The sequence below is a fragment of the Bufo bufo genome, chromosome 4 (genome assembly GCF_905171765.1).
Source record: "Bufo bufo chromosome 4, aBufBuf1.1, whole genome shotgun sequence".
NCBI classification, from domain to species: Eukaryota; Metazoa; Chordata; class Amphibia; order Anura; family Bufonidae; genus Bufo; species Bufo bufo.
In genome coordinates, this window is record NC_053392.1 from 604775227 (window position 1) to 604847159 (window position 71933).

Here is a 71933-nt window from a genome sequence, read left to right on the forward strand (position 1 = left end):
CTCAGCATTGAGGTATATTTCCTCCCAACCTCTGGACAAGGTACATACAGCTCCAGGGATTCACGGCGTGTGGCATCTCTCTGTGTCAACAGACCCTTGAATACGTCTTGGTTCTCCTATTCAGACCTGCACCTGCGACATTCCCTGACCTCCACAGGGAGCGACCAGACTGAAGGACAATACACCTGTTTTACTAGGAATGCAGGCCAACCCTAAAAAAAGGACATGTAAATTTATATTAAAAAAAATGTAATATTTCTGTGAGGCCCTTAAAGATAGGAGCCACATTCTTACACTGGCTCATTCCCAAGGTGGTCTGAACCTCGACGGATCAAACTGCTCTTCTCTCCTGCAAAAGATCGGTTTTCAGGCAAAAATTTAATATATACAGTACAGACCAAAAGTTTGGGACACACCTTCTCAGTCAAAGAGTTTTTCTATTATTTCATGACTATGAAAATGGTAGATTCACACTGAAGGCATCAAAACTATGAAGTAACACATGTGGAATTATATACATAACAAACCAAGTGTGAAACAACTGAAATTATGTCATATTCTAGGTTCTTCAAAGTAGCCACCTTTTGCTTTGATTACTGCTTTTGCACACTCTTGGCATTCTCTTGATGAGCTTCAGAGGTAGTCCCTGAAATTGGTTTTCACTTCACAGGTGTGCCCTGTCAGGATTAATAAGTGGGATTACTTGCCTTATAATGGGGTTGGGACCATCAGTAGCGTTGAGGAGAAGTCAGGTGGATACACAGCTGATAGTCCTACTGAATAGACTGTTAGAATTTGTATTATGGCAAGAAAAAGCAGCTAAGTAAAGAAAACGAGTGGCCATCATTACTTTAAGAAATGAAGGTCAGTCAGTCCCAGCCGAAAAATTGGGAAAACTTTGAATGTAGGGCTATTTGACCATGAAGGAGAGTGATGGGGTGCTGCGCCAGATGACCTGGCCTCCACAGTCACCGGACCTGAACCCAACCGAGACGGTTTGGGGTGAGCTGGACCGCAGAGTGAAGGCAAAAGGGCCAACAAGTGCTAAGCATCTCTGGGAACTCCTTCAAGACTGTGGAAGACCATTTTAGGGGACTACCTCTTGAAGCTCATCAAGAGAATGCCAAGAGTGTGCAAAGCAGTAATCAAAGCAAAAGGTGGCTACTTTGAAGAACCTAGAATATGACATATTTTCAGTTGTTTCACACTTGTATGTTATGTATATAATTCCACATGTGTTAATTCATAGTTTTGATGCCTTCATAGTCATGAAAATAAAGAAAACTCTTTGAATGAGAAGGTGTGTCCAAACTTTTGGTCTGTACTGTATATATATATATATATATATACATATATTATTGTAGTGCTCAATGTCAAGCAGCAGCTGCAAAAGCAAGTACAATTGAGGAAGGGCGGTGCCGGCAGGGCATGGTGGAGGAAGCCTGAACCTCGAGCACCGCGCCACGTTACCCCACCTGTTAGATCATGGGGAAATTAAGTAAGGAGAGAGGAGGAGACATGGGCTCTACCCCGAGACCGAAGAAATTGCAGGGAGACCTGAGTAAATACCTCAGCAAGAAAAACCTCATCTTCAGCCGAGCGGGGGGGAAATGGCGCGAGCGGCAGCTCCTGAAGAGGACGCTGATGATGGCAGCTCCTGAAAAGCAATCTGATGACGACAGCTCCTGCGCCCTCTCAGATGCGCACGGTGAGCATAACCTGATGCCTATCACTAGGTCATCCCTAAAGCATTCCCTGACACAAGCTTTATCGCCAGCGATGAGGGAACTGACTGATATTAAAATGGAGGTCAAGCAGATGGGGCATAGAGTGGAAACGTTGGAGGAGTCCGAGTCTGTAATAGTGCAACACAGCAAGGGGCTGCAATCCCAGAAACAGAGGGAGACGGAAAAATGTGAGACTAAGAGGCATACCGGAATCTGTTCCTGCAGATGCCTTAATGTTTTAAAAACAGTTTTTATTTATTTTGCTGTTCAACAAATAATGATAAAGGAAAATACTTTTCCAGAATGTAACCAAATATACATAGTTCTGCAGATGCCTTAATGGACACTGTACGCCAAATATTCGCCATGCTGGTAGGACAAGAACGTGCAGACGCCATTATTATTGTGAAAGGGCTCATAGAGCGCTTAGACCAAAACCATTAAAGTACACAAGAATGTAGACAGCACTCCGGGATAATGATGAAAAATAAGTGGTAGTTTATTTCATTTCAGCCGGACACAAATTGCAACGTTTCGGGCTATCATAGGCCCTAGCGCCGGCTATACTTTGTGGTCCTGTTTATGCCTGATGAAGGGCCTATGATAGCCCGAAATGTTGCAATTTGTGTACCGCTGTGTCCGGCTGAAATGAAATAAACGACCACGTATTTTTCATCATTATCCCGGAGTGCTGTCTACATACTTGTGTGATTTCTAAAGTTCTTGAGGTGGAACCTAAGAACATAATTCAGAGGTGCACCCAACTTTGCCAGTATCTGAAAGAGTGCTGTGGTCTATTAGTTTTGCAATAGACCAAAACCATTGACAGGAGAACCTCCCAGAGATGCAGTATGCGCACTACTTCATTATCTGGACGCAGCCCGCAATGGCAAACTACCTCGAGATCCAAGTTGTCGAGGAAGAAATCAGCTGCTATGGACTGAGATCCATGATTGGAGGACTTATGGGTTTGATATATATATATAGTCACAGTGGTTTCGCCAAGTGATCACCTTGTAAATCAACGTTATACCGTTGTGAGGTGGAACAATACTCTTTGTTCAACATGAGTTCCTCCCTCCATTTGCCTGAATTCAAGGCGGTAACATTCATTTAGTGTGTTAGCTTCTCCGTAGTGATACTGTTGAGTAGTTATAGGCTCCACTTGATATCCATCGAGACTCTGACCGACCAATGGAGTATGAAAGCTAACCCTCTTTGTATCCCCTAAATCCTATGCTAATATGTGTTTTCGTAAACCGGTTAAGTTTCATGTTATAGGGCGGGTAGGTGGTGCTCTGGTGCTCACTGAGCTTTCTCACCCATGTACCCCCCCCCCCCCATGGCCTTTTACTCTAGGCCAGGCATGCTCAACCTGTGGCCCTCCAGCTGTTGTAAAACTACAACTCCCACAATGCCCTGCTGTAGGCTGATAGCTGTAGAGTGTTCGGCATTCTGGGAGTTGTAGTTTTGCAACAGCTGGAGGGCCACAGGTTGAGCATGCCTGTTCTAGGCCTTCAATAGCTATTTGGCGCTTCCGTGCGCCCTTGTGCCCTTTCAGTGTGTTTATATGTGTTTACCCCAAATGTCCTAATCCTGTGTCGCTCTCGACCTCCACAGATTTATTAGAACGTGTTCTCAGCCTACCTCACTTGAGTCATGACGGGAGTTAAAATGAATATCCCACAAAATCGTATCCAGGTCTATTATATGCTTAAGAAGGAAGGGGCAGAAATAATGTTCCTTCAGGAAACTCATTTTAGACACTTACATATCCCTAATATGACCAGCAAATGTTTTCCTACATGGTATCATACCCCATACTCTTCTGCTGCGAGAGGTGTCTCAATTGGTATAGGAAGAAATATTCCTTTCACGATGTTGGCAAAACTTGTTGATCCAGAAGGAAGATTTTTATTTATTAAAGGTAAAATTCTGAACACGGTCATCACACTAGGTAACATATACGCTCCCAACACCAAACAGGTCAAGTGGCTCCTCCTGACCTTAGAGTCCCTAAAGATTTTTGCAGAGGGCATATTCATTTTGGGAGGTGATCTGAACCTGGTTTTAGATCATACCAAAGACACTACTTCCTCGGCTAGACTTGTCCCCAAGAAGAAAATCTGCAGACTTCAGATAGCTTTGGCGGAGCGGAGTTTGGAGGATCTTCAACCCTGAAGAAAGGGACTACACATTTCATTCTCGGGTACGCGGCTCTTACCAGCATCTAGATTACATATTCTTATCCAACCACTCACTGACATCAGTGACTGACATGAAAATAGGCAATATCACCATTTTGGATCACGCCCCAATTAGCTTATTGCTGAAATTCCAAGACCTCCCTCCTAAGACTTGAACATGGAGACTAAATGATACTGTATTAGAAGATGAGGCAAATAAAAATTACATGACACAGAAAAAATAAATATCGCAGAATATTTTAAAGAGAATGACAGCACTCAAACTCCTGTGTCCATTCTATGGAAAACTCGCAAGGTGGTCCTCAGAGGTGAGCTTATTAGCATGGCTACCAGAGTTAAAAGACAAAGGATACAGAAGATGAATTCCTTACTTCTTCAGATTTCAACCCTAGAAAATATACACAAAACAACACAAACCGAAGATGTGCAAAACTCACTCAAATCCCTACGCTCACAGTGGAAAGACCTTTTAAACGTCAAAACAGCTAAGATAATGCAGTCTCTGTGATTTAAATACTATTTACATGGGAACAAAGGGTCTAAATTAATGTCCAATTTGTTAAGATCCCAAAGGAACAAGACATTTATACAAGCTATCAAATCAAAAGAAGGGAATAGGCTGATCACTACCCCAGCAATTGCAAAGGAATTCTGCAGATTCTATACTTCATTATACAACTTAAATTGAGAAGACCCAAACCAGGAAGCCTCCCGCTATCAACTATGAGCACACATTGACTCCTTCCTCAAATCTATTAAAATACCGACTATAACTGAGACAGATAAGGCTAATTTACCGTACTACAACCCTTCACGTTAGAGGAGGTAGACAAGATTTTAGAAACCATTCCGTCTGGTAAGAGCCCTGGACCGGATGTTTACCCCATCTCCTACTATAAGAAATTTAAGGATGTGCTTTCTCCATACTTCGTTAAGACATGCAACTCTCTTCTGCAGGGTGGGTCACTTCCCCCACAGGCTCAGGCAGCTCACATCACTATCATTCACAAGGAGGGGAATGTAGCTGGCCAGATAAGATTGCTAACATCATTTATATGTTTATACAGATAGACCTGCCAATAACCTTAATACAGTTCCTATGTTTATGTGTTAAAGACAAAAGCAGAGTTATTTACTGTGACATCATGTTTGGATGTCATATAACTTATATATTGTGTGCACAGAAGCAGAAAAGATAGTATGCCTTTAAGATTAATTATATAATGTAAGTTAAGCTCAATGACACAGCAGAAACAACAGAAAGCATAGAGTTAAACTGTTGTTGCTGGGCAGGCTTTTTGACCAATCACAGCCAGCCTCACACACAGCAGGAGTTTTGACCAATCACAGCCGGCCTCACATACAGCAGGAGTTTTGACCAATCACAGCCAGCCTCACACACAGCCTGTGTGGGAAATTCCCCTAGAGGAGAGAAGAGGAACAGACATTCACTCCACTAAGAGCTGTGTTTTATGGAAGCAGAGAGGCCAAAATAGGTATTTAAAACAGTTATATAATATTCCTACTGCTAATATAGTGATTAGAATTGTATACTGAACCAGTTATATGTGTGTTTACCTACAGTTCCACCAATTGCAAACTACAAAGTTCACAATCCAAATCCAAAATCCATATTGCAATCCAAATTGCATACAACCATACCAAATCATACTCAACCAAGTTACTGTTAACTGCATACTGCAAATTGCGACCAAATTCAGAAAGTAGAACTATTAGTTAGACTTCAGATATACCTCTCAAAGAGATCATAAAGTGCTTAAATAACAAAGTGAGAGTACAGATACTGAAGAGAGAAATATATCCACCATTGTATGTTGAATGACAAGATTGAACAGTTGAACCACCATCTTATGTATACCGCCATTTTGTGATATCTTTTCAACACGTGTTTTGTACAAGAAAAGTTGAAGTTAATAAAGAAGTTATTTTAAGCATTTTGTGTGCTCTTTAAACCTACTGCTTCCATAGAACGGCGCTAGAGGAATTACAGAGTAATAGACAGTCTGGTTAGACTAAAAGTCAGAGATATCAGAATTCTTCTAATGCCACAGCACAAAAGGCACTTCATAGTGCTGCGCCTGCCACAGGGAAGGATCAGGAATCCTGTGGTAGCTATAGACCCATCTCGCTTCTCAACACTGATCTAAAGTAGTGGGCCAAATTTTTGAGTCCCTGTATTTCCAAATTACTGCCTGGGCTTGTGGGAGAGAAACAAGTGGGATTTGTGCCTGGAAGAGAAGGCAGACACAATGTCAGTAGAGTTTTACACGCTGTGTACCATGCCAGGAAGAGAAAAACTCCTCTTCTTCTGTTGGGAACGGATGCGGAAAAGACGTTCGACAGAGTGGATTGGCAGTATATGCGGAGTACCCTGGAAGCTTTTGGCTTCCCGGAAGGGTTTATAATGGCCATATTCTCACTATACTCTTCTCCGTTTGCACGTATTCTGGTGAATGGAACTCTGTCGGACAAGACGGGGGTGCCCCCTTTCCCCTACACTTTTTATACTTACCTTAGAGACTCTGCTTTTAAAGTTTAGACAATCTCCTAGAGTTAGAGGCTTGCATGTAGGTAACTTCACCTATAAAATGGCTGCCTTCGCAGACGACTTACTGTTAATGATCACCAATCCAGAAGAGGCTATGCCAGAGTCTCCAATTTTAAGATCAACCTAGATAAGTCGGAGGCGTTAGGAGTTTCTCTATCCTCGATTCAACAGAAGAGAGTTAATGACATGACTCCATAGTGCAATCAAATACCTGGGAATCAACATCCCTAGCAACCTTAAGCTACTATTCCAGCTCAACTATTCTCCATTATTAAGGAAGATACAATCCTTTTTGACCAGAAGCTCACTCCCCTTGTTGTCTTGGTTGGGAAGAAAGAATGTATTAACCACATATATCCTACCACAGTTATTATACACATTACGCTCTTTACCAATCATACTGCCCACAATATACCTTCATAAGCTCAAAGTGATCATGAGCAAATACCTGCGGGCTGACAAGAAGGCTAGATTGTCCTTTTCTTTACTCACTAGGAAAAGAAAACACAGGGGTATCTCTCTCCCAGATATAAATGTATATATTCAAGCCATCCACTTGGAGAGATGGCTAGCCTTGACTAGACCCTTTCTGGCTTCTATACATATAGATATGGAAAAAGCTTTATTACGGAACAATAGAGAACATTTACTATGGCTTAATAAGGAGAATATAGGGAGAAGCTGACTAGTGAGCTTACGAGCCGTAAATCAAATGCACTTAACTTATACACTGCGTGCAGAATTATTAGGCAAATGAGTATTTTGACCACATCATCCTCTTTATGCATGTTGTCTTACTCCAAGCTGTATAGGCTCGAAAGCCTACTACCAATTAAGCATATTAGGTGATGTGCATCTCTGTAATGAGAAGGGGTGTGGTCTAATGACATCAACACCCTATATTAGGTGTGCATAATTATTAGGCAACTTCCTTTCCTTTGGCAAAATGGGTCAAAAGAAGGACTTGACAGGCTCAGAAAAGTCAAAAATAGTGAGATATCTTGCAGAGGGATGCAGCACTCTTAAAATTGCAAAGCTTCTGAAGCGTGATCATCGAACAATCAAGCGTTTCATTCAAAATAGTCAACAGGGTCGCAAGAAGCGTGTGGAAAAACCAAGGCGCAAAATAACTGCCCATGAACTGAGAAAAGTCAAGCGTGCAGCTGCCAAGATGCCACTTGCCACCAGTTTGGCCATATTTCAGAGCTGCAACATCACTGGAGTGCCCAAAAGCACAAGGTGTGCAATACTCAGAGACATGGCCAAGGTAAGAAAGGCTGAAAGACGACCACCACTGAACAAGACACACAAGCTGAAACGTCAAGACTGGGCCAAGAAATATCTCAAGACTGATTTTTCTAAGGTTTATGGACTGATGAAATGAGAGTGAGTCTTGATGGGCCAGATGGATGGGCCCGTGGCTGGATTGGCAAAGGGCAGAGAGCTCCAGTCCGACTCAGACGCCAGCAAGGTGGAGGTGGAGTACTGGTTTGGGCTGGTATCATCAAAGATGAGCTTGTGGGGCCTTTTCGGGTTGAGGATGGAGTCAAGCTCAACTCCCAGTCCTACTGCCAGTTTCTGGAAGACACCTTCTTCAAGCAGTGGTACAGGAAGAAGTCTGCATCCTTCAAGAAAAACATGATTTTCATGCAGGACAATGCTCCATCACACGCGTCCAAGTACTCCACAGCGTGGCTGGCAAGAAAGGGTATAAAAGAAGAAAATCTAATGACATGGCCTCCTTGTTCACCTGATCTGAACCCCATTGAGAACCTGTGGTCCATCATCAAATGTGAAATTTACAAGGAGGGAAAACAGTACACCTCTCTGAACAGTGTCTGGGAGGCTGTGGTTGCTGCTGCACGCAATGTTGATGGTGAACAGATCAAAACACTGACAGAATTCATGGATGGCAGGCTTTTGAGTGTCCTTGCAAAGAAAGGTGGCTATATTGGTCACTGATTTGTTTTTGTTTTGTTTTGAATGTCAGAAATGTATATTTGTGAATGTTGAGATGTTATATTGGTTTCACTGGTAAAAATAAATAATTGAAATGGGTATATATTTGTTTTTTGTTAAGTTGCCTAATAATTATGCACAGTAATAGTCACCTGCACACACAGATATCCCCCTAAAATAGCTAAAACTAAAAACAAACTAAAAACTACTTCCAAAAATATTCAGCTTTGATATTAATGAGTTTTTTGGGTTCATTGAGAACATGGTTGTTGTTCAATAATAAAATTAATCCTCAAAAATACAACTTGCCTAATAATTCTGCACTCCCTGTATGGCAACAGCTTATCACCTTTAGCGCCTCTTTATTTACTCCCACAAATCATGTTTGAGCGTCCCATTCAAGCGACAACAATTTGGTCGACGGTATCAGGTCTAAAAATTGGAGATTTAGCACGTTTAAGAGCATCCAAGGATTACTATGTTGCACTCACGGGGAAACCATTAAACAAAGAGAATACTTTGAGACCTCATGCGCTAAATTTAAAAAAAATCTAAATTCCTGCATCTCCCTGACCCTACCTGGTTAGAAAATTACACAGTTACCCTCTCTCCCACCAAAGTGTCTCTTTCGATGATGTATAAACAACTGTTGACCACTAGAGATCAGCAGGTTCCTACATACTTAACCGCATGGGAGAAAGAGCTAAATATTAAATTAGATGAGAACAGTAAAAAGTTTATAATATCAGATTCACATGGATTCAAGAAAACTCACTGAAAATACTGACCAGATGGTATCGGACACCTTCTTCCAACTGATCAGTGTTGGAGGTGCACTGATGGCACAGGTAGCATTTCCCATATTTGGTGGTCGTGCCCAGCACCGAGACAGTTTTGGTCAGAAGTTGAAACATCCATCAACAAGATATGCTCAACTCAATGGCACCTCTCGGACCCATTAGTATTATTGTGGAAACCCACTGACACCTATAGACCTGATAAAGGAAGTTTACCAACACACATGATATCCGCTGCAAAGCTTCTCATACCGATGAAATGGAAAGAAGTTGAGCCACCTACTATTGCCGTGTGGTATGAGAATATGAGTAATATTTGTCGCATGGAGGAACTACAGTCAGGTCTATAAATATTGGGAGATCGACACAATTCTAAATTTTTTTGGCTCTATACACCATTACAATGGATTTGAAATGAAACGAACAAGATGTGCTCTAACTGCAGACTGTCAGCTTTAATTTGAGGGTATTTACATCCAAATCAGGTGAACGGTGCAGGAATTACAACAGTTTGCATATGTGCCTCCTACTTGTTAAGGAACCAAAAGTAATGGGACAGAATAATATTCATAAATCAAACTTTCACTTTTTAATACTTGGTTGCAAATCCTTTGCAGTCAATTACAGCCTGAAGTCTGGAACGCATAGACATCACCAGACGCTGGGTTTCATCCCTGGTGATGCTCTGCCAGGCCTCTACTGCAACTGTCTTCAGCAAGTGAAATGCATGCTCAATCGGATTCAGGTCCTGTGATTGACTTGGCCATTACATAACATTCCACTTCTTTCCCTTAAAAAACTCTGGTTGCTTTTGCAGTATGCTTTGGGTCATTGTCCATCTGCACTGTGAAGCGCCGTCCAATGAGTTCTGAAGCATTTGGCTGAATATGAGCAGATAATATTGCCCGAAACACTTCAGAATTCATCCTGCTGCTTTTGTCAGCAGTCACATCATCAATAAATACGAGAGAACCAGTTCCATTGACAGCCATACATGCCCACGCCATGACACTACCACCACCATGCTTCACTGATGAGGTGGTATGCTTAGGATCATGAGCAGTTCCTTTCCTTCTCCATACTCTTCCCTTCCCATCACTCTGGTACAAGTTGATCTTGGTCTCATCTGTCCATAGGATGTTCCAGAACTGTGAAGGCTTTTTAAGATGTTGTTTGGCAAACTCTAATCTGGCCTTCCTGTTTTTGAGGCTCACCAATGGTTTACATCTTGTGGTAAACCCTCTGTATTCACTCTGGTGAAGTCTTCTCTTGATTATTGACTTTGACACACATACACCTACCTCCTGGAGAGTGTTCTTGATCTGGCCAACTGTTGTGAAGGGTGTTTTCTTCACCAGGATAAGAATTCTTCGGTCATCCACCACAGTTGTTTTCCGTGGTCTTCCAGGTCTTTTGGTGTTGCTGAGCTCACTGGTGCGTTCCTTCTTTCCAAGAATGTTCCAAACAGTTGTTTTGGCCAGGCCTTATGTTTTAGCTATCTCTCTGATGGGTTTGTTGTGTTTTTTCAGCCTAATGATGGCTTGCTTCACTGATAGTGACAGCTCTTTGGATCTCATCTTGAGAGTTGACAGCAACAGATTCCAAATGCAAATAGCAGACTGGAAATGACCTCTGGACCTTTTATCTGCTCATTGTAATTGGGATAATGAGGGAATAACACACACCTGGCCATGGAACAGCTGAGAAGCCAATTGTCCCATTACTTTTGGTCCCTTAACAAGTGGGAGGCACATATGCAAACTGTTGTAATTCCTGCACCGTTCACCTGATTTGGATGTAAAGACCCTCAAATTAAAGCTGAGAGTCTGCAGGTAAAGCACATCTTGTTTGTTTCATTACAAATCCATTGTGGTGGTGTATAGAGCCAAAAATGTTAGAATTGTGTCGATGTTGCAATATTTATGGACCTGGTTGTAGTAGGGTGGGAACATAATAATAGAAAAAGCTTCCTGAAGACTTGGCAACCTTGGTTGACTCATGTGAAAGAAAAGGCAGCTTTCAGAGGAAAATGTTGAGGCACCAGACTCAATGGTAGATCAGAAGTTCTAATGTTTCAAATGAGGGATATGTTCGATCTGAAATTTGAACACAATATGTATACATCTAAGGTTGTTGAAGTACTAGAAGGCTAAATAGGATCTGAGATGGCACATTTACTGCAGTTAATATGTTTATTACATCCTTGAGTCCTCTTTTCAGTCTTACCTTGCTTATGCTACACTATATAGAGGATTACAGGTTCACATTACCTGTTAGGTCGGGCAACAGCCCCAGATATATAAGATCCTTGAACTGTTTTATGGTGGAACTGTACCTACTATGCAAAGTTGTGAGACTTCAGAATCCATTGTCAGTTACTTGAAGATGTAATGTTCGTCTGCTGACATTGTCACTCTTATGTACTGTATAATAAAAAGAGATTTGATATAAAAATAATAAAAACAAGTACAATTTTAGCACGCACAAAAAACGAATTTATGATTTACTAATGATATTGCCCCTCTAGAACTAATGCACACATTTCAAATAGGAGGTACGATAGCGGGCACCGCTCTGAAAGAAAAGGAAAAGCGGAGCACTAGAGAAAGCTCCCAGGTCTTCCACCCTAACAGGACGTCAAAGGATGATGCCACAGGAACAATACATTGCTATAAAAAAATTATAAATATTATATAAATAGAATATATAATATATAATACACACACACACTAAAGAACACATTTTCCCATTCATGCCATAAAGAACAAAATCAAGATAATTAGAAATTAGAATTGCCTACTTCAAAAATGTGCAAGCCTTTAAATATCACATTATTGTTTGAAGGATGCAGCCAGTAGGACGTGGAGCCTGATTTTGGAGCCGGGCTATGTGTATCAGTGGTGCCCATGCTCTCTTGGGCAGCAGTACCTGGCAGTTCACCGTGACCTATACATCTTCATGGAGCACAAACCGACAGGTACGGTACATACGTGGAGCAGGACCTGGTTAAATCGGCTATCCAGTGGGGTTGGACCATCAGACTTTTCTCTGTTATCCCTGGATACTTTATACTGTGCCAGTTTGCCATCTGTGGATACTTATGATTTTTAAAGGCTACAGACACCTTAGGAGAAATTTTTTATGATTGCATTTTGGGCTTAAAATAATTTTAGCCTTTTCTGAGTTACAGGGGTTAAAAATCAGTCCGTTTGCAGAGTGTCACTTCTCAGTCCCCTCAAGTGGAGGGCTTATGTGTAGCTCTTATCTCTGATCTCCTGACCTCAAACACTCATAGCTAAACTATTCGCAAACTGATGAGACTATTGCTTAACCCCTTAATGACCACCAATATGCTTTTTTACGGCCGTCAGTAATGGGCCTTAGCCTTGTCATGGTGGTCTGGTCTAAGCGCTTCACGAGAGCGGAGGCTCGGCTCTCACATGAGAGCGCACTCCTGCTCTAACAGCGCAGACTGGCAGGAGTGCAGATTCGGCCTGTTTAACCCCTTACATGCTGCGGACTATGGCGGCCGCCACATATAAGTGGTGACAGAGGGCGTGGACTCCCTCTGTCTCCCATCGGTAACCCGTAAATGCGATTGCAGGGTGCCAATGTGTGTAAAGGCTGTGTGGGGCCTGGTATTGGCCCCAAGCCAGTCTTGAGTGTTTTCCAGCAGGCTGTGCCTCTCTGGCGCAGTCTGCTGGTCAATGTCAGTATAGCACTGAAATTAAAATGCATTGCATTATAGGGATAGTGCATTGTATTTTAACCCCTTCCCGACCAGCGCCGTAATAGTATGGCGCTGGCCGGGTCTTTAAAGATGGTGCCCACCTGCTTCTTATAGCAAACACCCGCGGCTCATGTCTGCAACTGGCAGCAATGCCGATCATGGTCACTTAACCCCTCAGATGCTGTGGTCAATTCTGACCACAGCATCTGAGCGCGTTGAAAACTGAAAGTGAACGCTTCCGGTGGTGCTCTGGCTCCCCCGTGCGGCGATCAGAGGAGCCGGAGCTTGTGTGCAGCAGCCCCCGTCTTTGTGAATGACAGGAGGCTGCTGCATAGTATTTCCTATGGAGCCCTTGCCTGTAATAGGGCTCCATAGGAAACAAGCAATTTTCTCAGACTCCAGTGCATTAGGGTCTATGAGAATAGCAATCTAATGATTGCATGTTATAGTTCCCTATGGGAACTATAAAAGTGTAAAAAAACTAAAAAATTGCTAATTTAGTCGCCACTGAAAAAAACTTAACAACAAGTGATCAAAAAGTGTTATTTACCCCAATGATACCAATGAAAACTTCAAGTCGTCCTGCAAAAATCAAGCCCTCACACAACACAACAAGTTATTGGTTTTGAGAAGCAGCGATGCAAAAAGATTTTTTTTATGGAAAAATAAGTTTTATTGTGCAAAAGTAGCAAAACGTAAAAAAAACTATATGTATTTGGTATCGCTGTAATTGTACTGACCTAGAGAATAAAGTTATTATGTTATTTGTTGCGAAAAATGAACACAGTAAAACTTTAATGTAAAAACAAAGTGGCAGTATTGCTGTTTTTTCCCCATCTCCCTCTTTGTACCCCAAAATGACGCCATTAAAAACTACAACTAGTCCTGTAAAAAACAAGCCCTCATACAGCTACATAGACAGAAAAATAAAAAAGTTATAGCTCTTGGAAGGTGACAATGAAAAAAGGAAGAAAAACGCTTGGTCAGTGAGGCCAAAAAACAGACTGGTCAGTAAATGAGTGTTGGTCAGGAGATCAGAGATAAGAGCTACACATGAGCAGTCAGCTGAGGGGACCAAACTTATTTTTAACCCCTGTAGCTCAAAAACGCCTGAAATATTTTTAAAAAAGACCCATTGAAAAAAAAATATATATATTTTTAGCCGAAAATAAGTAAAACGCCACCATACAAAACATTGCCCTGAAGGTGTCCATATCCTTTTATATACGTCAGCATCTTATATTAATTCTGCCAGAATCACAAGAGACTTATATTGAAACTTTAAAATATAGAAACTTTAATAAAAATGAATACAGAAAACATTGGCTTTGTTGGAAGCGGGGCTCCATGAACACTTGGTGTAAAGTCCGGTCCGATTCAATACTCTGGGAATATCGCTGCGGTTTTATTTCTTTTTTCCTTTGCTTGGTTTTGCAAAGAGTGAAGGGTCTATCTGCTCTCTGCTCTGCCCGCGCACAGAGAAGAGCCGGGAGGCGCGCTCCTGCAGCGTTCCACCACATTTCAGCCCGAGCGCCATCAGTTCCACCTTCAATTTTTCCAGCCCCAGCGCTTCCAGCTCTGCAGCCGAGGTGAACGAGAGGAGGTCGAAGGCTGTGGTATCCTTTCAGCAAGAAGAAAAAACATGGTCAGCAGCAAAAACAACAAGAGGGTCTCCGGGACTCCGAACAGTCTAAAGAAAGGCCAGGAAAGGGAGTTGGGCATCGGAGGCCTGGGAAACCCAGCAATCAGCAGAATGACTCTTATGATGCTAATTCTGCAACCTATCCCACTCAACCCTATACAGTTCAGTGTAGCAAAACAGTCACCTGCATAGACTAAAGGAGGACTCCAACCCTCCCCAATACAGCAGCCTTTTCATGAAGGTGGATTCTGTAGACTCAAATTTAATGAAGGTGGATGTGTAAATTAAAGGGGTTGCCCAGCCATACTCTTGCCACGTGGCCTGGCATCAGGTTTCTAGAGATGCAACTACACACTGCTGTGGTCAGGTCAAGACAACAGTGCATCATCCAGCAAATATCAAGCCCGGCCCTAATTCTAAATAATGGGACACATGCTTGGCATCTACTCATCGACCTGACTGCCCCAGCTTGCGGTTGCATCTCTCCATGGGCAATGTCAGATCAAGAGGGAGAGAGTTTGCCTGGACAACCCCTTTAAGGATGAAACTCGATGTGAAATGATGCTTGAAAATAGACTTTTGATCAATGTGTAGTTAAAATCTACACTTAAAAGGGTTATCCAGTAATAGGTCATCAATATCAGATTACACCCGGAACCCCGCTGATCAGCTGTTAGAAGAGGTCGGGTGCTCCATGGATGGACATTTATGACAGCCTCAGGATAGGTCATCAGTATCAGATCTGTTGGGACGAGATAAACGGGACCCCCGCCAATCAGCTGTTCGAAGAGGTTTTGAACTCCGCAGCCTTTTCTTAGGCCAGGGACGTCACTCTACATTGGTCACATGGTCTAGTTACAGCTTAGCCCCATTTAAGTGAATAGGGCTGAGCTGCAATACCAAGCGCAGCCACTGTATTATGTGCGGCGCTATGCTTGCAGAGCTCTGGTGAGCGTGGAGGCTCGCTGTAGCAGCTGATCAGCGGGAGTGCCGGAACTCAGACCACCATTGATCTGATAATGATTAACTATCCTGAGGATTGGTCATTATTATCCATTACTGGATAATCCCTATAACGTTGAGTCATTTTACTCTAATGCTTTCTTCTACTCCATTCACATCCAAAGCTGGGAATGTTTTTTTGAAAATGAGAAATCAGTAGTGAATAGATCTGTTACCATTCACCTCTGCAGGTTGAGAGATGTATTGTTTGTACAGGAGACCAAATTGAAAAGGTACCAGATGTTCTAAGTTTGCTGTCTAAGGTGAAGACAGATAAGTCACAGGGGCCTGATGAGATACACCCAAAATTATTAAAAGAGCTTAGTGGTGAGCTGGCAAAACCATTAACAGATTTATTTAACCAATCATTAGTAACAGGAGTCGTCCCGGAAGATTGGAAATTGGCAAATGTCGTGCCCATTCACAAGAAAGGTAGTAGGGAGGAATCGAGCAACTATAGACCAGTGAGTCTGACATCAATAGTAGGCAAATTAATGGAAACCCTATTAAAGGATAGGATTGTGGAACATCTAAAATCCCATGAGTCTGACATCAATAGTAGGCAAATTAATGGAAACCCTATTAAAGGATAGGATTGTGGAACATCTAAAATCCCAAGGATTGCAAGATGAAAAACAACATGGGTTTACTTCAGGGAGATCATGTCAAACAAATCTTATAGATTTTTTTGACTGGGTGAATAAAATAATAGACGGTGGAGGTGCAGTAGACATCGCATATCTAGATTTTAGTAAGGCTTTTGACACTGTCCCACATAGAAGACTTATCAATAAACTGCAGTCATTGAGCATGGACTCCCATATTGTTGAGTGGATTAGGCAGTGGCTGAGTGACAGACAACAGAGGGTTGTAGTCAATGGAGAACATTCAAAACAAGGTCATGTTACCAGTGGGGTTCCACAGGGATCTGTACTGGGACCGATTTTGTTTAATATCTTCATAAGTGATATTGCAAAAGGCCTCGCTGGTAAGGTTTGTCTTTTTGCTGATGACACAAAGATATGTAACAGGGTTGGTGTTCCTGGAGGGAAACGCCAAATGGAAAAGGATTTAGGAAAACTAGAAGAATGGTCAGAACTCTGGAAACTGAAATTTAATGTGGATAAGTGCAAGATAATGCACCTAGGGCGTAAAAACCCAAGGGCAGAATATAGAATATTTGACACAGTCCTGACCTCAGTATCTGAGGAAAGGGATTTAGGAGTAATTATTTCAGAAGACTTAAAGGTGGGAAGACAATGTAATAGAGCAGCACGAAATGCCAGCAGAATGCTTGGATGTATAGGGAGAGGTATAAGCAGTAGAAAGAGTGAAGTGCTTATGCCGCTGTACAGAACACTGGTAAGACCTCACTTGGAGTATTGTGCTCAGTACTGGAGGCCATATCTCCAGAAGGATATAGATACTCTAGAGAGAGTTCAGAGAAGAGCTACTAAACTAGTACACGGATTGCAGGATAAAACTTACCAGGAAAGGTTAAAGGACCTTAATATGTATAGCTTGGAAGAAAGAAGAGACAGAGGGGATATGATGGAAACTACTAAATACATAAAGGGAATCAACTCGGTAAAGGAAGAGAGCATATTTAAAAGAAGAATGTTGAGGAACGGTTGAGACGTATGCATATATATCCATGCATGCCTGCAAACACGTGCGGGCATGTATGGTATATATGTGCATACATTGGACATAGCATCATGGGACGATGTGCGCAGATGTGCCCAGCATCTGCGCACGTCTGCCCATGGTGATCCCCAGGGGCTCATGGTGGCCCCTGTGGGAAATATGTGCCCCCTTATGATGTAGGGGCTTGTGCCCCCTTATGATGTAAAGACTATTCTAGGGGCTTGTGCTCTCTGATATTCCCCAGGGGCTCATTCATGCCCCTGTGGGAATTCATATATGTATGTGCCCCCTTAATAGATATATCATATAATGCCCCCTGTATCCTACAATGCCCTCTTATCATATATATCCCCCTTAAATATGCCATATAAACCCCCCCTCCCTACATGGACACAGATGCATCAATGTAAATGTGCCCCAAGCATTTGCATTGATGTAATCTGGGTGAAGGCGCCAGAATGACTGGACAAGGTCCGGTCATTCTGGTGAACTCAAAAGGATTCAAATTCAATAGAATTTGAATCCTTTTGTTCTAATTATCTGCAGTCCTGCTGGAGATAATTAAGCATAATAGAGAGAGAGGAGATACCTCCGCTCACTCTATTATGTGCATTCTGGCATCGCAATTACCATTGCGATGTCCAGGAATGCTTAGAGTTACAGGCAGGAGATCAAAGGATCTCCCGCCTGTCATCAAGTGCACGCGGCCCTGCGACGCGCGTGCAGGGGCGCGCGGGCAGGCGCGGTGACGTCATCATCACCGCGCCGGCCCACGTGTCCTGCACGGTGGTATGGGTGCGCGCGCGCGCCCCTTGGTGGCGCGGGAGTGCGGGCCGCCGGGGGGATAAATATCCGGCGGCCCCGGCACTCTGAAGTTTGGAGAGAGCCCCCCTCCACCTAAGAAGAGGAGCGCGTCCTGCGCTCCGGGAGGGTGCAGGATCGGGGCCCCCACCTGGTGAGCGCATCGGCGCTCAGGACAAACGCGCCCCCCTTCCACTGACCGGACCCAGCCGCACCTACCCCCGCTGACCTGGAGAGGAGAGAGGATCGGGACAGGACAGAGAGGAATGCAGGCAGTCCATACTAGCTGCCCTGCATTCTCCACCAGACCAGAGGAGTGGAAGACCGAGCAGTCGATCTGCTCCAGAGGAAGAATCGGGCAGTGTGCTGAGTCCTGCTCCTGCTGGATGGCTAAGTAGCACTGCCCCATTAACCCCTTCCATGCCCTGTTCTCCTGTCCTGCCCAAAACTCCTTCCCTGAGCCCCTGCTAGCATTAACCCCTTCCTGTTCCCTGATCCCCTGCTAGCATTAACCCCTTCCTGTTCCCTGATTTCCCCTGTTTGCTGGTAACCCCTGATGGACCCTGGTCCCTGCCTATCTGACCCTTGCCCCTACCCTGATTAACCCCTGGTGGTTACCCTGGTCCTGTAGAGCATGCTTCTGCTCTGCAAACAATCCTTTTAACCCCCGTAGGGACAGTGAATAGTCAGGTGGGGTGGGTTGTGTTAATACTTGTATGTGTGAACTGTATAGTTAGTTGATGGGTGGAATTGGGAACGTGTAGTGTAGTTTAGGATTGTATATTTAGTGCTGTATTGTAGTGTACTGCGTGCGTAGTGTATTGTAGTGTACTGCGTGCGTAGTGTATTGTTAGTGTATTGCTTGGTGTAATAAATACTGTTATATTTGTACCCTTTTGTGTAGCGTGTACTTGTTAGCGGTAGCGAGTTAGTAAGGCGCATGCAGTTAGCATAAGTGATCAGTGTAGAGCATAGCGAAAGTATTGTGTTATTATATAAAGGCATGAATGGGCGGAGTTATCACTAGACGGCTCCTCCCATTTATGAATATTAATTATCGATATTTGCATAAATATTGATGATTAATATTCCCCCTTAACAGAAAAACTACCACAAGAGGACACAGTTTTAAATTAGAGGGGCAAAGGTTTAAAAGTAATATAAGGAAGTATTACTTTACTGAGAGAGTAGTGGATGCATGGAATAGCCTTCCTGCAGAAGTGGTAGCTGCAAATACAGTGAAGGGGTTTAAGCATGCATGGGATAGGCATAAGGCCATCCTTCATATAAGATAGGGCCGGGGGCTATCCATAGTATTCAGTATATTGGGCAGACTAGATGGGCCAAATGGTTCTTATCTGCCGACACATTCTAGGTTTCTATGTTTCTACCAGGATACAAGACAGTTCCTGTATGTGTCTCGCTTCAGCAAATGGCATTTATCATGTAGAGAAAGTTAAAGCGAACCTTTCACCTCATTTTCACTTTATAAACTAGCCACAGTACCTTATAGATTATATTGAATGTGTTGTTATCCATGTTAGTGCCGCTTTCCTGCGCTTTTTATTCATAAAAAAACCGTCTTATAAAGTTCTGATTTCTGCTCCAACAGTCAGACAACGAGTCAAGGGGGTAGCCCTTCCCTCTCCTCTGGCCGTATCTCCCCTGCCCTAACGCCGCCTCTATGCTTTGTGATTGACAGCCGGCTCAGTCGCCGGGACGGCGCTTCTGAATCCTGCGCATGCGCCGTCCTCCTCATTCGCCGCGCGATCCCGTCTTTCTGGCGCTCACGATGATCACTGGCTTGCAATCTGCGGCAAGTCTACAGTGATCACGTGGGGCACTTGGAGCCTGAAGATAGTGGAGCGCGCGCACGGGAGGGAGAGCAGACAGGCAGGCATCGCGTACGGCGCATGCGCGATCCTGTTACATGGTCGTGCTTCTGTCCGCCAGAAAGACGGGATCGCGCGGCGAATGATGACGGCGCATGCGCAGGATTCAGAAGCGCCGTCCCGGCGACTGAGCCGGCTGTCAATCACAAAGCATAGAGGCGGCGTTAGGGCAGGGGAGGTACGGCCAGAGGAGAGGGAAGGGCTACCCCCTTGACTTGTTGCCTGACTGTTGGAGCAGAAATCAGAACTTTATAAGACTTTTTTTTATGAATAAAAAGCGCAGGAAAGCGGCACTAACATGGATAACAACACATTCAATATAATCTATAAGGTACTGTGGCTAGTTTATAAAGTGAAAATGAGGTGAAAGGTTCGCTTTAATACAAGGCACTTCCTAATGTATTGTCATTGTCCATTTTGCCTCCTTTGCTGGTATGATTCATTTTTCCATCATATTATACACCGCTCATATCCAGGGGTTACGGCCACCGCTGCAGCACAGATACGAGGTGGCGGGATGGGAGCTGCTGTGCATGCATGCCTGTGTGCGGTCCCATGGTCCCAGCCATCAGAGAGGCTGGCGCTTTTCCTATAGTGTGCAGGCACGACCACCGCTGCTGGATTGCAGGGTGGTCGTAACCCCTGGATACGAGCACTGTATAATGTGATGGAAAAAGGAATCAAGCCAGCAAGTAATGTTAATGTATGAGAACTACTTACTGCAATGGAGGCTTCTTGCGGTGGGTCAGTAGGAGCCGGTGGTTTCTCCGCTTCCGAGATGACCCTGGCATCTGTCGGACAAGGATCACACACTGGTTGCTCCGAATCTTGCATGGAGCAGTCTACTCCTATGGTTTCTGCACTACTAGAGGAGCTCTGCGGTTGCTCATCAGGATCACACACTGGTTGCTCTACATCGGTGGACTCTTGCATGGAGCTGTCGGCTTCTCTGTGTCCTGCATCGGGCTCAGTGATCGCAATACCGGAGGAGCTCTGCGGTTGATTATCAGGGTCACATACTGGCTGCTCCGCATCTGTGCACATAGAACTGCATGCTCGGCTACATTCTGGACTCTGTCCGGCGGCGGAAGAACACTGTGCAGGTCCATCAGAATCACTGTCTGATGTCTGCGGTCTCTGTCCAGCGCTGCTACATGACGCAGATGTAGAGGCGGATTCGGAATCGCTCTCACTCCCACTTTCAGAACTGGAAGACGCTTCTAAACCCTCCAACCCCGTCCTGTGAGAAAAAAAAAAAATACAATTTACAGGACATCCAGCAGTCACCCAACCGGAGCAAAGACTTTTATACTGTCCCAGGTGTCGGAGCCCCACCGATGAGACACTGATGACCCATCCAGAGGATTAGGCTATGAGTATTAAGTTGTTTTTTGAAAATTGATTTCAATTTTCTCTCATTTTTGTGGAGAATGGGCCGCACTGGATCCTGAATCATGCACAGGAACGTATGATTGGCGATCTAGGTAGGAACCAACTTTTAAATTATGGATCAAATGGATGTTTATGACGAAGTTAGTACTTACCTGCATATAGACAGCCACCTGATCTGGATTATTGGATTGCCATGTACAAGGGAGAAATAGATTTGTGACAGTATGGCGAGTGACTGTGGGTCTCCAGGGCGACGATGGCGCTTTTTGTGTATCCGGCCAGATCAGGTGAATGTGCGCTGCGATCACATGACCGTAGACGGGTCTCACGTGGTTCGATGACGTCAGGAATGCGCGAGAAGTAAGGTACTCGTAATGATGGGACATGCGCAAAGCAGAATCCATGTGCGTGGCGTTAGCGATTCATTTGCGGACATTCTCCACGAGGTAATACTGGGCCGGTCGTTTTATATTGGTCGATGCTCATTGGTGGTTTTTCAAAACCAGAGATTATAATGACTATGTAATTGGCTGGGCATGCACAGGTGTGTTGAGGGGGGGGGGGGGGGGGGGGGGGCGGTACTAGACACGCTATAAATACCTGAATGTATCGCTTCAGATTATGCGCGAGAAAGATTACTGCGTAGTCGAAACGTTGCATTTTATTGCCCGTTTTTGTACATTTTTCATTGAGCAACTATAAATAAAGAAATCTGCATGGACATGCTGCCATCTATACTTGAATACGATCCAGAGGATAGGTCATCAGTTAAAGTCTTGGAAAATCCCTTTAACCCTTTCAAAAGGACCACATTTTTCTATTTTTTTATGTCTTTAGCATCGATGTAAGTGCATTTTGGCAAATGCACACTTTTTTTGTTACATAAAAGGTACATTTTATTTTTTTTGAACAATACGCTGGCATAATTCTGCACGTCATCATATTGTGCGTGTGAATAGTGATATGCATGGGCACCTATGAGGGCATGTGAATAGTATTCTTACGGGCAAACACATGAGACAGCGCTGAGGACCTATGTCTCCATGGTGATGCCAGCTCCGGTGAACACTGCTTTGTGGGGGGGCTCCCTACCCCATCATGTTTAATTGCAGTAGGGATTAAAAGCTGGGACCAGAGTTTCATCTCTATGCAGTACAGCCCCGCTCCTGCCATTATCTCTGCATTATGCAAGTTGTGAAGTTTTAGCGCAGCAACAGATGCCGCCCATTATGTCGATTTTTGTCATGGACCTGCGCAGGACATGTACTGGCTGCGTGCTCAATGTGCAGGGCTGTAGGTGTATTCAATAGTACATGGGACAAGTGCCCTCTAGTGACCAAAAGTAAAAAAACACCTAGAATACGTCAGCCGCATCTCCGCAGCTCGTCTGATCTGAAGTCACTGCATTATTTCAGTACAGGACGTCAGACCAGCAGTTAGGCTGGAACTCACAGCATTATAGATCACTAGGATGCAGCGAGTTCAGGCAGATGAGCTGCTGCTGTCGTTTCCCTGTCGTGTGCATGTGGCCTAACAGGCTGTTCACCCCTTACTATGCCGGCTTATCAGGTGTCGCAGTTTGAGAATGTACCGCTTCCCCTGTATTATCAGCAATTAATATATTCAACATCCTCCTACCACAAGCATTTCTTCTTCCCAGATTCCTTTTCGCTGCTGTGTATTTCTTTCCTGCGTTTTCGAGTGTCACCTGTATCTGCTGAAACCGCCGAGCTGGAAGAAGCTTGTAATCCTGAGCAAAAACGGAGAAACAGATCGCCGTGTAAATTACTCTCTGAAGCTTCAGCCTGCTCATATTCTCTGTATAAGGTCATTAAAGGAGTTGTGCCATGAAGACAAATGATCCCCTAAGCGCAGGATGGCGAGAACGGGGGGTCCGTGTTCTCCTGTTTGAATGGACTGGTGGTCACAGGTGTTCGCCGCTGCTCCATATGGATGCTGAAGGTAGCGGAGAGCTTGCACATACATCTCCAGCAGTCCATAGAGTTGACTGGAGCAAAGGACACAAATTCGTGGCTACTGCTTCATTCAAATGGGAAGCAGCAGGCCCCCCGTTTTTGTGATTGGCAGGGACCCCAGCGGTCAGACCCTTATCGCAGCACTCCAGATATAATCTTCAAATATTCATCTTTATTCCCATAAAAAACAGCAACATTTTGATTTAACGAGTCTTTCTCAAGCAAGGTAAAAGCTCATGTAACCAGATTTATACCACAAACCCCTAATTATGTCAGTCACATGATCCGACATACAATAATAATATAGGATTCCCAATACAGCTCATCGATCTCCTTATCGTGGATCCCCGTGGTCTCCATATCACCACACAGTATAGGATACCCTAAAGTAATCATTAATCAAACACTTACAGTATAATGAGGATAATCATGTCATTGTGATGTCCGCAAGTGCTCTACTGCGCATGCACCAATCCACAAAGCGTCTCATCGCCTAGTAACCAGCCCAATCTATCACCAATTACTGCGCGGCGTTTGGAAGAGTTCAGGATGCCTGTGCCAACATACCCCGCTCCTAGATGTTCCTATCAGTTCAATGGTACATAAAAAAAAAAAAAAAAAAGTGCATAAAATGTGAACTAAACACGCAGATTTCGCACTGAATTTTTTAGGCGGATTACCAGCAGGTGGCAGCACTGATCCGTAATATACCTATTTCTGTACAGGATAAAGGAGAAAATTCCATTACCCTACACACATCTCCATAGACATAACTATAAAAATAAGTTATGGGTGTCAGAATAAATGACGATGAAAAGAAAAAAAAAATTCAAAAGTTTTTATTTTCAGTATTAAATAGCAAGAAAAACTATAAATGTGGTATCACCGTAATCGTACTCACCTGGTAAATGAAGAGCACAAGTCAGTTTTACGACATAGTGAACGCCAAAAATACAAAACCCGTAAAACTGTGGCAGAATTGAATTATTTTTTTTCCCAGCCCGGCAGCTTCCCTGACTTAAGCATCAGAGCAGTTCATGCTACGATGCTCTCCTTTGCCCTGCGCTAAATCGCGCAGGGCAAAGGCATTTATGGAGATCCGGTGACGAACCGGGCTCTCCATGAGGCTGCCCGGAAGCCCGGTTACGTCACCGGCACTGATGGTCGGGATTTAGCATTTGCCCTAGCCAGTAAAACAGCTAGGGCAGCGTTAAAGCATGCCCATCACAGCCGGTGACATCACCAAACACACTGCTGGGCGGAAGCTTCTGCCCGGCAGTGTGTGATTGTAAACAAAAGAGCCCTTGCCTTGCGCGATCTAGCGCAGGGCAAAGGAGAGCATCGAACTGCTCCAATGCTCAAGTCAGGGGGGCTTCCTGGGTGAAATTATGGTTATATGTCCGGGTTCAGCTCTAAAAGATTTAGAAATGTAGTGTCTGGTATAATCAGGCGGCATTATACTATATTTTTCATTTTCTCCTTCACCCTCATATGGTGACGTGAACGGAGAAATAAATCTATGGCTCCGGGAAGGCAGAGAGTGAAAAACGAAACGGAAAATAGGGTTCAAGTCCATCAAGGGACCGTACCCTACCCGTTTTGAAACACAGTATGTTTACTCCTGTTCTCAAGCCAATCATGCATCAGCTGGCTCATAGGAGGCGACGCAGGGGTGCTGTTATGTACCAATGAACTGACTGGAACAGGCTATGTAGGCGCAGGCGCACCAAACTCTTCCGGACGCCCCCAGCAATAGCTGGAGACAGATCGGGCTAGTTATTAGGCGACTAGACACTTTGTGGATTGGTGCATGTCCAGTATATTACTTACATTCATCACGATGTGGAATCGCCGAACTGATTCATACTGTAAGTGAAGGCCACTTCAGAGATGCAAACCCCTTTGGCACAGCTCACAGATTTCAAATACTGGAAAGGGTCCCAACATTTTATACACAGGACCATTTACCTCAATGACCATGCACTGAGAAGATTGCATCAGATCTCCATATACCGGGAATTTCCCACAATATATACATGTGTTCAATAAGCGCCACTTTAATATATGGCTGGTTGTACGCGAAATAAGAGGTACAAACTGGACGGATAAGGTTCTGTACACACAGCCCTACACGTCTCTAATAGCCTGCCATCGTGTCCGTCCTGCCACTAGTGAACGTTTGCCCCCGGACTGCCGCTCTGACCCCATTGACTATAATGGGGGTGGGGGCGGAGTTCCCGTGGGGGCCCAGCAGCGCACAGCGAGAGGCTGCCGGAATAAAACTACGACATGTCCGACATTTATTCCGGCAGCCTCTCGCCGTGCGTTGCCGCGCCTCCATTATAGTTAATAGGAACGTGTGGCAGTGCGGGGCCACGCGTTCACTAGCGACAGCACAGATCCGACAGGCTGTTCACCCAATGGTCCGTGCCGCTAGTGTGAAAGTAGCCTTATTCTAACAAATCTCCCAATGGAGGTGAGAGGGGACATACTTCCCTTATGAAGGACCGGATCTCCCTAAACACTTAATAGTGTGCCCCCCAAACCCTGAGAGGCCCACTCTGTGGATCCGTTAATATTTAGACCCGTTATCGCACACCAGCCTACCTTTGATGACGGAGTCCTCCAGCCTCTCTGACATGTCGCTGCACTGTCGATGATACTCTGGGTCAGTGAAGTAATGTTTCGGCTCGGCCAGTTTACGTTTCAGTCTCTCCAGGCGCCGCTGCTCTTTCTCGGCTTCGCGCTCTGCTTGCTTCTTTATCCATTCTGCCATGCTGAAAAAAATTATATATATATATCCAAAGCAATCGAGAGGAGTAAAACCTTATGGGGGAATTTATGACAGCCGGATGCCAGTTTACACAAGCAGCACATGGCACAAAAATGTGCAACCTTTTGGCAAAGTAAGCTTCTCATAGCACTTTAAGGGGGAATCTTAAATACAGCTGAAATCTGCACCAGCCCACAGCTTGTGGCACAGGGACAGCACGAGATGCGCCAAAAACTCCTGCGTTGCTACAGAACTGACAGAGAATGCTGGGGGATTATCCCTCTGGGAGCAGTTATTGAGGCCATGTTGGTTACCGTCCTTAAAGAGGACCTTTCACTAGAATAAAACATCTAAACTAACTATACAGACATGGAGAGCGGCGCCCAGGGATCCCCCTGCACTTACTATTATCCCTGGGCGCCGCTCCGTTTGCCCGGTTTAGCCTCCGGTATCTTCATAGTTAAGCTCCACCCAGGGGAACCTGCCGGCGTCTCTTTCTCCTATGCTGTAGCGCTGGCCAATCGCAGCGCTCAGCTCATAGCCTGAGAGGCTTTTTTTTCTCTCAGGCTATGAGCTGAGCGCTGCGATTGGCCAGCGCTACAGCCTGGGAGAAGGAGACGCCGGCAGGTTCCCCTGGGTGGAGCCTAACTATGAAGACACCGGAGCCTATACCGGGCGAACGGAGCGGCGCCCAGGGATAACAGTAAGTGCAGGGGGATCCCCTGGGCGCCGCTCTTTAGGTCTGTATAGTTAGTTTAGATGTTGTATTCTAGTGAAAGGTCCTCTTTAAAGGTGTATTCCGGTTTTTAATAGTTATCCCCTATCCATGGGTTAGGGCAGGGATGGCCAACCTGCGGCTCTCCAGCTGTTGCAAAACTACAACTCCCAGCATGCCCAGACTGTCTACAGCAGGGCATGGTGAGAATTGTAGTTTTACAACAGCTGGAGGGCCACAAGTTGGCCAGCCCTGGGTTAGGGGATAACAATTAGATCAGTGGGGTCCAACCACTGGGACCCCAAAAAATCCTGAGACTTATCGATGGAACTCCTGTAGAAATAAGTGGGGCAGCAATGCGTAACCTCGACCTGCCGCTCCTTTCATTTAGGGAGAGTTACACCGTATCCGTTCTCATGATTGGAGGGGATTCCAGCAGTAGACACCCACCGATCTGGACAGAGGATAACTTAACTACCAGAATACCCCTTTAAATGGGTTGCCCAGTATTATGGCTTTGCAGGACAACAGGCTGAACTGGATGGCTGCCTTTTTTCAGCCTTACAAACCATGTTACTATGGCTGCTTTGTTCCACAAACAGCGCCACATCTGTCCACAGGTGGTGTGTGGTATTGCAGCCTAGCTTTAGCCACATTAATACAGCTGAGCTGCAACCCACAAACAAGCTGTAGATAGGATGGGAGGGGGGAAAGAAGGCTTCCATGTGTTTCTAATCCTGGACAAGCCCTCTGGATTAGTGAACCAAATTTTAAGTATAACTCGAGGGGTGATGGATTCTCCTCCCCCTCGGTGGTCAATGCTTTTGACGTGTTTCTAAAAAGGTCTCCTCTTACGCCTTCTCGTGGTTGACATCTCTCAGCCGCCTCCCGCTCAGGTCACGACAGGCCTCCCTGTTTGTGGTCTTCTCAATCTGCGCCCCCAGAGCACGGAGCATGGAGCCGAACCCTTCGAGCAGAAAACCAAAAAGCATGAGAATTATTCCATGACGTGAGGTAAGCAACAAGTCCGTGGCCTGCGGCGGAAACAGACTAGTCTCTAACGGATCATGCAGACAAGCACGAACAAGGATGACAGGTCAGTCTATCAGTCTATACATATGGCATAGCTACTGACAGCTATTCTTCCCAACAACCCCTGTACACATGCATGCTTGGCTGCGAGGAGAAGGGAATAAGCTGGTGCCAAACACTCCTGCCCCACCCTTCTTTCCCCCCCAAGATCTGCCCTTGTAGGGGGTCGGGGCACTCCCATGAACATTAGATAGTCGTCCAATCCCACTGACATCAGCACATTCACAGAGCCGGCTGCATACATGGATTGTGATGCCACGCAGAAACGGCAGCGAGAGGCCAGGCCCGGATTACCCGCACTGAATGAGGCGAAATCCGTGTGCGGACCCCCAGCGTCTGCAACTGTGCATCAATAATCTGACTGTCAGAATGAAAAATCAGCTGTGTGAACATGCCCTTTAAAAGGTAGTTGATAACCATCACTCCGTCACTCCATTCACGTATAGGACCCTGAGACCCCCCCCATGCTTGTGGATGGAGGGGGTTCCAGAACTCGGACCCCCAACGATCAGATACTTATCACCTATTCTGTGACCAGGCGACAAGCTTAAAAGGGGATGTCTCATGCAGCCAGCCTCCTCCCACATGTCCAGCTCCTGGTGGTAACAGCTGCAGCCAGCCTCGTCTTTTGGTCGTATGCGCCGGAAATGCAGTACAACATGGCGGCCACACAACCAAAAGGGACACCGAATGTAGATGGAGGCCAACCATGAGCCCCATACAGTGACCCTCCATCCGTCCGGCTCCCTCGTAACCCGCTCTGGTGCTGATCACCGTATAACGCACTCACCCCCTTTGCCGCCACATAGCCGCGGCTCCACGCTGTACACAAGCCCACTCCACAGCGGCTCCTCTGCGCCGACTCGACGTCCATTGCACTTCACGTAAAAGTCACACAGAGGCCCGGGCTGAAAAGAGAGAAGACAATGAGAAATACAGTCACGTGTTTATGTGATTTACAGACGCCCGGTGCAGTCACGGGTCAGATCGCCAGCTAAGCGCAAAAGTGGGTTCTTCAAATAGTCCGAGAAAAGGCCACACACTGCTGTTCACATCTGGGATTCTGTCACAATGGACTACGGCTGCCCCCTCACCCCGGGCAACCCGTCCCGGCTGCCCCCTCACCCCGGGCAACCCGTCCCGGCTGCCCCCTCACCCCGGGCAACCCGTCCCGGCTGCCCCCTCACCCCGGGCAACCCGTCGCGGCTGCCCCCTCACCCCGGGCAACCCGTCGCGGCTGCCCCCTCACCCCGGGCAACCCGTCGCGGCTGACCCCTCACCCCGGGCAACCCGTCGCGGCTGCCCCCTCACCCCGGGCAACCCGTCGCGGCTGCCTCCTCACCCCGGGCAACCCGTCGCGGCTGCCTCCTCACCCCGGGCAACCCGTCTCTGTTGCCTCCTCACCCCGGGCAACCCGTCTCTGTTGCCTCCTCACCCCGGGCAACCCGTTGCGGTGCCCAGAGGCCTTGTCATCCAATCAGGGTGCAGCTTACACTGAGGGAAAATGCAAGCTGCACTGAGATTGGCTGCTATAAGTAACAGTTTTGATAAAGCATGTGACTATCCCGCCCCGCCTCCTTTTAGATTGTCAGCTCTTACGACCAGTTTACTGTCTTCTGCGTACACTGTTCCTTATATCAAGCTACTTTTAGCAGAAGTCTCTCCTATGTAACACCGCCACCTGCTGGAGGCTCAGGGCAGTAACAGAAGTGCAGGCAACGGGTGGAGAGCGGCAGCCACTTACCGAGACCCTGACAGGTAACAGGTCCCGCACCAGAGCTCCCGGCGGCGCTTCACACACGGACACCCGGCCGCTCACTGCCTCCCTCACCCACACCACAACCGCGGCCATCTTTCCTGCTAGTACAGCAGCAGCGCTTACGTCAGACTCAGGATCACCAACTGGGCGTGGTCTCCAGAAACCTACGTAAGACGCCTGCTCGTCACGCAAGAAGGAGGGGCAACCAAACGGCCGCCATCTTTGATGAGGGAGTCCCGACTAAACGTCTCCGGATACAACATGAGAGAAAGTTCTAGAAATTAGCGACGCAGAAGGACAGAAAACGACAAAAGTCAACCCTAAAGGCAAATCTGCGCACACAAGCTGTACATGTATCTGTATTATAAATATATTAACCTCAAATTGAAATTTGGCGTCGGAAGGGTTTTTCTCATACGCCGGGGACTGCTGTAGTGAGGAGAAATAAAGATTTGTGGCGTATTTCTTTTTTCCAAGGGTAATGAGAAAGACGCCATTGTACCCTAAAGAAAGATGGCGGCTGTAACACCGTGGGGGGGGGGGCGTGGTGGAGTGGGGAGTGACGTCTCGCGGTGTGATTGGTGAATGTGTTGGTGGGCGTTGTTAAAGGTCGGGATATGGCTGGAAACCTTCGGACCTAGTTGTGTGCCCGTGGGTTGGGTAGAGAAAGTGGTTGTTTATTTATTTATAAAATGCTGAAAACTCTTGGTTACCCATAGCAACCACATGATAACCTTTCTTGTCCCTGGATAGAAAAAGAAGGGTGAATTGTGATTGGCTGATGCGGGGCACAAGAGCAACTTTGCATTGAGAGATTTATTATATATGTGGCTGTAAATAAAGATCTGCTGCTCTGTATTATACTGGGTGGTTTAGTGGGTCACCACCTCTGCTTGCTATCAGTGAATGAGACCTCTTGCTGAATTAACTAATGTCACTGGTTATTTCATCTATTCTACATTATTGTTAGAATCCTCACACTAATCTAGGATGTGGTTAACAAGTGTGTGTCTACAGTACATCTTCAGCTGTGTCATCGCTTCCTTTCTTAGAAATACCATAGCTGGTGTTCAGTGCTATAAAGTACTACAACCACCATCATCCACATTAATATATTAAAAGGGAAGGTCCATATTTGAATGCAAATATCACTATTATACTCCAGAGCTGCACTCACTATTCTGCTGGTGGAGTCATTGTGTACATACATTACATTACTTATCCTGTACTGATCCTGAGTTACATCCTGTATTATACTCCGGAGCTGCACTCACTATTCTGCTGGTGCAGTCACTGTGTACATACATACATTACTTATCCTGTACTGATCCTGCATTATACTCCAGAGCTGCACTCACTATTCTGCTGGTGCAGTCACTGTGTACATACATTACTTATCCTGTACTGATCCTGAGTTACATCCTGTATTATACTCCAGAGCTGCACTCACTATTCTGCTGGTGCAGTCACTGTGTACATACATTACATTACTTATCCTGTACTGATCCTGAGTTACATCCTGTATTATACTCCAGAGCTGCACTCACTATTCTGCTGGAGGAGTCACTGTGTACATACATTACTTATCCTGTACTGATCCTGAGTTACATCCTGTATTATACTCCAGAGCTGCACTCACTATGCTGCTGGTGGAGTCACTGTGCACATACAGCCAGGTCCATAAATATTGGGACATGGACACAATTCTAACATTTTTGGCTCTATACATCACCACAATGGATTTGAAATGAAACTAACAAGAAGCACTCTACCTGCAGACTGTCAGCTTTAATTTGAGGGTATTTACATCCAAATCAGGTGAACGGTGCAGGAATTACAACAGTTTGCATATGTGCCTCCCACTTGTTAAGGAACCAAAAGTAATGGGACAGAATAATAATTATAAATAAAACTTTCACTTTTTAATACTTGTTTGCAAATCCTTTGCAGTCAATTACAGCCTGAAGTCTGGAACGCATAGACATCACCAGACGCTGGGTTTCATCCCTGGTGATGCTCTGCCAGGCCTCTACTGCAACTGTCTTCAGTTCCTGCTTGTTTTTGGGGCATTTTCCCTTCAGTTTTGCCTTCAGCAAGTGAAATGCATGCTCAATCGGATTCAGGTCCGGTGATTGACTTGGCCATTGCAGAACATCCCACTTCTTTCCCTTAAAAAGACTCTTTGGTTGCTTTTGCAGTATGCTTTGGGTCATTGTCCATCTGCACTGTGAAGCGCCGTCCAATGAGTTCTGAAGCATTTGGCTGAATATCAGTAGATAATATTGCCCGAAACACTTCAGAATTCATCCTGCTGCTTTTGTCAGCAGTCACATCATCAATAAATACAATATAACCAGTTCCATTGGCAGCCATACATGCCCACGCCATGACACTACCACCACCATGCTTCACTGATGAGGTGATATGCTTAGGATCATGATCAGTTCCTTTCCTTCTCCATACTCTTCTCTTCCCATCGCTCTGGTACAAGTTGATCTTGGTCTCATCTGTCCATAGGATGTTGTTCCAGAACCGTGAAGGCTTTTTTAGATGTCGTTTGACAAACTCTAATCTGGCCTTCCTGTTTTTGAGGCTCACCAATGGTTTACATCTTGTGGTGAACCCTCTGTATTCACTCTGGTGAAGTCTTCTCTTAATGGTTGACTTTGACACACATACACCTACCTCCTGGAGAGTGTTCTTGATCTGGCCAACTGTTGTGAAGGGTGTTTTCTTCACCAGGATAAGAATTCTTCGGTCATCCACCACAGTTGTTTTCCGTGGTCTTCCGGGTCTTTTGGTGTTGCTGGGCTCACCGGTGCGTTCCTTCTTTTTAAGAATGTTCCAAACAGTTGTTTTGGCCGCGCCTAATGTTTTTCCTATCTCTCTGATGGGTTTGTTGTGTTTTTTCAGCCTAATGATGGCTTGCTTCACTGATAATGACAGCTCTTTGGATCTCATCTTGAGAGTTGACAGCAACAGATTCCAAATGCAAATAGCAGACTGGAAATGACCTCTGGACCTTTTATCTGCTCATTGTAATTGGGATAATGAGGGAATAACACACACCTGGCCATGGAACAGCTGAGAAGACAATTGTCCCATTACTTTTGGTTCCTTAACAAGTGGGAGGCACATATGCAAACTGTTGTAATTCCTACACCGTTCACGTGATTTTGATGTAAATACCCTCAAATTAAAGCTGACAGTCTGCAGGTAAAGCACATCTTGTTTGTTTCATTTCAAATCCATTGTGGTGGTGTAAAATGTTAGAATTGCGTCGATGTCCCAATATTTATGGACCTGACTATACATTACATTACTTATCCTGTATTATACTCCAGAGCTGCACTCACTATTCTGCTGGTGCAGTCACTGTGTACATACATTACTTATCCTGTACTGATCCTGAGTTACATCCTGTATTATACTCCAGAGCTGCACTCACTATTCTGCTGGTGCAGTCACTGTGTACATACATACATTACTTATCCTGTACTGATCCTGGGTTACATCCTGTATTATACTCCAGAGCTGCACTCACTATTCTGCTGGTGCAGTCACTGTGTACATTCATTACTTGTACTGATCCTGAGTTACAGTGTGTGCTGGTGGTTATCAGCACATGGCCGGGGAAGCTGCATTGATTGAAGGGTTAAGGGGTGACGGGACGCTTTCTATACAGGGCACATAATATAATCACACCGTTCCTGGATTCCGCCCGCTCCCCACGAGACCTTCTCCTCCAGGAATTCACTGCCAGTCGCGACGAGCCGTTGTTCAGGCAGCACCTGCGCCCCCAGTGCAGATGTGCGGGTGTCTTCGTCTGCAGATTGCTGCACGCCATTACTGAGCACAGGGGTGGGCACCGGTGCACCGTGTGCTGGTGGTGAGACTCTGCCACCATGTCTGACAGGTGGTGTGTGGGGGGAGGGGAGGTCAGGCCTGAACGAAGACTCCCTCTGGGATTCTAAAATTGGCTCTTGGGCAGGGATGATGCCCACCTCCCTCTTCCACAAGACCTGCAGGATGTGAATGTAACGTTCCACAGCAGTTTTCCAGCGCAAGTACATCGGAAATGATGGCGGTTGGGCTGAACGTCATATTTATGAAGCCCCTGCGATTAAAATGTGTTAGGAAAGGTCAAAAAAATCGACTAAGGGCTCATGCACATGAACATATTTTATGTCCGTTCCGTTTTTTTTGGTCTGTGTGCGGAACCATTCACTTCAATAGGGCCACAAAAAAACGGAAATTACTTTGTGTGCGTTCCTTGTCCGTTCTGCAAAAAAATAAAACATGTCCTATTATTGTCCACATTACAGACAAGAATAGGACTGTTCTATTTTGCAAAATGCGGAACGCACACTGCTGGTATCCGTGTTTTGCAGACCGCAAAACAACGGTCGTGTGCATGAGTCCTAAAGGGGTGTACATGCTGCCTGTGCACCTGGTTCAGCTACACAGAGGGCCAAGGGGACCCTTCCCGGCGGTAGAGCAGTAGCAAAAATGTTCAGGCTGCATTGCTAAGCTGAGAGTGTGTCTTGGCTGGTCGGAGAGGGGGGGGCTTAGCAGTGCACTGGGGCCCCAAGACATAACTTGGGGGCCCACGAAATGCCCAAATCTCCCCTGCTGTACTAGTAGAATGGAGCTGTCCTTTGTAATACTACATTTCCCCTGCAGAGGTCGCTGAACCTCAGACATTCTGCTTGCCTACAGCCACCACTAGGGGGAGCTTATTGTATTCTTGTTTTATTATTGAGTTCAATGGAAGCTGGGAAAATCAGTATTCCGTGAGCTCCCCCCTTGTGCCGCCAGAATTTCATCAGTTTCACAGAAAGAGTTCAGGGCAGGCGTGATTATGTCTTTACCACCTGACCCTGTCAGTCACCGATGGGGGCAGTGAACAGAGCCTCTGGGAGCAATGAGGTGCAACAGCACCGCCCTCGTTGCTCCTATATTGCTCCTTTGCATATCATAAAACATCAATTTTCTCAAGAAGATGGGACCAAGGCTATGATGGTCAATTCTCAAACGCACGTTATTGTGACATAGCTGACGACAGAACCCCTTTAGGCCTCATGCACACGACAGTTGTTTTTTGCGTGCGCAAAAAAAAAAACTGATGCGACATCCGTTTTTTTTTGGAGGATCCGTTTTTTCCCACAGATCCCTTGTAATAAATGCCTATCCTTCTCCGCAAATGTGAAAAAAACTAGGACATGCACTATTTTTTTTGCTGAAGGGAAAAACGGACACGGAACACAAACGGATGAACTATCAGCATTTTCTTGCTGACCCATTCAAATGAATGGGTCCCCATCCTATCCGCAAAAAAAAAAAAACGGAACGGAGGCCGAGAAAAACAACTGTCGTGTGCATGAGGCCTTAAAGGGATATTCTTGATCCTGATATCTATGGTCGATCGTTGGGGTAAGCCCCCTATAACCCCCAACAATCACTAAAATTAAGTGGGGGGAGCGCTAGAAAACCTCATTTTTGGAGATCACCTGGCTCTTTATGGTCAATGGTCGACCTGGTAACTTTGGCTTGATGGTTGCAGTTCACTCAATAGGAGGCATACAATCTTGTTGGGTCCAGTCTCTTAAAGGTGCAGTTTTCATAATGGTTCTCACCCAGAGGCACAATCCACAAACATACATACAGTCCCGGTTTACAGTCCATAAGTCCCAAGGAGGACTCCAGCGACTACTGTTCCCAAGAGCTGACACACAGACCTTCTCTTCTGCCCGGAGGCGCTAACCCCATTCTTAATTGCCTCTTCTTCTTAAGGGACCCAGCTTCTCATTTGATTCTTTGGCGGGGAGGGAGATGACTTCTCTCATGTTCTCTAGTTACTGCTGCAGCCATCTTCTCTGCAGAACATTGCACTCTCCTCCCATGCTGCAGCCCTCAGCAGGTCATTCTCTGGACTTCAGCATCCATCTGCACAACACTAGCCATACTGCCCAGCTCTGTCACAGTCTACCACCATATACAGTTGCAAGAAAAAGTATGTGAACCCTTTGGAATGATATGGATTTCTGCTCAAATTGGTCATAAAATGTGATCTGATCTTCATCTAAGTCACAACAATAGACAATCACAGTCTGCTTATACTAATAACACACAAAGAATTAAATGTTACCATGTTTTTATTGAACACACCATGTAAACATTCACAGTGCAGGTGGAAAAAGTATGTGAACCCTTGGATTTAATAACTGGTTGAACCTCCTTTGGCAGCAAGAACTTCAACCAAACGTTTCCTGTAGTTGCAGATCAGACGTGCACAACGGTCAGGAGTAATTCTTGACCATTTCTCTTTACAGAACTGTTTCAGTTCAGCAATATTCTTGGGATGTCTGGTGTGAATCGCTTTCTTGAGGTCATGCCACAGCATCTCAATCAGGTTGAGGTCAGGACTCTGACTGGGCCACTCCAGAAGGCGCATTTTCTTCTGTTTAAGCCATTCTGTTGTTGATTTACTTTTATGCTTTGGGTCGTTGTCCTGTTGCAACACCCATCTTCTGTTGAGCTTCAGCTGGTGGACAGATGGCCTTAAGTTCTCCTGCAAAATGTCTTGATAAACTTGGGAATTCATTTTTCCTTTGATGATAGCAATCCGTCCAGGCCCTGACGCAGCAAAGCAGCCCCAAACCATGATGCCCCCACCACCATACTTCACAGTTGGGATGAGGTTTTGATGTTGGTGTGCTGTGCCTCTTTTTCTCCACACATAGTGTTTTGTGTTTCTTCCAAACAACTCAACTTTGGTTTCATCTGTCCACAGAATATTTTGCCAGTACTGCCGTGGAACATCCAGGTGATCTTGTGCAAACTGTAAACGTGCAGCAATGTTTTTTTTGGACAGCAGTGACTTCCTCTGTGGTATCCTCCCATGAAATCCATTCTTCTTTAGTGTTTTACGTATCGTAGATTCGCTAACAGGGATGTTAGCATATGCCAGAGACTTTTGTAAGTCTTTAGCTGACACTCTAGGACTCTTCTTCACCTCATTGAGCAGTCTGCGCTGTGCTCTTGCAGTCATCTTTACAGGACGGCCGCTCCTAGGGAGAGTAGCAGCAGTGCTGAACTTTCTCCATTTATAGACAATTTGTCTTACCGTGGACTGATGAACAGCAAGGCTTTTGGAGATACTTTTATAACCCTTTCCAGCTTTATGCAAGTCAACAATTCTTAATCGTAGGTCTTCTGAGAGCTCTTTTGTGCGAGGCATCATTCACATCAGGTAATGCTTCTTGTGAAAAGCAAACCCAGAACTGGTGTGTGTTTTTTATAGGGCAGGGCAGCTGTAACCAGCACCTCCAATCTCATCTCATTGATTGGACTCCAGTTGGCTGACACCTCACTCCAATTAGCTCTTGGAGATGTCATTAGTCTAGGGGTTCACATACTTTATCCACCTGCACTGTGAATGTTTACATGGTGTGTTCAATAAAAACATGGTAACATTTAATTCTTTGTGTGTTATTAGTTTAAGCAGACTGCGATTGTCTATTGTTGTGACTTAGATGAAGATCAGATCACATTTTATGACCAATTTGTGCAGAAATCCAAATCATTCCAAAGGGTTCACATACTTTTTCTTGCAACTGTACATGACTGTCTCTGTATCGCTGTATAGGGCCGGTTTTTTGCTCTACATCCCTAGCCAGGGACCTAGTTCAGGCCTGGTCTGTGGCCCTTCTTTGTTTGGGGGGGGGGGGGGGGGGGGCACACCATGCGGCACATGCCACATTGACTAACCTGGTGCCTGATCCTGCACTTACAGGAGCCCTTCGAAACCGCAGGCACATAAAACGCCATGTACATACACACAGGTTAAGGCTGGCTGTGAAAATGCCGGGTGTGAACCCGGTTGTGGAAGTGCCGCCATATAGTGCAGGTCGGTGGTGGCAGTGGTGGAATTGTTTATGGTAATTAGCTGCTGATAAACATGTTTGCAGCAGGGGATCATGGGAAAGAAACCGCATAAGGAAGCCTGACCCGTGAGCCGTCGACGTCACAGGCTGATTATCATGTCTGCAGCTGCCACACTTGTGTTTACTCACCAGGAACAGGGCCATGGACTGGGTGTGGCGGGTTACTGGCATCTACTCCCTGTCACTGGCAGCAGGACGCTCTGTGTGCAGGGAAACAGCTGCAGGCGGCTCCTTAAAGGGAAATATCCTCATACCTATTCATACATACCCCCTCCTGCCCGGTCCCCTAAGTGCCCGCTGCACAGTATGAGCCCCCCAGTTTTATGCACTCCTAAGTACCCGCCACACAATATGAGCCCCCCAGTGTGATGCACCCCTAAGTACCTGCTGCACAGTATGAACCCCCCAGTGTGATACACCCCTAAGTACCCGCTGCACAGTATGAGCCCCCCAGTGTGATGCACCCCTAAGTACCTGCTGCACAGTATGAACCCCCCAGTGTGATACACCCCTAAGTACCTGCTGCACAGTATGAACCCCACAGTGTGATACACCCCTAAGTACCTGCTGCACAGTATGAACCCCCCAGTGTGATACACCCCTAAGTACCTGCTGCACAGTATGAACCCCCCAGTGTGATACACCCCTAAGTACCTGCTGCACAGTATGAACCCCCCAGTGTGATACACCCCTAAGTACCTGCTGCACAGTATGAACCCCCCAGTGTGATACACCCCTAAGTACCTGCTGCACAGTATGAACCCCCCAGTGTGATACACCCCTAAGTACCCGCTGCACAGTATGAACCCCCCAGTGTGATGCACCCCTAAGTACCTGCTGCACAGTATGAACCCCCCAGTGTGATACACCCCTAAGTACCCGCTGCACAGTATGAGCCCCCCAGTATCATGTACCCCTAAGTACCCGCTGCACAGTATGAGCCCCAGTGTGATGCACCCCTAAGAGCCCACTGCACAGTATGAGCCCCCAGTGTGATGCACCCCTAAGTACCTGCTGCACAGTATGACCCCCCCAGTGTGATGCACAGGGCCGGCTCCAGGTTCATGTGGGCCCTTGGGCGATAAATCCCAGTGGGCCCCTATGAGGCATTTTTTTACATTGACATGTCCCCCTGTGGCTCCTACACGGTATAATGACCCCCAGTAGCCCCTATACAGTATAATGACTACTAGTGGCCCTTCACACAGTATAATGAACCCCCAATTCCCCCCCCACTGTATAATGACCACCTGTGGCCCTGCATTCAGAATAATAACCCCCAGTCGCCCCCATTTAGAATAATGACCCCCAGTAGCCCCCACACTGGGGGAATACTGTATGGAGGGGGCTCTGGGGGTATTTATACTGAATGGAGGGTCATTGGTGATCATTACTAAATGGGGGACACTGGGGGTCATTATACTATGTAAAGGGCCCTCACAGTATAATGACCCCACAGTGGCCCTCCATTCAGAATAATGACCCCCAGTCGCCCCCACACTGGGGGTTATACTGTATGGAGGGGGCACGAGGGGTTATTATATTTAATGGGGGCTCTGGTGGTCATTATGCTAAATGGAGGGTCAATGGGGATCATTATACTAAATGGGGGGCACTGGGAGTCATTATACTGTGTAAGGGACCCTCACAGTGTGATGAATGACCCCCCAGTGGCCCCCTCACATACCTATCATTGCAGGGGAGCTGGTGGTCCTGTCATTCACTAACCGCAGCTCCCAGCTCCTCACATGAACCTGGAGCCGGCCCTGAATGACCCCCAGTAGCCCCCACACGGGGGGAATACTGTATGGAGGGGGCTCTGGGGGTCATTATACTGAATGGAGGGTCATTGGTGATCATTATACTAAATGGGGGACACTGGGGGTCATTATACTATGTAAAGGGCCCTCACAGTATAATGACCCCACAGTGACCCTCCATTCAGAATAATGACCCCCAGTCGCCCCCACACTGGGGGTTATACTGTATGGAGGGGGCACGAGGGGTTATTATATTTAATGGGGGATCTGGTGGTCATTATGCTAAATGGAGGGTCAATGGGGATCATTATACTAAATGGGGGGCACTGGGAGTCATTATACTGTGTAAGGGGCCCTCACAGTGTGATGAATGACCCCCTCACATACCTATCATTGCAGGGGAGCTGGTGGTCCTGTCATTCACTAACCGCAGCTCCCAGCTCCCCACATGAACCTGGAGCCGGCCCTGAATGACCCCCAGTAGCCCCCACACGGGGGGAATACTGTATGGAGGGGGCTCTGGGGGTCATTATACTGAATGGAGGGTCATTGGTGATCATTATACTAAATGGGGGACACTGGGGGTCATTATACTATGTAAAGGGCCCTCACAGTATAATGACCCCACAGTGACCCTCCATTCAGAATAATGACCCCCAGTCGCCCCCACACTGGGGGTTATACTGTATGGAGGGGGCACGAGGGGTTATTATATTTAATGGGGGATCTGGTGGTCATTATGCTAAATGGAGGGTCAATGGGGATCATTATACTAAATGGGGGGCACTGGGAGTCATTATACTGTGTAAGGGACCCTCACAGTGTGATGAATGACCCCCCAGTGGCCCCCTCACATACCTATCATTGCAGGGGAGCTGGTGGTCCTGTCATTCACTAACCGCAGCTCCCTGCGCTCCTTCTCTCCTCCGGCCCGCTGCAGCAGTGAGCCAGGCCTGGAGGAGAGAAGGAGATGTGCAGTGATGGAGCTAGAACTGACTGGGCCCCACAGCGAAATTTAGTACGCCCCCCTCCCCCCCAATGTGTGTTCACATTACGTTTTTCCTATCGGTTTGATGTATACACATGTGCAGCACTCCACGTTTTTGTATCCTGCAGAGTCAAGTAAAAAATGCAGACGTTAACGTATATGTTTTTTTACCATGGAACTGTATGGTGAACGGACGCCACTGTACGGCATCAGTCTGAGGCATCTGTTAACGCATAAATTTTCAGTATGCATTAAATGGATGGCAAAAATGTGATGTGAACCCAGCCCTAGTGTCAGAATAAGCCCCAGTACACAGCGGAGCAGCGTGGCGGAGAGGGGAGGCCGCCATGTACTGACAGAGCGCTACCTGGTCCTGGTGGTCAGGGATGGGGACTGTGCTTCCCAAGGATCATTTTCTACTGGAAAATACAGGTCACAGTATAATACACTAGAATCTATATAATATAAAGATATTAGCCCCACCCCCCGAATAATCATACGATTAGGGGGTCATTTATTATATAGAAATACGTCTATATTAGGCGTATTTCTGACACAGATGTGGCGCAAAGGTCCTTAACACCGCAATCTGTATCTTTTCCCGCTCATGCCAGGTCTAAAAAAAGTGGTGTGGGCAGAAAGGGATACAGTTATGGCCATCCAGTTATTGGATACCACCGCCATATAGTGATAACACCGCCATATAGTGATAACACCGCCATATAGTGATAACACCGCCATACAAGGATAAAACCACCATACAGTGACCGGATAAAAGGGTATAAGAGGGCACAGTACAGGGAATGACTATGGGCACTGCACAGGGTGTGGTAAGAGGGCACAATGCAGGGTATAAAGGGGCACAGTACGGGGTGGGGGGCACAGTCACATGACCCTGTGATGTTAGAAGGTCCTTATGGTAAATGCGGTTCAGATGCCACCATAATGAGAGGCAGAGGAGTGAGACAGGGGCCCGGGGCCCTGGATGGACAGGAGGGGTGGACACAGCAAGTAGGTTGAAGGGGCTCTGAGGGGGATTCATACAAGTAGTGGCAGGAGGTCTGTGCAGGGCAGCAATAGGAGATAGGATGGTGGAACAGGAGCCCTGGATACATGAGGGAGGAAAGGAGACAGCAGGGGCTCCATAAGGGTGATATAGGACAGGATAGGGGGGGGGGGGCAGGTGTCATGGAGACAATCAGCTTAATAAAACAGTAACACAACTAAATAGAATGAAGCAGCAGTGTCCCCCCCCCCCTTTCCTTCTGTCCCACAGAGAAGAGACAGTCACAGTGCAGACTCACTCACAGACTGTCTCCACACTTCTCTGCTCCAGCTCCAGCTCCAGCCCTGCGGTCTCTCTCCAGTCTCCTCAGGCAGCGTGTGTCCTGTGTAGAGGGGGCGTGTCCTGTGTAGAGGGGGCGTGTCCTGAGTCTCTGCAGCTCAGAGGGCCCACCAGAGGGGTACTGCGTATGTGAAAGGACAGCAGTGAGAGCTCCCATCTGTATTGATGGAAGTGCTCATAGCAGCTCAGTGGGCCCCCCCAGGAGCATTGGGCCCCGGCACTTGCCCGGGGATGCCGGGTTATGACGCCGGCCCTGGTGATGCACCCCTAAGTACCTGCTGCACAGTATGAGCCCCCCAGTGTGATGCACCCCTAAGTACCTGCTGCACAGTATGAGCCCTAGTGAGATGCACCCCTAAGTACCCGCTGCACAGTATGAGCCCCCCTGTGATGCACCCCTAAGTACCCGCTGCACAGTAAGAGCCCCAGCGAGATGCACCCCTAATTACCCACTGCACAGTATGAGCCCCCCAGTGTGATGCACCCCTAAGTACCTGCTGCACAGTATGAGCCCCAATGAGATGCACCCCTAAGTGCCCGCCGCACAGTATGAAGCAAGCACAAGTGCCACAGTGTGACACAGAGTGATGCCCCCTTAGTACTTCCAAACTGACTCCTCCCCTACCCCACGTTCACACCATGAATAGAATTGCTCTGCTCTCTGCGGCAGGTGCGATGACGTCACTGGCTGAAGCTGATGACCAAAATTCAAGATTGTCCTGCTGCATCCCGGACAATGGGGACGTATGCATTTTATTTTTTGGATTCCACTTCTATAAAAGCCATTTTTGGGACAACCCCTTTAAGATTTTTCTGCCGCTCCTCAACCGCACAAAAAAAAAAATGCTCCTAGAACAGTTTCCCTGGAAACCGCACTACTACCGTCTTTAGGTCTGGTGTTCACTGTGGGGATATGAATCACGACTAGCGCAAAGGGAAAAAAAATGGAGTAGTTGCCAATGGCAACCAATGAGGCTGCTGCTTTCACTTCCCAAAGGGCCTTCGAAAAGGAAAGATGGACTCTGATCGGTTGCTATGGGCAACTACTCCATTTTCCCTTACATAGGCCTAAGCTGTGAAATAGAAACATTGCCCACAGCGGCCAATCAGAGCTCAGCTTTCATTTTTCCAGAGCAGTTTATAAACCAAAGGCTGACCTCTGATTGGTCTCTAGGGGCGGCAAGGGCAACCAATCAGATTCCAGCTTTCCGTTTTCAAAGGCTCTTTGGAAAATGAGAGCAGCAACCTGATTGGTTGCCATGGGCAGCTACTTCCTTTTTCCTTTACGCTAGTGATGATCCATATCCCCAGAGTGACAACCGAACCTGAAGACAGTAGTAGTGCGGTTTCCATGGAAACAGTTCTAAGAGCACTTTTTTTTTTGTGGCGGTTTCTCCGATGCAAAAACCCCTTAAAGGTTTTTTTTCCAAAAATTACTTTTATGACCTTTTATAGACGTAGAATCCATGAATTCCTGAAATGTCACAAATTAGTCAGCTCTCACTATTTCTGTACTGTGAAAAGCTTATGGCGTCTACGCCGAGCGTATCCATTGGCCCCACCACCTGCTGGGTGACATTGGGCCAATATATGGCAGCGTTTCTATGCAGAGGTGGTACACTTTTTTTTTTTGTGAGGTACGCCATATGTCAGGAAGTCCTGCAAAAAGTAGCGCAAAATATGTCCGTGACAGGTGTATAGGTAGCGGTGTGACATGTGCATGCATCTCCAGGTGTCAGTTACACGGTACTAGCGTGTGAGCGGTAACTGTATACGCGTGTGACTCCAGGCGTCCGTTAAACTGCAGCAGCGTGCACCAGAGATCACACAGGACAGGTATCTGGGTGTTAGGCCCTGTTCACAGGTTTGGCGTGACCGTGCGACACACAAAAATCTATGCGTTCCTATCAAAAGGGGCGAGGCTAATAAGAGTTGTAAAAGGCGCCATCTTTTCCACGTGCGCCATCTTTGATCGATTCCGCTTAGTTTGAGCTGGACTCTAAAAAAAAATGTTGGCTGGGGGACTCACCCGCTAAAAAGGGTTTAGTCTCTGTTTTGTGTTTTTGGTTTAAGGGGGAAAGGTCTTTTGTTTTCTGTTTTCTTTAAACAGAAATGAGACAGTGCCATCCTTACCCACAGGCTGCGTGTGGTATTGCAGTTCAGTTCTATTTTTGTTTAATACCAGAGACGGCCTGTGGATCAGAGAGGCGCTGTTCCTGGTAAATCTCAAAAGCGGGTTACCATGGTGCACTGCGTGATCTCTGGTGATGACGTCACTGGAATAGGATAAGCAGTGAGAAGTGCTCCCAGCAGCACCAGGCCTCTCAGCTGATCAGATGCTGATGGCCTATCATGGGGAGCACAGTCATCATGTGTCAGGTCGGGCAGTAATACTGGGCACAGTTGTCAGGTTGAGCTGTAGTACTGTTCACAGTTGTCAGGTCGAGCTCTAGTACTCTAAATAGGTGAAGTAGTAGTCTGCTGTACAAAAAAAGTAGTCCTGAGCTGCGCAGGCGGCAGTAGTCCTGAGCAGCGCAGGCGGCAGTAGTCCTGAGCAGCGCAGGCGGCAGTAGTCCTGAGCAGCGCAGGCGGCAGTAGTCCTGAGCAGCGCAGGCGGCAGTAGTCCTGAGCAGCGCAGGCGGCAGTAGTCCTGAGCAGCGCAGGCGGCAGTAGTCCTGAGCAGCGCAGGCGGCAGTAGTCCTGAGCAGCGCAGGCGGCAGTAGTCCTGAGCAGCGCAGGCGGCAGTAGTCCTGAGCAGCGCAGGCGGCAGTAGTCCTGAGCAGCGCAGGCGGCAGTAGTCCTGAGCAGCGCAGGCGGCAGTAGTCCTGAGCAGCGCAGGCGGCAGTAGTCCTGAGCAGCGCAGGCGGCAGTAGTCCTGAGCAGCGCAGGCGGCAGTAGTCCTGAGCAGCGCAGGCGGCAGTAGTCCTGATAGTCCTGAGCAGTGCAGGCGGCAGTAGTCCTGAGCACGCAGGCGGCAGTAGTCCTGAGCACGCAGGCGGCAGTGGTCCTGAGCACGCAGGCGGCAGTGGTCCTGAGCGCGCAGGCGGCAGTGGTCCTGAGCGCGCAGGCGGTAGTGGTCCTGAGCTCGCAGGCGGTAGTGGTCCTGAGCTCGCAGGCGGTAGTGGTCCTGAGCTCGCAGGCGGTAGTGGTCCTGAGCTCGCAGGCGGTAGTGGTCCTGAGCTCGCAGGCGGTAGTGGTCCTGAGCTCGCAGGCGGTAGTGGTCCTGAGCTCGCAGGCGGTAGTGGTCCTGAGCTCGCAGGCGGCAGTGGTCCTGAGCAGCGCAGGCGGCAGTGGTCCTGAGCTCGCAGGCGGTAGTGGTCCTGAGCTCGCAGGCGGCAGTGGTCCTGAGCAGCGCAGGCGGCAGTGGTCCTGAGCAGCGCAGGCGGCAGTGGTCCTGAGCTCGCAGGCGGCAGTGGTCCTGAGCTCGCAGGCGGCAGTGGTCCTGAGCTCGCAGGCGGTAGTGGTCCTGAGCTCGCAGGCGGTAGTGGTCCTGAGCGCGCAGGCGGTAGTGGTCCTGAGCGCGCAGGCGGTAGTGGTCCTGAGCTCGCAGGCGGTAGTGGTCCTGAGCTCGCAGGCGGTAGTGGTCCTGAGCTCGCAGGCGGCAGTGGTCCTGAGCTCGCAGGCGGCAGTGGTCCTGAGCAGCGCAGGCGGCAGTGGTCCTGAGCTCGCAGGCGGTAGTGGTCCTGAGCTCGCAGGCGGTAGTGGTCCTGAGCTCGCAGGCGGTAGTGGTCCTGAGCTCGCAGGCGGCAGTGGTCCTGAGCAGCGCAGGCGGCAGTGGTCCTGAGCAGTGCAGGCGGCAGTGGTCCTGAGCTCGCAGGCGGCAGTGGTCCTGAGCTCGCAGGCGGCAGTGGTCCTGAGCGCGCAGGCGGTAGTGGTCCTGAGCGCGCAGGCGGTAGTGGTCCTGAGCTCGCAGGCGGTAGTGGTCCTGAGCTCGCAGGCGGTAGTGGTCCTGAGCTCGCAGGCGGTAGTGGTCCTGAGCTCGCAGGCGGTAGTGGTCCTGAGCTCGCAGGCGGTAGTGGTCCTGAGCTCGCAGGCGGTAGTGGTCCTGAGCTCAGCGTGTCTTTGTGTTTGTACACACTCGGCGGCTGGGCCTTCCCTCCATTGTGCCTGATTGGCTGGCCGGCTGCGGGCGCTCTCTGCTCGGCTTGCGGGACACACCAATGTCAGCCATTTTTCAATTGTGTTTGCAGCCAGCAGCCTGAGCTCTCAGCGCGCGGGGAAGGTAAGTTACCCTCCGCTCAGCCCGGAGCCCAAACCCGACCCAAAGCTCCGCGAACCGGAGCCCCGGCCTCCGCCCTGCCCCCCAGCCGCCCCTCCAACCCCCCGGACAAACTTTTTTGGGGGCTGCGGGAGCCGCGAGCTCCTCAGCCCGGGAGCTGCTTCCAGCTTCTCCTCCCCTCTACCGGGGGCTCCTTCACTCGACTGAATCCCCCAATCCAGCCGCTGCCTCCCCCCCAGACCGGCACCATGGGGCCCCTCACACCCCCCTCTAACAGCTCGGGCTTCCCCCGGACTCTCTCCTGTGGAGGAAAGACCCTAAAAACCGTGGCAAAGCTGCCCCCTAATGTCCCCGCTCCCCAGTTGTGGCTGAGTTTCACCATCTTGTCTCTCTCTCTCTGGTCACCATGTTTATTTCCCCTATAGCAGCTGGGAGAGCAGGGGCCCCATGTGCCCTTCACTAGGGGGCCCCCAGAGTGCCCAGGGCCCCCCTCTCTTACCCCTAGACTCTCTCCCCTCTAAGGGGGGGGGGGGGGGGCTGTGTCCACGTGGGGCAGTTGTTACACTGTATCCGCCGCAGATTGTTACATTGTATCTGTATCACTTTGGAACGTTCAGGACAATCCCCTCCCCCTCACTTCACCCCCAAACTTTACCGATCAGCCCCCCCATACTGACTGCCCTGAGCCTATTGGGGGGGGTCAGCCATCACTTGGGGCATTTCAGAAGCAGCTAGGACCTGCCTGGTGGGTGGGGGGGCTGCAGAGTGGCAGTGCCCTGTAGTTTGCCCTAATAGGGTGGTGATAGCTGGGGTCTGCACCCCCTTAACAGTCTTGGAAGGGGGGGGGGGGGGGGGGCTTTTTTATTTTTTATTGTAGGGTGCTCGCTGCTTTTAATTATGCATCTAATTGGGGTCTTTGTATCACTATTTTTTATTTTATTTTTGAAGGGGGGGGGACCTGCAGATTGGGGGGGGGGGGGGCGATTATAGGATCCATAGGCTGCCCCCCCCCCCCCCCTCTGAGGTGTCAGGAGGGTGCAGCGCCACAATTTGAAAACCAGTGTGAACAGGAGCCTTGCTGAAAACAAGTGTTTGTTCCCTTCTACTCAATGCTGTGTTGTTGTTTTTTTTATGTTTTTTTCCCCCTCCTCTTACCCCCTGCTGCTCATTCTGGGGGGGCAGCAGGTTTAGGACACTTCTGTTCTCTACACGATGGCTCGTACCAAGCAGACAGCCCGTAAATCCACCGGTGGGAAAGCCCCCAGGAAGCAGCTGGCGACCAAGGCGGCGAGGAAGAGCGCGCCCTCTACCGGAGGGGTGAAGAAGCCGCATCGTTACAGGTAAAGTCAGGCCGCCGGCGGCGCATGCGCACTGCGGCCTCAGCCATCCGGATCCTCCTAGATTTGTATTATTATTATTTTCGCATTGAGGGTTTGCTTTACTGTAAGATATGTTATTTTTTTTTTTTTCGCCTCATTATTTTTGTGCACATTTTTGATCAGGGATTGCAATGAAGGGTTAATACAGGGATGGCAGCTGCAGGCTGAATTTGCTGGTGTTTTTTTTTTGTTTGTTTTTGTATATATATATATATATATATATATATATATATATATATATATATATATATATATATATATATATATATATATATATATATATTTTTTTATATATTTTAAGTTGTGTTGGCTCTGTAGGTTTTTCTTTTCACTGGATTGCCCGGTTCAGCCGAGGTCTGGGTGTTAGTCTGGAGCCTCTCGTGGCTCGGAGGGCGGGGGCGGCCGCTGCTGCTGCTGCTGGCACGGATCCCACCTGCTCTGGCCGTGCACATGCACTCAGCGGCCGCTAGAGGTCAGTGGCGCGCAGGCGGGTTTCAAACTGTTTCCTGCTGTAACCCCTTATGTGCTGGAAAAAGTTACCTGCAGCTTAACCTTTAACCCGTTTTTTTTTTTGTTTTTGGTGATGCTGTAACCAACAGGGAATGGCATTGGTGGCAGGGAGAACCCAGATCTTTATCGAAATGGGTGATTTGTATTATTTTGTCCGTTCCAAGGTTAGCAGTTGGAATGGTTGCATGAAGGGTAGATTTCATCATCTTTAGGGCTCGTGCCCTGTGCCCGTATTGCACTTGAATGGGTCTGTAGTCCTCAAGATGCGGAGCAGATGCAATACGAAGCGCTTATGTGGGATTTCCGTCTGTGCCTCCACACAGCAAAAAAAAATTAATATGTCCCTTTTTTTGCGGTGTGGACCGTCTTCTGCAGATCGTGGACCCGTTCCTTATCATTACTGATCCTGAGCTATATCCTGTATTATACTCCAGAGCTGCACTCACTATTCTGCTTGTGGAGTCACTGTGTACATACATTACATTACTTATCCTGTACTGATCCTGAGTTACATCCTGTATTATACTCCAGAGCTGCATTCACTATTCTGCTGGTGCAGTCACTGTGTACATACATTACTTATCCTGTACTGATCCTGAGTTACATCCTGTATTATACTCCAGAGCTGCACTCACTATTCTGCTGGTGGAGTCACTGTGTACATACATTACTTATACTGTACTAATCCTGAGTTACATCCTGTATTATACTCCAGAGCTGCACTCACTATTCTGCTGGTGCAGTCACTGTGTACATACATTACATTACTTATCCTGTACTGATCCTGAGTTACATCCTGTATTATACTCCAGAGCTGCACTCACTATTCTGCTGGTGCAGTCACTGTGTACATACATTATATTACTTATCCTGTACTGATCCTGAGTTACATCCTGTATTATACTCCAGAGCTGCACTCACTATTCTGCTGGTAGAGTCACTGTGTACATACATTACATTACTTATCCTGTACTGATCCTGTCTTACATCCTGTATTATACTCCAGAGCTGCACTCACTATTCTGCTGGTGCAGTCACTGTGTACATACATTACATTACTTATCCTGTACTGATCCTGAGTTACATCCTGTATTATACTCCAGAGCTGCATTCACTATTTTGCTGGTGCAGTCGCTGTTCTGACCCTGAGTTAGATCAGTACAGGATAAGTAATGTATGTACACAGTGATTTCAGCAGCAGAATAGTGAGTGCAGCTCTGGAGTATAATACAGGATATAGCTCAGGATCAGTACAGGATAAGTAATGTAATGTGTGTACACAGTGACTGCACCAGCAGAATAGTGAGTGCAGCTCTGGAGTATAATACTGGACATGTCTCAGGATCAGTAATGTATTATAGAGGTTGGTTGTACAGAGATGACATCTGGCGATGCAGCATTTTCTCCTTTTTATAATCTCTTTATTGCAGTAATGAGATGTGTGTGTATATGTATTATATAGGGGACGGCACTTTGAGAGTTCAGGACCCCATACAAACTCACCAGCGCCTATTATGTGACCTGTCGGAGCTGCTGTTCTGTCGCAGTCGGCAGAGCGTTCTGGGAGTTGTAGAGAGGCTAAGACCGCAGAGCACAGAGCTGTCCGGTCATAGATCTGGATTATTACATTGATTTTTAGACTGTCTTTCATTCAGATGACGTTTATGGTGGTCATAATGGCCGTGGTGGTGGGGGGAAGTCTGTGGTCCCGGGTGACCTCCTGCTCTAATATGGCTGCAGTCAGTGACTTCCATCAGTCTGGGGCCTGAGGCAGGAAAGCTTCCTCCCATCTCCTGTTTCCTCCGTCCATGGAAACCATGTTCATAGAGATTTTAAAAAGTTCATCTAAGGCCTCATGCACACGACCGTATCCGTTTTGCGGTCTGCAATTTCCTGATCTGCACATCCTATTTAAAAAAATAAAAAATAAAAATGACAAAACAGACAAGAATAGGACATGTTTATTTTATTTTATTTTTTTGGGACAACAGACATACGTGTGCTGTCCGTATTTTTTTTTGTGGCCCCATTGAAATGTATATGGGGCCTAATTCAAGATCAGAATTTTCAAGATCTCTGCTTACTTTCAACTGGCCCATGGACTAAAATGGGTCAGCCCTCGGGACGTTGTATAGCGGCTCAGCCCCATTCACTTGAATGAGACACCAAGCTGCTCCTGGGTCATGTGACCTAGGAAGAGTCTGCAGGGCTCGCTGGAGCGCCTCAGCCCCTTCCATCAGCCGGGCTGTTCCCCTAAAGAGTTTATCCCATGAATAATGTAGAAATGCAAATCATACATAATCTGGTACATGGCAAAAATCTAGAACCAGCCCTGTACCTCACACGAATCCAGAGATCTGCTCATTCATTGCAGCAATTGCTCTTTTAGATTTATTTCAAGCTGGCAGCTTAGGGGGCGTGTCCTTTCTCAGAGGGCGTGTCCAGTCTGCTGCAGCTAGTGGACAGGACAGAGAAATCAGAAAGAACAGACAGCAGGTGGCGCTATACAGATACATTTTATTGGATAACTCCGTGGCTATGCAAAATTTTTAATGACATGCAATTACAAAAGTATTCACATCCAGGTGCTGGTTTGAAAACTGTAGAATTTTATTTATTTATTTATTCCGTGAGACAACCCCTTTAAGTTAATGAAAACCCCTTTAAATATGAAGTTATTAGTATGGTATTTTTATTAAAGGGGTTACCTTTTGGGGTGGGGGGGGGGCACATCTGCACAGAAGTATTCTTAGCTGCCTCGCTCTGGTCCTCTGCTGTCCACATCCGGTTTGATGCTGCTGCAGCCAATCGTTGGCTGCAGCAGTGACCTGCTCAGTGTCAGCGATTATCTGCACGCTTCCTTGTCTGATGCATTGTACCAAGCCGCAGCTGTGTGAGCCGGATCGGCTCTCAACCTCCAAATTTACACAGTTTGTCTCTATTCACTGACAACAAGCAGACGATGAAGAATTGCAATACAGGGTAGATTAGACCATTGCCGATATACAGCGATTTCATTTTTACTTCCGGAGAAACCTGTGTAATACATGAAGAATTGTCCTCGGAAATGCCCCCACAGCTTCTTCTGTACTGCCATAGCATAAAAACTGTGCATTTTATTTTTCTGTCGGCCATGTTTTTTCCTTCAGTAGTCTTAAATAGAGCCTGTCAGCAGTTTGGACCATGCTATGCTGCTGACAGCACTAGGTAGGAGAGACCAGGACAAAAATACCCATTGTGGAGCTTTTATTATCAGGAGTAGTGAGGATATGAAGTTTTATTCTTCCAGCTTCTGCTTCTGCAAGTGCCGAGGAGGCAGAACTTCATTGTGACGTGCTCTGTGCATTGATTTGCTTCATAGCCCCTCCCCCTCTGCGCTGAGTGACAGGTGTCACATCCCACCAGGACACCACTACAGCTGTCGCTCCGAGCTCCAGATTCTGGCAGAATAAAACTTCATATTCACACTACTCTTGATGTTAAAAACTCCACAAAAGGTATGATTGTCCTGCTCTCCCCAGCCCCTGCTTAATGCTGTCAGCAGTTTAGCATGGTGAAAACTTCTGACAGATCCTCTCTAAATATTGCAGTTTACTTATTGGCCAGTAGGGGGAAAAGTGTTTTTTTTTTTTTTTTTTTTTTTTTGTGTGAGACTGCAGGTCATCAGTGGGTAATCCATTTATTGCTGTGGACGGGGATGTGATAAATAATAATAATAATTCAAGGCTGTAATGCCGGACCAGGTATGACTCAGCAGAGCGGTGCCTGGATGTGGTAATGTACTTGGCTCTGTCGTAAGGTGTTGCATCAAGTTCTGAGAATTGAGGTGCTCGGTGCAAATGGGTTCTAAGCAGGATATTTGCTATCAAAACTTTTACAATAAAACATTCTGTTCCCTTGACACATGTCTGCCTACACCCCCCCCCTTCCATCATAAAAAATGAATCTATGTATGATGGTATACCTGTAAATAATAGTCTTACAGTTCCCATGTAATAGCACTATACAAGAGACAAATAATACTGCCACACCATGACCACACATTACTGCCAGAGAGTGTCTGAATAATACCAGCATTTAGTGACGCTCTGCAGGCCGCACAAGTGACTATAGTACAGGTATATTCAGTGACGTCTTCACTAATTGGAGCCATTCACCTTCCTTTCCTACTCAGTCTGGCCCAGACCGCCATGACTACTTCTCCCAACCATGATTTATTTTTGCAGAGTTTGCTGCTCTTCGCTTCCCCACCCATTTCCCATCCTATACACAGACGTCCCCTGTGCCCATAGTTCTGTACCTGCTATGTAGTAGAATGCCCCCAAATACTGTACTTCAGCAATATTGGGGTCTTAAAAACATAATGCTGTCAGTGACCCAGGCCATAGTAGCTGTGTGCACAATCATAACGCTCCCATAGTGCCCTCTGCTTGGTTCGGAGTGCACCCTTACTGCCTTGCATACAGTAATATGGGGCCCCTGCCGATCACAAGAGTGGGGGGCCTCTGTGTTCCTCCTTTTGGACACAGCAGCAGTTATGCATGCACGCTGCCGCTCCATTCAACACAAAGACCGAGCGTTTTTACTCAGGATTCAATAGAGTTGTCTGACCGCTGCTTTTTTGTAAGGGGGGAACACAGAGCCCCCCGTTCTCATGATCGGTCGGACCCCCGCCGATCAGACGTTTATTTCCTATGCTGTGGATGGGGGATAAGTCTTTGTCGTGGGACGACCCCCTTAATGGGGAGAAAGCTGCTGCCTGACGCTGCTTCTTTCTTCTTTTTTTTAACTTTTTTTTGACAGTAACCAACAGTTAACAAAGTTATTGTATTAAATATAAATTCAATGTTTTTCATTGCTTACAATAAAGTGTATTTTATAGTATTTTTGCATTTTCGTCTGGTGGTTATTATTATCATCGTGAAGTTAGCAAAAATAAAAGTCTTTAGTAGTATATACCGTATAAGTAATTGAATAGTAACTTGTCGCTTTTGAATGAAATAAAAATAGAGATTATGATGATCCTATATTTTGGTATATATCTGTATCATTTTTTTTATGGTAGTATTTTCATTTTTAAAATAATTAATACTTGTTAAAGGGGTTGTACAGGTTCAAAGTTGAACCCCTTTAAGCGACAAATTACTATTCGTAATAACTATTATTAAAAAATAAATAAATAAATATAATCTGTGCTGGACATGCCGATAAAATAAAAATACATTTTTAAAGGGAAGAGGATCTGTAGTTATAAGTTTGTGTATTTTGTGTAATATCATCCAAAAAATACTTGTATAACACATATGCATATAAAACATACAATATTATTATAGGGTATTACTTAGGGTGTTAGTCAATTGGCAGATATCGTTAAAAAGTTAGGATCTCATAATGACCAATGTTTTATAGTTTTTGTTTTTTTCCCCCCTGGTTTAGTGAGTAGGAGGCAGATTTGATTTCCATATTGTAGGGATGCCTGGCAGATGTCCAGACTTCTGAGATGGTTGGAATTTCCGGGCTTTTCCATATATATATTTTTTTTTACTATTAAACTTCTTGCTGCTAAATTGATGTGTGAGCAAACTGTTTTAGTTCGTTGAGGGATATGTTGGTTTGGAAGGAAACATACAGCAAATTCTGGAATTGGTTGTTTTATAGACGCTTCTTCTTTAAAGGAGCGGGCATGTTTCATTCCATCTGCCTGATCCTTAGGCAGCCGCCACAGTTGTGACTATTCAATTTCTTTCCCAGCATGACCTCTATCCTGCCTCGCGATGACGACACGTGATTTTCCTTCTTGCCTTTCAGGCCGGGTACCGTGGCTCTCCGTGAGATCAGACGTTACCAGAAGTCCACTGAGCTGCTGATCCGTAAACTCCCCTTCCAGCGTCTGGTTCGTGAAATCGCTCAGGACTTTAAAACAGACTTGCGCTTCCAGAGCGCTGCCATCGGTGCTTTGCAGGTACGTTTTTGAATCAAAATCGTTGCTGATTGGTGCGTCAAACAGTAAACTGATATATATTGTAGCGGTAACCAGTCATGCCGCGCATGTTACTCTCGGCCGCAGTGTGCGGTTTTGTTTGAGGCAGTCTTGACTTTGGCGTTTAATAGAATAGCCTGCGGCCCCTTTCCTGTTATGTGGGATCCTTCAGAAGACCATCCTTCAAGGAAAAACGGAACAGATGGTAAAATGTAACTCGCGACTACTGGCTCAGACTACACAGAAGTTTTGTAGTCTGTTACCATGGAGACGCATCTTCACAAGGGCCGAATATAAGAAGTTTGTGAAGCGGCTTTTTCCTATTTGATGCATCAGGGCATTAAAACTACCCTTTAAAGAGAGACGGTCATGGAGATGTAACAGTCCAGCGCCTACCTCTGAATCGGTAGGATATAGCCGGTGACCAGACCGGACATTTTCGCACTATGTAGGCAAAGCTGCTGCCATGTTTGCAAGCGCACTAGATATCCAGCCTGTTGTGCACTGGAAAAGATGGCGGCACCTTTACACGCACACACCGCTAAAATGTCCGGAGTTTGAAGGGATTTTCCTAGATATTGATAACCTATCCTCTGTATCAGATCGGTGGAGGTCTGATATCCGGCAGACCCACCGATCGGCTCCTGACAATAGAAGTTATAGAGTGGTCTGCCCACGTGTATTCCCTGCAGCGGCCTCTACAGGTGAGATGAAGCATTACACGGTGACCATTCAAAAGCATGTTGGACTGACCTGGTCTCCCAGGGTGGCTTTCCCATCTGACTCGGAGGGCCCCCTCTGATATCGACATAGGGGAGAGTATGGAATTTAACGTCCGAATGTATTTCACTTGTGCATTCAGTCAGACGACCGCTCTTATTCATAGCCCTGCCTCTTTAATAATCCGTGCGGCGAGACGCTCGGCCCCTGCACCCGTTGACTGTTTTACTCGCACAAAGCCGTCCTGCGGAATAATTGGTTTTTAAATTATTCCTGGGCAAAACAGACGAGCGCAATAATAAAAATAATTACTCGCATTCGTTGAATTTTCGGAGCCAGTAATTGGATGGAAGCGCGGTGTTTATTCGCCCATTAAAACGATCTTTGTTTCTGGGTCAGGATAATACTGTTGTATAGAGCAGGGGTGCACAGCGTTTTCTGGTTGGGGGCCACATTGTCCGACTGAGTCATTGACAAGGGCCGAAAATAAAACTTTAAAGGGGCATAGACAACTGAAATACTGCATTTACGGCACATTGTACATACAGTATATACTATAAATGTCTGTCTGGTTACACCTCAAGGATTCCCATCTAATGGTAGAATACATGAAAAATATATGTGAGCAGCCACAAGACATAGACATGCATGTCTGTTACCAGATGGTTGGGGGCCGCACCGAAGGTTGTGCACCCTGGTATAGAGCCGTCATTGTCCTCTAGGGTGCAGATAACCTCTATTTCTTAGTTCTACAGTGTCACTCACGATGTTGGGGTAAGTTCAGATGTACAGGTTTCTGAAGCCAAAGCATCTGTATGGCTAAAGGGGTTCAGAAAACCCCATTTTCATGCAACCTGTTAGGAAGTTCTGGGGGGTTCTGTTCAGGGCCCTAGTCTCCTGGCCACAGCGGTTACAGAGAAGGTCTGTCTGTAGGACCTGTCCTGCATTACACAATCGCCCATTGATTTTTAAATATGCACTGTGCAATGCTTGATTACTCCTCTGGAGGCGCTACAGGGAAACTGAACACTTAGGGCTCATGCACACGACCATATGTATTTTACGGAATGGAACAGCTGGCCCCTAAAAGAACAGTCCTACCCTTGTCCGTAATGCGGACAATAGTAGCACGTGTTTTATTATTTTGCGGAACGGACATACGGAAACGGAATACACACGGAAGTAACTTCTGTTTTGTCTTTTTGCAGACCCATTGAAATGAATGGACACGGAAAGAAAATACATTCATGTGCATGAGCCCTTACTGTCAGATATCCCCAGATTACAGCAGTTTTGGTGTCCGAGGTGAACTGGGCACGGTTCAGTAGAACCGCTGTGGGCCAGGGCATTACTGCTGCATGAAGGGAACCTGTCACCAGTGTTTTGGCCCAGTGGTTTTCTTAAAATCCCTGGTGAGAAGCTCCAGCGTGAGCCGAGAGCCGGAGTCCCGATATCTATGATCTGCAGCAGCTCTGCCCTCCCACGGGTGATTGACAGCTTTCTCCCTATAGCAGGGATTGGCAACCTCCGGCACTCCTGCTGCTGTGAGACTACAACTTCCAGCATGCACACTTTCTTCGGTGTTATTGTAACTTCCATAGAAGTAAAAGGAGGATTCTGGGAGTTGTAGTTTCAAAACAGCTGGCGTGTCGGAGGTTGCTGATCCCTGCCATATAGGAAAGAAACTGCCAATTGGCTATATGATGGGGGGGGCGGCAGGAGGCCACTCCCTCCCCCCCCCCCCCCCCCCCCCCCACCAAGCTCGTACATTACGCTTGACTGGTGCAGATGTTGCTCAACAGTGGTTTAACAAAAAAAAAGTGACCCTGTGATTTAATCAGGTCACTAGTTTATGCTGCCCTCAGACAAGTGTTTGGGCTGTGGCTGCAATACCAAGCCTAGCCACTGTATAATGGACGGCGCTATGCTCACCGGAGCGCCACAGCATCTTCAAACAGCTGATCCGTGGCAGTGCCGGTAGTCCAACATCTTAAAACCGGTGACATTTTCCATTTTAAAGGGGTTTTCTAGGGATATATATATTGATGACCTATCCTCAGGATTGATCGTGGGGGGGTCTGACTCCTAGCCCTCTGCTGATCAGCTCTTTGAAGAGCCCGTGGTGCTGCGGCCTCTTCCTGGGCCAGTGACGTCCCGTTCATTGGTCACATGGCCTACTTACAGCTCAATTCTATTCATGTGAATGGGCCTGGGCTGCAATACCAAGCACAGCCACTGTACGATGGCTGGCGCTATGCTGTGAGGAGGCCACACCGTAGTGCCGCAGCCTCTTCAAACAGCCGATCAGTGGCGGTAGTCAGACCCCCACCGATCAGATATTGATGACCTATCCTGAGGATACACCACCATTATCGAAAACCCTAGGGACAGTCCATACAAATTCAGGCTGACCCAGACTGAAAGTGTTTGTCGTGTAAGCCCCGCCCCTAAATGGGCATTTCCACACGGTTTGGCCTAGTTCTCGTGAAAAGCGCCTTCTGCGCCATTACCTACCGGTGGGATTTGTTGACACTTGCCGATATTGCGACAAGAAGAAAAAACGCCTGTAAAAATCTGTTTATTATACTTTATAATATCGTTCTGTTCCTGTACATTGTGCATTCACTGACCACCTGGCTGATGTTTTTGTTTTGTTTTTTTCCTGTCACCTTTTTGTCTTGTAGGAGGCTAGCGAGGCCTACCTGGTCGGACTGTTCGAAGACACCAACTTGTGCGCCATCCACGCCAAACGCGTCACAATCATGCCAAAAGACATCCAGCTAGCACGTCGCATACGCGGAGAGCGCGCTTAAAAAGAAACAAAAAATTCCCATCTTGTCATCTTCGAAAAAATAAATAAATCTTTTCTTCCTCGTAATTGGTAGTTTGAGCGTTAGATATCTATTTTTTTTTTCTCCATGGGGTTATAAAGGTACCTAAATATATGGTTGTGAATGGAAATGTAGGGGACAGGTTCAGGTGCAGGCAAACTTCCATTATTTTTTTTTTTTTTCATTTGTGTGTGAATTTTTTTTATTTTTATTTTTTTCGATGACCTTTTACATTGACAGTGTTTCTGTCATCTTGGCACCGCCGAGGCGGCCATTTCACGCGCTGAATCTCCTGTTCAGCCTTGAAATTCAACAGGAACCCGGTCGCCTCAGAGACGTCAGGCTGGCTCGGGCCTCGCGCCTCTGCGGCGTCTCCAGTTCTTATTGAAGTGGATTTGTTTCATAAACACTGGTGCTGCCCTCCGTAAAATGGCTGCTTCCTCTCTTCAGCTCGCAAAATGGCCGCCTCCGCCGTGTGGGGGATGTTGGGCACGTTTTCTATAAGCTGTTAACTACAGAAGTGAGTTAATAACACGTCGACTTTATAAGAAAAAATTATAAATAGTGGTTTTTTTTTTGTTTTTTTTTTCTTCTGGACAATGCCAGCATTTGAATTTATATTTGTTTTTTTTTCTTGATAAGTAAAAAAAAAATCTTACCAATGGTGACTAAGTGTGTGTAGTATTTTTATTTTTATTTTTTTTATTTTTTATTTTTATTTTATTTTTTTACCATGTAGTAAAATTCCATCCATTCACTCTCCCGGTTTTCTAACGGAGTCGTCCTACGTTCAGCTACATGTTTTTAATGTTGTCGTCTGTCTTCTGTGCTGTCCTGTAAGTTTGCTATTAAAATACATTAAACAAATTTTGGAGTTTTTTTGGAGTTTTTTTTTGGGGGGGGGGAGCTAAAAGACTCTAGCGGCTAGAATCAGATGAATAGGGTGTCCCCTAAATGGGCGCTACACCCTATTTTGTTCTAGTGAATATATATATATATATAATTTTTTTTTTTTTAGTTTTTCCAGGCTAAAATCTGTGTTAACCACTTAAAAGGCACTTTCAGAGAATCAACCTTATTAAACCGGGCATAGTTTCTGGTAGGGTTTATTCTGCTGATTAAGGGTCCACTCACACATCCGTAATCTGGGTCCGCATTCGTTCCGCAACTCCGTTCCTTGCGGATCGCACATTGCAGGTGTCCGTGTTTTGCGGATCCGCAAAACACTTACGGACGTGTGAATGGACCCTAAGGGTGCATTCACACGGCCGTAAGGTGTTTTGCGGTCCGCAAAATACGGATACTGGCCGCGCGCGTTACGCAATTTGCGGACCGCACATGGCCAGCGCTATATAGAGAATGCCTAAGCTTGTCCGTGGTAGCGGACAAGAATAGGGCGTGCTCCATCTTTTTTGCGGGGCCACGGAACAACGGATGCGGAGAGCACACGGTGTGCTGTCCGAATCTTTTGCGGCCCCATTGAAATGAATGGGTCCGCACCCGTTCCGCAAATTTGCGGAACGGATGCGGATCCATTTATACGGTCGTGTGAATGCTCCCTTAAGGGGTATTCCTATCTCAGACAATGGGGGCATATCGCTAGGATATGCCCCCATTGTCTGATAGGTGGGGGTCCCATCTCTGCGACCCGCACCTACAACGAGAATGGAGCTGGGAGGGCTGTGGCTGGAGGACCCCGGATTTCCTGGGGTCTGTCCACCACCAAGCGCTGCTCCCATAGAAGTGAATGGGAGCGCACCGCGCACGGGCGGCCCCTGCTCCCATTCATTTCTATGGAGCAGACGGAAATAAGCGGCCCCATAGAAATGAGTGGATGGCGGCTGCGCATGTGGAGTGCGCCCTCCGTTCATTTCCCTGCTCCGTTTTCATTGTAGGTGCGGGACCCTCACCTATTGGACAATGGGGGCATATCCTAGCGATATGCCCCCATTGTCTAAGATGGCAAAACCCCTTTTAAATGATACCTGTCTTGTGAAAATCGGTTGTGGCATTCCCAAGAAAGTCTTTTGCTCTTACAGCAAATGAGGGCTTCAGTTCACAGAGGGGCGGGGCCAGCGCTGGAAAGTGGAGGCGCACTGAGGTACTAGGCTCCACCCCTTCAGTGCAATCGATTTTCACAAGACGGGTATCATTTTAATCAGCAGGATCAACCCTATCAGGCAGTATGTCTGGTTTAATAAGGTCCATCCGGCTGACGGTGTTCTTTATCATAAGCGTCCCTTTGAAATGTCTACTATGAACTATGGAAGGGATTAATCTGCAGAGCAAAGGGTGGGGTGGGGGGGAGGAATGAGCAGGTCTATCCTTGACCGAGACAGATTTGGGTGTCCTCACCCTACTGAACAGGGACTACATCCACAGCAGTGTAAACAGCAGCACCATGATGAGAAATTTGAGGGTGAGCTTGTATTTCCGACATGTGAAGAATACCCAGAGTGTGACAATGATTCTGGCATATTCATGAGTCAGGAGGCTCAGGATGAGCATGTTTATAGGTTTTCACTGAAGGGGAGGGGGCTTATAAAGGCATAAATGTTATAGCTGCTGAAATGTAGAGAGTCAAAAATGAAACCTTAAAGGGCATCTGTCAGCAGTTTTGTACCTGTGACACTGGCTGACCTGTTACATGTGCACTTGGCAGCTGAAGACATCTGTGTTGGTGCCATGTTCATATGTGCCCGCATTGCTGAGAGAAAAGCTTTTTTAATATATACAAATGAGCCTTTAGGAGCAACAGGGGCGTTGCCAAACAACCTAGAGGCTCTGCTCTCTCTGCAACTGCCGAGTACTCTGCACTTTGACAGGACCAGGTGTGATGACGTTTACACTGCCTGGTCCGGTCAATCTGAATCTCTAGGTAAACTGGCTCTGCTGTCCATAGCAACCAATCAGATTCCACCTTTCATTTCTCAGAGCGCCTTTGGAAAATGAAAGGATGAATCTGATTGGTCGCTATGGGCAACTAAGCTAGTTTTCCTTTGCACCAGTTTTGATAAATCTTCCCCCATGCCTTTTACTAGGCCGCACCCTTTTATGTAACCAACCCCCCCCCCCCCCCCTTAGGCCTCATTCACACGTCAGTATTTGATCAGTGATTTTGAGCCCAAACCAGGTGCGGCTCTAAACACAGAACAGGTGCAAATCTTTCCCTTATACCTTATGTCTGTGGAGGCTCCAATCCTGGGTTTGGCTCACAATCACTGACCAAACACTGACTGTGTGAATGAAGCTTTACTCAATATTTGCCCACCAGGGCTGTGTCTGATATGAGGGCTGACAGGATACCCTTTAATAGGGATGTCTTTGGCTACTTTGTCCACGTGAACCAACCTAATGAAAGTGAATGTGGTCACATTGCGTGACACGTCATTTGCCAAAAATCCATCATGTCTCGCCAACATGCGGGTTGCAATAGGACCGCCTCTCATTATGTGCCATGGTCAGGGTCTCAGGGGCAGATTTACCAATCCTAAAGATGGCGTACACAGATCTGGAGCAGGGACACTTTATACCAAGTATTGGTCGGCTTCCTTTGAGAATTTTACTCCAGAATTGTGGTGCAATTTTGGTACAAAATATTGCCTTATGCCCTTTCATGCGAAGCCACACACCCCTTTTTGAGCAGGTTGAAAAAAATTGGAGAACCCCAAAATATTGCACCAATTTGCACCACTTTCTACCCCTGGCCTAACTGCTTGCACACCCCCCAATGTCTTACGGTGAGCTGGTCTTCGACTCTCCAGAGGCAGCTCTTCCTGATCCTGTTTGGGCGATCATCTGATCAGCAGATGGCGATGAGCTGCTGTGTCTTTGCAGACCCTGATCAGCTCGGCGGTACGCCAGGAGGCTGCACCCGGGACTAATAGGTCCACCCCAGTGGAGTAATCGGCAGTAAAAAATAAAATATTAAATAAAAAATATATATATATATATATATAAAGAAAGCTAACCCACACCATAACCTCCCCTGACAACCTCAGTACATCCCCTATATCTAAATCTCTGTAAGGCCTCATGCACATGACCGTTTCCGTTTTGCAGCCCACAAAACACAGATACTAGCCTTGTGCGCTGCACTTTTTCGCATTCCACACGGCCAGCACTCTTGTAAAAATGGCTATTCTTGGCTGGAAAACGGACAAGAATAGGACATATTCTGTCTTTTTTTATTTTATTTTTTTTGCTGGGTCTGCAGTACGGATATGGATGGCGCACGGTCCACGGCACGGCCAGAACACGGTCATTTGCATGAGCCCTTTCTCTCACAGTGTACCAACTATTGGATGGTTTATTTTGAGACAGATTTTTACACCAGAATTGTGGCGCATATTAAGCTTCACCTCTTTCTGCTAAGCCATATCCCTTGTCGTTAGAAAACAATATTGAAAACCCTCAATGCGCCAATTTCTACCACTTTTTTGGCATGAGACATACCGTAGGTAAATTTGGGGCGCTCTGTGTGGAAAACGTCACAAAAACCCCACAACAGAAAGCACAGATCACTGGTGCTTATGCCATTTTTACAGGTAAAGTAACATGCAAGAGCCAAATTCATGTGTGTGAGGACCCCAACAGTAAGGGGGTTACAAGTTAAAGGGGTTGTCTGAGATTTTGATATTTAGTGGCCTATCCTCAGGTCATCAACGTCTGATCGGCATTATGAAGGGCAGTGGTGCTCCCATTAGCGCCGCGGCCTCTTCCTAGGCCAGTGACATCATCAGTCCCATTCACGTCAATGGGCCTAGGCTGCAATACCAAGCACTGCCACTGTACAATGTATGGCGCTGTGCTTGATAAGCTTTGAGGAGGCCGCATTGCTCATTGGAAGGCTGGGATGCTGGGAGCGGGGCCGTTACCGGTCAGATATTGGTGACCTAGCCTGAGGATAGCCATCTATCAATCTCAGTATCAAAATATCGGAAACCCATTTAAAAATGTATTTTTGTGGTAAAGTGTGCACCTCTTTTTATACATATTCCCCTGATGGCACACACAAAAAAAAAATATATATAAAAGTAGCCTAAAGATAACACCCCATGTATTACAGGAAAAATGTCTCAATTGTCAAGTGGCTGAGAGGGCCTGGAGCTGCATGTGTAAGGGCATCCTATAACACAAACCGTCTTGCCCTTAGCAACCAATCACAGCCCAGCTTTCATTTGGTATTCTGCTGGTGAAAAATGAAAGCTGCGCTGTGATTGGTTGCTATGGGTAACACTGACAGTTTTTCTTGCCATAAGCCTCTGGTCTAGCAGTAATATGCGGCCTGATTCTCTATAAACCACGTGAGGTCGCTTTCAACAAACTTTATCAACAACTAGCGACGCAGCGCACCTTCCTCTGAGGCGCTTGTTCAGGGGCGGGGCGGGGCAGTGACGTCATCGGGAGGCACCGTGCGCGGCTGCATGCGGGAGCGGTGATGACGTAGGAGGTAATCGGAGCTGATGGTGTGTGTGTGTGTAAATGTCATGCAGAGGCCTGGTGTAAAGAATAATGATAGATGCGTTACCTGACAGGTACCGGATGAGTAGCGTGCGAAAAATAAATCGTAGTGCAGGAGCCTTCATAGAAAGCTAATAAACAATGCGTTTTTTTATTTTAATGTCTGCTGGACTAATGGATGCCGGTATAGAGGAAGTTTACTATATAGATCTGTCCTGTGCATCATGTCTGTGCAGTACTGGCGATATACCTGTATACTGCCGCGTTCACACCGTGCATTCTTATATCGCGCACCGCAAGCAAAGGGATTGTCCATATTAGAGTGTCTAAACGTCCAGTATTACACAGAGTTGTCAGTTCAGTCGTGTATTTTGCATCCGTTTTTTGTACAACAAAAAGAGACTAGTGAACGGCGCGTGTTGTGCTGAGCGCTGCTTACTCCTGTACAGTCAGTCGCCCTATATGAGGCGGGGGCAGTCCTAAAGACCGACTGGTCCTAATTGTCACGCTTAAAGGGATTGTTTCATCGCCCCTTTTAGAATGCCACCCCTGGGGTGATCAGCTGATTGGCCCGATCCTCCGCCGGCCCGGCACTGTAGTATAAGGCCCCTTTCGCACGAACAATACGGATTAGGTCCGGATGCGTTCAGTGAAACTCGCACCATTTCGCAAGCAAGCTCAGTCCGTTTTGTCTGCGATTGCATCCAGTTTTTTTTTTTCCCGCGCGGGTGCAATGCGTTTTGATGCGTTTTGATGCGTTTTTAATGCACGTGGAAAAAATAAATAAAACTGAAGGTTGACAGACAACATCTCTTAGCCACCATCAGTGAAAAACGCATCGCGTTCGCCCCTTGCTTCCGGATGCGATGCGTTTTTCACTTCTACGGGGCCAGGGCTGCGTGCAAAACGCAGAATATAGAACGTGCTGCGACTCTCACGCAACGCAGAACTGATGCGTGAAAAAAAACCTAAACGTAATTGAAATAAATGGGTAAGGGATTCAGTGCGGGTGCGATGCGTTCACTTCACACATCGCACCCACGCAGAAAACTCATTCATTTGAAAGGCCCCCCCCCCCCCCCCCACCAGATTGGAAGCTGCTGGTAGAGTGAGGGTCCCGACCAGAGGCCCCCCCCCCCGTTATTCTCATATGCTGCAACAGGGCATTGGACAGGGGTAGGCAACCTCTGGCACTCCAGCTGTTGTGAAACTACAACTCCCAGCATGCATACTTGCTCAGCTCTTCTGAGAACTCCCATAGAAGTCAATGGAGAATGCTGGGAGTTGTAGTTTCACAACAGCTGCAGGTTACCGATCCCTGTTCTAGAGGGTGTGACAGGTCTCGCCCATCCCAAGGCCTCTCGCACATCAGTGAATTACGGACACCACACGTACCCATGGACTGTAATGGCTGTATTCACCCGTCAGTGGTTTTCTGTGGACTAGGGGTTTGCGGCGACGACATAGAAGCACGCCCTATTTTTCTCCGTGATTACGGATCCCTCACGCACATTATAGTCTATGGGCACAGATGCCACCTGTGTTTGATCCATGTTTTTTCAGAGACCGTTGATAGGAGATTCACGGGGGGGATGTGATCGGGGTTGTTCAGCCTTGGAGCCGACAATCCCTTTGGTCTAGATCTGTGCCCCTGAACATATAAAAAGGAAACCACATCTGTGGCCTGTGATTGACTGCAGTGGGGACCAGGAAGAGGAGCAGCGTCACGACCGTGGACAGGCGGGTCTTATGTTCAAGGGCACAGATTTGGACCCTTCTCCAAGGCCAGACAACGCTTTTGAAGCAGTTTACACCCCCTTCTCTATAGGGAAAAAAAGGCCTGAAAAACACAATCCAAAAATGTCTAAAGAGAAAAACGCCACACAAAGCGCCAAACAGCCATATGCGTTTTTACCAGTGTTTTTTTTTCTTTTTTTTTTTTTCTGGTCAAACAAAATGCTGAACCAGATTTGTGTGTGAAGGTGGCCTTGGGCTGGGCGCACAGTGTTTTTTTTAAATTAATTTTTTTTTTATTCTATTTCCGTTGTTTTGCTCTTTCAATGAAAAGAACAGATGCGCCGAAGTTGACAAATGGCGGAAATGAACGGCGCCCGCGGGACCCCATTGAGTATAACGGGATCTTTCAGTGCTCCATTAGGAAGCCCAGCGGACAGAACATCGCAGCATGTTTCTGTATTTTGGATGGTTTCCGCGGCGGTGGCCCCTAACAGAACCTCCAGCGCAGATGTGAAGATGTCTTAAAACCCTAAATCCCACTGTAGGCAGAAAAGCAAAAAAACCTCATATGGCGGGGGGACTGCACAGATGTAATTTACTGATCGACTCGCACACCCTCCGTTTATGAGGGCGTGCACATGCGCGGCCTCCGCTTCCATTCATTTCTACGGGGCCGACAGAAATAGCTGAGCTTTTTTCGCCGACCCCATAGAAAATGAATGGAGAGCAGCTGCGCATGCGCAGTGCGCCCTCCTTCACTTGCGAGGCTCCGTTCTCGATATAGGTGTGGGACTCGCAGTGCGCCCTCCTTCACTTGCGAGGCTCCGTTCTCGATATAGGTGTGGGACTCGCAGTGCGCCCTCCTTCACTTGCGAGGCTCCGTTCTCGATATAGGTGTGGGACCCGCACCTATAAGACAATGGGGGCATATCCTAGTGATATGCCCCCTTTGTCCATGATGAGACAACCCCTTTAAGACGTCTCCTGAGCCACTCCTTGTAAAATGAAAGGTTGGGCATTAGGGGGAAGCACCAGGCTGCCCCGCAGGTCCAAAGGGGTTGCGCCGGCAGACTTGCCTAGATAGCAATCACCCGGTGCGCATCTGCGTCTCTCCACAACATCTTTAAAGTGCTCGGAGCAAAGATGCCAGGGTCGACTTTTTAATGGACCCGGGGTTTGTTCAGCCCTGGTTTTAGTTATGTACAGGTGATGACCCCCCCCCCCCCCCCCCCCGTGTATGATGACGCACCCCTATGAGGTCCAGGGCTGGTTCTAGCTTTATTAGGAAGAAATTGACACGTACTATAGGATGTCTAATTTTTACGTCAATTGTGGCATAATGAGCCTTTCAAAGAGGTTTTCCAGGAGTACGATATTAGGGCTCATGCACCCGACCGTTGTTTTAGTCCGCATCCGATCTGCATTTTTGCGGACTCGTTCACTTTAACGGGGCCGCAAAAGATGCGGACAGCACACCATGCAGCTGTACCCTAAATGCGGAGCTGGTCTCCTTTCGCTGCTGTAAGCCTCTGTTCACACTCGTATACAGGCGTGTATACCCTTACCATGAATCTCATTGCGGATTCCCCAATTCTCGCACGGACACACCAGGCTGTCTCGCGTTACTCATCTCGGGATATCTTAACCCAAGAGGAACATAAACCTGATAATGAGCAAGCACTGCCTGGACAGGTCATCAGTGTCTGATCGGTGGGGGTTCAGCATCCGGGACGCCAATGCTTTCTGAAACAGCTGATCGGCGGGGGTTCTGGGTGTCGGACCCCCACAGATCAGATACTAAGTAGGATAGGTCATCAGTATAAACGTCTTTAATAACGTCTTCGAGGCTTCCTTTATCAGTTTAACGGAGCTTTTATTTTTTACCTTGCAGCTTTATGAAACCATTTTACTACAGAAGCCCCAGCGGTGACCATGCAAGAAAACTGCTACCAGCTTCGGTAAGGACGGACAGTACATCTGGGTCCTCTGAGATCAGTTCTGTCTGCTTACAAGACTTAAAGGGTTTTTGTCGTGACCGCTGCACACCCCTCCCCCTCATCCCTAGACCTGGACTCGCGTTCCCCCGTCCTGACGTTGCGGCAGGCTGAGCATTCGTCCTGCTGCTCCATTCATTCTCAATGGGACTGCTGGAGATTCCTGGGCTCTGTATTCAGCCCCATCAGGCAAATGCAACCACTACTAGGTCTGGACAGGAGAACGTGACCTCAGTTCTCAGGAACAGAGGGGGTGACAATGGTTGGACGCCCCACGATCAGCTTTTATTTTCTTATCCTGTGGCTAGGCTAGGGGACGACGTTTAATCCTGGCACAAGCCCTTTAAACTTTAACGTAAAGAGGTTTAACTTTTGAGGGACATATTTTATAAAACGTATACCTCTGTGTGTGGCGGTCCCATTTTATATGAAGGAGCAGACAGGAGGGGGGAAATAGGAAGAGACCAAAAGTCGGTTTATTAGTAAAATGTCTCCATATTACGACCGTGTAAAACAACGCGTTCAGACGGACATATCGTACATGACGGTGGGGCAGATCTAATCCAGGGTCTCTTTCCCAGGGCAAACAGCAGAATTTTCAAAGCGGCTATGGATATAAATGGGGTAAACAACATGGAATGCAGTGGTAAACAGGTTCTCAAAAACTACAAAATGTATGGTCTGTCCTTAGGATATAGACCATCTACACGGTCGAGTCACATTATTCTGACCACCAGCTAATATAAAGAGTACCCGCCATGGGAGTGACTCAGTAATGTGTTGGTAGGTTGTCACAGGTATCTGGAGCCTTGCTGACTGAGGTGCATCCCACAGCTGCTGGAGGGGTCATGGGGGAGCATCCATAGAGCGGACACGACAATCGAGGTGGTCCCACAGATGATCAGTTGGCTTCAAGTCTGGGGAATTAGGGGCCAGGGTAGTACTTGGAAGTCTTGGTCATGCCTCTTACCAAAGTCACCAATGACCTACTAACAGCCAAAGCCAAACAACATTACTCTGCCCTCCTTCTCCTTGACCTGTCCTCTGCCTTTGACACCATCGACCACTTCCTTCTCTTACAAACTTTCTCATCTCTTAGCATCACTGACCTTGTCCTCTCCTGGATCACATCATACCTCACAGAGCGGACATTTAGCGTCTCCCACTCTCACACCACCTCCTCGTCTCATTCCCTCTCTGTTGGTGTCCCGCAAGGCTCTGTCCTAGGACCCCTGCTCTTCTATATCTACACCAGCGGTCTGGGACAGCTCAAAGAGTCCCATGGCTTTCAGTATCACTTTAATGCTGACGACACACAGATCTACCTCTCTGGTCCAGACATCACCACCTTACTATCCAGAATCCCACAATGCCTATCTTCCATATCCTCCTTCTCCTCCTCTCGCTTTTATAAAACTTAACATGGATAAAACACAATTCATCATCTTTCCCCCATCCTGCTCAACCCCCCCCAACAGACCTATCTATCACGATCAATGGCTGCACACTCTCCCCGGTCAACCAAGTCCGCTGCCTTGGAGTGACCTTGGATTCTGCTCTCTCCTTCCGACCGCACATCCAAGCCCTTTTCACCACCTGCCGCCTCCAACTTAAAAACATCTCCCGCATCCGCGCTTTTCCCCTCCCCCACGACAGCACCATAGAGAGAAGGATCCACCCCCAGGGACAGGAAACCTACAGAAATAAAAGGGTGGAGCCTCTCTTCCCATTCAGTGGTTTCCTGTCCCTGGAGTGGGAGACCTACAGTTTTTCCTTTTTAGGTCTTACCGTCGGTCTTTATTTCCTAGGAGTTTCCTAGAGGGCTGCCGGGGTCCATCGCGCTGCTGGGCAGGCGGACCGGACCCTAGGATACGGAGGTGCTCCAGGGGCCCTCTGTATTTAGCTGCAGGCATGTGGGTTACCTCTCAGGGAGAGCTCTGCCCCATGGGAAGCACCAACTGGGCGGCAGTAAGGTGGTCATCCTTGGATTCGAGGCTCTGCCACTCTGTTTTCTGATGGAGCAGCCGATGCAGCGCTTCCGGACACGTGGAACGCATATCGCGCGGTCTTCCGGGTACCGGATGTGACGCGCTTCTAGCATAGACGCCGTTTTTTGTATTATTTAAAGAGGTACAAGCCAGACCAGTCCCTGAGCCTGTACAGGACGGTCTGTGCTTGACTACATGTATGGAGCCTCCTTGCAAACATTTCTACATGTGACCAAGGCTATGGACCAAAAAGATTAATTCTAACCTTTTTTCCATAAGTGTATAGACTCCCTTCCTCCTCCATCCTGACAAATGGAGGAAGAGAGAAGACAAGAATCTGCTGAGGGTGAAGTGAATCCCATCCTGGTAGTTCACCGATCTTCCTGGGGGTAAGTGGCTCAGTTATTTGACCCTCACTATAAAATTGCACTTTGTGCTCTCTTTTTTCCAGCCTAAGGCCTCATGCACACGACCGTTGTTGTGTTCCGTGTCCGTTGTTCCGCTTTCCGTGATTTTCTGCGGACCCATTGACTTTCAATGGGTCCGTTAAAAACTCGGATAATGCACCGTTTGTCATCCGCGTCCGTGATCCGTGTTTCCAGTCCGTCAAAAAAATAGGACCTGTCCTATTTTTTTCACGGACAATGGTTTGCGGACCCATTCAAGTCAATGGGTCCGTGAAAAAACACGGAGGCACACAAGATTGTCGTCCGCGTTCGTTTTTTTCCTATCATTTGCAAGGCAAACTTGACTTAGATTTTTTTCACTTTCCTTCATGTCTGGTGATCCTCCAAAAATCAAGGAAGAGAAACGGAAACGGATCACGGAACAACGGAACCCCGTTTTGCGGACCGTGAAAAAATACTGTCGTGTGCATGAGGCCTAAGCCGAAGAAAATGCTGGCAAAAAGAAAAAACAAAGAGTGTGCGCTGTGTAGAACTACACTATCTTCTTCTTATGGGAAAAACTAGTGCCAGACGTGCATCGATAAGACCACCAAAAGAAAAAGGAGAAGGACCTCCACTAGAAAGGATGACTAATAAATCGTTTGATGCATGTGTCTTTACAGAGGAAGATGTTCTAAGTTTGCTGTCTAAGGTGAAGACAAATAAGTCACAGGGGCCTGATGAGATACACCCAAAATTATTAAAAGAGCTTAGTGGTGAGCTGGCAAAACCGTTAACAGATTTATTTAACCAATCATTAGTAACAGGAGTCGTCCCGGAAGATTGGAAATTGGCAAATGTCGTGCCCATTCACAAGAAAGGTAGTAGGGAGGAATCGAGCAACTATAGACCAGTGAGTCTGACATCAATAGTAGGCAAATTAATGGAAACCCTATTAAAGGATAGGATTGTGGAACATCTAAAATCCCATGGATTGCAAGATGAAAAACAACATGGGTTTACTTCAGGGAGATCATGTCAAACAAATCTTATAGATTTTTTTGACTGGGTGAATAAAATAATAGACGGTGGAGGTGCAGTAGACATCGCATATCTAGATTTTAGTAAGGCTTTTGACACTGTCCCACATAGAAGACTTATCAATAAACTGCAGTCATTGAGCATGGACTCCCATATTGTTGAGTGGATTAGGCAGCGGCTGAGTGACAGACAGCAGAGGGTTGTAGTCAATGGAGAACATTCAAAACAAGGTCATGTTACCAGTGGGGTTCCACAGGGATCTGTACTGGGACCGATTTTGTTTAATATCTTCATAAGTGATATTGCAAAAGGCCTCGATGGTAAGGTTTGTCTTTTTGCTGATGACACAAAGATATGTAACAGGGTTGATGTTCCTGGAGGGAAACGCCAAATGGAAAAGGATTTAGGAAAACTAGAAGAATGGTCAGAACTCTGGCAACTGAAATTTAATGTGGATAAGTGCAAGATAATGCACCTGGGGCGTAAAAACCTAAGAGCAGAATATAAAATCAGTGATACAGTCCTAACCTCAGTATCTGAGGAAAGGGATTTAGGAGTAATTATTTCAGAAGACTTAAAGGTGGGAAGACAATGTAATAGAGCAACACGAAATGCCAGCAGAATGCTTGGATGTATAGGGAGAGGTATAAGCAGTAGAAAGAGTGAAGTGCTTATGCCGCTGTACAGAACACTGGTGAGACCTCACTTGGAGTATTGTGCGCAGTACTGGAGGCCATATCTCCAGAAGGATATAGATACTCTAGAGAGAGTTCAGAGAAGAGCTACTAAACTAGTACATGGATTGCAGGATAAAACTTACCAGGAAAGATTAAAGGACCTTAATATGTATAGCTTGGAAGAAAGAAGAGACAGAGGGGATATGATAGAAACTTTTAAATACATAAAGGGAATCAACTCGGTAAAGGAAGAGAGCATATTTAAAAGAAGAAAAACTACCACAAGAGGACACAGTTTTAAATTAGAGGGGCAAAGGGTTAAAAGTAATATAAGGAAGTATTACTTTACTGAGAGAGTAGTGGATGCATGGAATAGCCTTCCTGCAGAAGTGGTAGCTGCAAATACAGTGAAGGAGTTTAAGCATGCATGGGATAGGCATAAGGCCATCCTTCATATAAGATAGGGCCAGGGGCTATCCATAGTACTCAGTATATTGGGCAGACTAGATGGGCCAAATGGTTCTTATCTGCCGACACATTCTATGTTTCTATCTCTGACGAATCGCCATCTTTGTTAGAAAACATTAGATCACTCATTAAAGGGAGTCTGTCACCACATTTCAGCATATTAGACCGATCAAATAGGGTTATATGTGCCACCCAGAACTTAAAAACGGTACCTTTGCTGTAGAAAACAGACTTTTCTTTTATCCGAAAATGAATTTATAAGATTATGTTAATGAGCCCTCTCAAGTGCCCAGGGCGGTCTCTCAATCCTCGGAGCCCCAGGCAGCACCTCCTAAACGGCTCATAACCCCGCTCTCCGTGCGCCTCTGCCCGCCCGTTTACTCCCCTCCCCTGTCCTTTTCCACTGCGGCTGTGCGGTCCAAATCGTAGCGGGCGCATGCGCAGTAGGTATCGCATGCGCCCGCTACGATTTGGACCGCACAGCCGCAGTGGAAAAGGACAGGGGAGGGGAGTAAACGGGCGGGCAGAGGCGCACGGAGAGCGGGGTTATGAGCCGTTTAGGAGGTGCTGCCTGGGGCTCCGAGGATTGAGAGACCGCCCTGGGCACTTGAGAGGGCTCATTAACATAACCTTATAAGTTCATTTTCGGCTAAAAGAAAAGTCAGTTTTCTACAACAAAGGTACCGTTTTTAAGTTCTGGGTGGCACATATAACCCTATTTGATCGGTCTAATATGCTGAAATGTGGTGACAGACTCCCTTTAAGACGGAGGTTAAAAATTCTCTAAAGTCAGGCAAGAGGGCGAGAACATCTGTTATGGA

The 71933-nt window shown here is 47.0% G+C and overlaps 2 protein-coding genes across 4 annotated transcripts; one reads left to right on the plus strand and one right to left on the minus strand.

Annotated features, from left to right (window-relative positions):
* Positions 1-14262: 14262 nt before the first annotated feature.
* SDE2 (SDE2 telomere maintenance homolog) lies at positions 14263-29829 on the minus strand. 2 transcript variants are annotated; one of them, XM_040430578.1, is made up of 8 exons: positions 29666-29829; positions 28712-28829; positions 27685-27796; positions 25949-26118; positions 23004-23115; positions 20937-21213; positions 20694-20837; positions 14263-14610 (listed from the first exon to the last, which is right to left on the minus strand). In XM_040430578.1, the coding sequence occupies exons 1-8, from the start codon at positions 29771-29773 to the stop codon at positions 14395-14397; spliced, it is 1257 nt and encodes a 418-aa protein (XP_040286512.1). In that variant the 5' UTR covers positions 29774-29829; the 3' UTR covers positions 14263-14394. The 2 variants fall into 2 exon arrangements, with proteins under 2 accessions (XP_040286512.1, XP_040286511.1); XM_040430577.1 differs by having other exon boundaries at positions 20694-21213.
* Positions 29830-45783: 15954 nt separating this feature from the next.
* On the plus strand, positions 45784-57994 carry LOC120999618 (histone H3.3A). 2 transcript variants are annotated; one of them, XM_040430583.1, is made up of 4 exons: positions 45784-45941; positions 47121-47278; positions 53636-53789; positions 57212-57994. In XM_040430583.1, the coding sequence occupies exons 2-4, from the start codon at positions 47151-47153 to the stop codon at positions 57338-57340; spliced, it is 411 nt and encodes a 136-aa protein (XP_040286517.1). In that variant the 5' UTR covers positions 45784-45941; positions 47121-47150; the 3' UTR covers positions 57341-57994. The 2 variants fall into 2 exon arrangements, with proteins under 2 accessions (XP_040286517.1, XP_040286518.1); XM_040430584.1 differs by having other exon boundaries at positions 45785-45941; positions 47124-47278.
* The last annotated feature ends 13939 nt before the right edge of the window (positions 57995-71933 follow it).

Bases quoted from the DNA above. Each gene is read 5' to 3' on its own strand.
- SDE2 (XM_040430577.1), bottom strand. From the start codon at position 29,773: ATGGCCGCGGTTGTGGTGTGGGTGAGGGAGGCAGTGAGCGGCCGGGTG. The intron at 28,830-29,665 runs GTAAGTGGCTGC...CTCTCTTTTCAG, and splicing joins TGTTACCTGTCAGGGTCTCG to CCCGGGCCTCTGTGTGACTT. The intron at 14,611-20,693 runs GTAAGTAGTTCT...TCTTGCTGAAAG, and splicing joins CGCAAGAAGCCTCCATTGCA to GATACCACAGCCTTCGACCT.
- LOC120999618 (XM_040430583.1), top strand. From the start codon at position 47,151: ATGGCTCGTACCAAGCAGACAGCCCGTAAATCCACCGGTGGGAAAGCC. The intron at 47,279-53,635 runs GTAAAGTCAGGC...CTTGCCTTTCAG, and splicing joins AAGAAGCCGCATCGTTACAG to GCCGGGTACCGTGGCTCTCC. The intron at 53,790-57,211 runs GTACGTTTTTGA...TTTGTCTTGTAG, and splicing joins CTGCCATCGGTGCTTTGCAG to GAGGCTAGCGAGGCCTACCT.